At 43.1% G+C, this 70,515-nt stretch overlaps 5 protein-coding genes across 7 annotated transcripts in view; 3 read left to right on the plus strand and 2 right to left on the minus strand.

Annotated features, from left to right (window-relative positions):
* Positions 1–2,653: 2,653 nt before the first annotated feature.
* On the minus strand, positions 2,654–11,869 carry KBTBD13 (kelch repeat and BTB domain containing 13). Its single transcript, XM_039865291.1, has 2 exons — positions 11,588–11,869; positions 2,654–6,003 (listed from the first exon to the last, which is right to left on the minus strand). Exon 2 carries the CDS (start codon positions 4,933–4,935, stop codon positions 3,559–3,561), a length of 1,377 nt encoding a protein of 458 aa, XP_039721225.1. The 5' UTR covers positions 4,936–6,003; positions 11,588–11,869; the 3' UTR covers positions 2,654–3,558.
* Positions 10,858–27,953, plus strand: RASL12 (RAS like family 12). Its single transcript, XM_039865295.1, has 5 exons — positions 10,858–11,503; positions 13,514–13,570; positions 18,476–18,549; positions 19,221–19,411; positions 22,157–27,953. Exons 1-5 carry the CDS (start codon positions 11,401–11,403, stop codon positions 22,530–22,532), a joined length of 801 nt encoding a protein of 266 aa, XP_039721229.1. The 5' UTR covers positions 10,858–11,400; the 3' UTR covers positions 22,533–27,953.
* Positions 24,053–28,319, minus strand: SLC51B (SLC51 subunit beta). The gene is made up of 3 exons (XM_039865296.1): positions 28,180–28,319; positions 26,894–26,984; positions 24,053–24,375 (listed from the first exon to the last, which is right to left on the minus strand). Exons 1-3 carry the CDS (start codon positions 28,274–28,276, stop codon positions 24,171–24,173), a joined length of 393 nt encoding a protein of 130 aa, XP_039721230.1. The 5' UTR covers positions 28,277–28,319; the 3' UTR covers positions 24,053–24,170.
* A 13,694-nt stretch (positions 28,320–42,013) lies between these two features.
* On the plus strand, positions 42,014–63,366 carry MTFMT (mitochondrial methionyl-tRNA formyltransferase). 2 transcript variants are annotated; one of them, XM_039865292.1, is made up of 9 exons: positions 42,014–42,249; positions 44,073–44,282; positions 46,127–46,249; positions 47,551–47,653; positions 48,786–48,861; positions 52,080–52,171; positions 58,634–58,712; positions 59,556–59,638; positions 60,833–63,366. In XM_039865292.1, the coding sequence occupies exons 1-9, from the start codon at positions 42,029–42,031 to the stop codon at positions 61,028–61,030; spliced, it is 1,185 nt and encodes a 394-aa protein (XP_039721226.1). In that variant the 5' UTR covers positions 42,014–42,028; the 3' UTR covers positions 61,031–63,366. The 2 variants fall into 2 exon arrangements, with proteins under 2 accessions (XP_039721226.1, XP_039721227.1); XM_039865293.1 differs by having other exon boundaries at positions 46,151–46,249.
* A 4,117-nt stretch (positions 63,367–67,483) lies between these two features.
* SPG21 (SPG21 abhydrolase domain containing, maspardin) overlaps positions 67,484–70,515 on the plus strand; it is a 17,083-nt gene continuing 14,051 nt past the window's right edge. For both annotated transcript variants that reach the window (XM_039865298.1, XM_039865299.1), the window contains exon 1: positions 67,484–67,707. The gene's annotated coding sequence lies outside the window, so the exon portion shown is untranslated. The remainder of the gene's footprint in view (positions 67,708–70,515) is intronic.

A 70,515-nucleotide genomic window follows, 5' to 3' on the forward strand; every position in this document is an offset into this window, starting at 1 on the left:
CGGAGGAGCAACAAGGTCTGGCTGGCATTTCATTCAGCTGGCTTTAGCTGCCACATGAGCAGATCGAAGGGAGGCAAGCTGGGAAGCAGGCCCTGGGTGAAGTGTGAGAAGGTCAGGCTTCTCCTGCCTCTGTCGGCCAGGCTAGATAAGCAGAACAGGATAATTTCCAGGGAGGGGCAAGCAGGACATCCAGAATCAGGATCAAGGAGACAGTTTGTGGACTACTGGATAGAGCTCCAGAGAGTTGGGCTGCAGGGCTGTCTTAGAGGTTCAGAAAAATGTTCCTTGCTGTGTTAAGTGCTCGCGCTCTCTCGCGTGCTCTCTCGCTCTCTCACTCTCTCGCTCTCTCGCTCTCTGTGTATGTATTTCTCTGGAAAGACAGACTTCTCAGAGTGGGCCTCTGGACTAAGACAGAGAGATTTCCTTACCTGCAAACCAGGCGTGGTAACCATTCCTGCCAAGTGTGGTGTGTTGTGGGAGAAAATGGAGCCTGACCTGTGAGGCTAGAGGAGAAAGTGGGCTGGATTATGAAAACTTCCCCCATACTTCATGAGAGGGAAAGAGTAACTGTGAAAGTGTAAACACCCCCCAGGGCCTTAACCATTCATTAACACCCTTGTGAAGTGTGCTATTTGTCAGTCACCCAGCTAGACCCTAAGACAAGAGAACCCAAGACAGTGAATTTTCCTGTTGGAAGAAGAGGGAAAGGGCTGGGTGCTGTGAAGTGATGAACCCCAAGAAGAGATGCAGAGAGAAGGGTAGCAGAGGGGAGTGTTAAGGAGATGAGGCAAAAATACCCTATCTCAGAATGTCAGCCAAGCAGAAAGGCAGCAATAGCACGTGGCCCTGGGTTCAAAGCCAGGCTCTGCTACTTCCTAGTTGTGCCTCTTCCAATCTCATAACCTTTGGGTGTTTCAGGTTTTACGTTTGTTTGGTTTTTTGTTTTGTTTTGTTTTGTTTTTAAGAAGCAAGTGGGAGTGTTGCTGAGCTGCTTACCACTTAAAATTCTTACAAAACTTAAATAAGTCAACTGTGGGAAAGTTATCTGTGAACACTGTGTTATTATTATGCACCAAAGACATATCAGAAAGGGCTGCTCTGGATCAAGGAATGACCAAACCTCAGGAGCTAACAGGCCCCATTTGGGCTGGTCCACGCAGCCAGCTGCAAAAGCCGACAAACATGAAGCTCTGTGGGCTGAGAGAGCAAATGAGCTGATAGATCTTGAGATTGCAAGTCTCTGGGTGGTCAGCACTGGAGTGAGCAAGGAGGAGAGCATTCTGTACTGTTACATAGGCAAAAGGAGGACTGCGTATCCTGTCAATGTCTTTCTGGGGAAGAACTGAACAGCTGAGAGTTATATAATTCTCTAGAGAAATGTACCTTTGTTCTACAGTTTACTACTGATTAGGATCCTGTATAAGTATGTATGTGCATGTAATTGGTGCAAAAGATTTTCGTTTAGTAGAGAACCACAAAAATCTGGTTTTATTGCCCTGTAAGACATTAACCATCTTCATTTCTTACCTTTGCAAACTTACTTCAATATGTCTTTTGCCATGAAATATACAAATATCAGTCTCTCAAATGCTCCTTTGATGAACCAGCTTTACTATTCTTCTGGTTCCCTTATTAATGAGTTAAATAATTCTCCGACATGTGATAAAAATTATACTTTGACAGAACCAAAAAATGAGGACTTTGCCATACTTTGGAATGGGCCTGTGGTTTGGGGCCAGTCACTCAGCCTCTGAGCCTTGCATATCTCATCTGCCACAGGGAGAAGGTACCCAACTCCCAGGGCTGAGGTAGGGCTGCAGTGGGAAGACAGACAGGAAGTACTTGGCACATCACTCACAGGATGCAAAAGTCAGGATTTATTGTTAGGACTCATCAGATTAGGCTATTTCAGAGGTATAAGGTCCCGGGCTTCTGGAGGCAGTGTTCTCCAAGGCTTGGGACATAGGTCAGGGGAAAAGGCAGCTAGGGCAGCCCTCACACTAGCCTCCATGTCCGGGAGGTGCCATGCTGATGCTGCTGATGCTGCACTCTCCAGCTGTGATGAGGCCAGGATTTCCCATGGGCCTCAGTTCCTAGAGGATGGAGACCATTCAGGACCACTCAGAGAAGTCTGCCCAAGGGCATGGAAAGACTGGAGGGCTGGGGTGGGTGCCTGACCAGGAACTAGGAGGGACAAGAGTCTTCATCTGACACCAGGTCTCTAACTAGTGGCCTCTATAGCCTGGGTTCTTTCAGGACCTCATCATATTATTCTAGAAGAGGGAAAGTGCCTCAACTCAGTTAACAGCATAAGATCTCTGCACTTGCTATCTGCATATGTGCATGGCTACACACACACACACACAGAATGAGGTCAGTCAGAGGTCCAATAAGCAATGCAGACAGCCAAGGTCAAAAACAGCCAATCCTGCACAGAGGAAATGGGTACAGAGCCAAAAGAAAGAGAGGAAGAGGAAAGGCATTCCAGGCTCGGGGAATAGCAGGAACAGAGGCTAGAAAAGAATTAACCTATAGAATGTGGGAGAAAGATGAGGCAGTTAGACCTGGCCAGGATTGGCTCATACCCTTGAATGACCTAAAGTCATGGAAGTTAATAGTCCACTTCCCCTGGGGCGATGGCAAAAAATAAATAAATAAATAAAAAGTAGGCAAGGAGCTTACAACTGGGTTCCCCACTGCAGGTCCATATCCCATAAGAGAGTGTGGGAACCCTTTCTCCCTCACAAATCTCACTCCAGTTTCAGCTCAGTTGTTGTCTCTTCAAGCCCACCCAGCCTTGCCCCCTCCCCAAATGCCTCCATCCACAGCTGTTCTGCTTTAAAGGCTGGGTTCACAGAGACTGTTTCCATCTGCTTCATCCTTCCCAACTTCTCTTCTAAGCTCGCTTTCTGCCATGTGAACCTCCCCTTTCAGCAGCTAATTATCCTGCATGTCTTCTTCATATAGTTAGTACACTCTCCTTCCTGGAGTTATGTATTTTTCCTCTCCCTACTTTTCCTTTTGCCCTGATTTCTTCAGTACTTTTATTTTTGGCATGGATCAAGACACATATAAACTTTCTGTTGTCCTATAACTGTTCTGTTAAGAGTTTTTCTGGGCTAGATGCTAAGCTTTGTGGACCTGTTTGGCAACTACAGACCACATTAGGGCTAGCGCTGTGCTGGGCAACCCAGTAGGTGCCTAATTCTTGCCTACTGATTGGCAGTTTGATTAATATCACTTAACCCACTCCCAGCCATGCTCAATTATTGGCCCATTCACACACAAGCCTAGATTACTGAAATCCTATCCCCTTATCCCTTCCACTGACATTGTGACCCACCAGCTTTCAGCAGAGCCCAAGTAATTTGAGGGCTTACACTCCAGTATCATTGCTCCCTGAGTTTTTTGGACCTGGTCACACCACCAGAAGACATGAAATCCAGAAGTCTCATCCAGGGAGAGAGAAGCTCCCGCCACTCCTAAGGCCAGCTTCATAGATCCAGCCATAGCTCAGGGAAGACTCAGGGTGTCCCCTCCTAAAGCCCAGCCTAGAGGTCACAGTTCAGGAGTTGTTGAGGCCACAGGCCTCGGGGCACCAGGAGGCAGCCTCAGGAGAAAAGTCTGCAAGGAGCCGGGTCGTGGGAAGCCGGCCTTCTCCCTGAGTAGTCGCCAGGTGCTGCCCTCGATGGCATAGAGCAGTGTGAACATGCGGTTGACGGTATAGACAGTGTCACCGCGCACCACCGCGGTGAAGAGCGCTCCTTTGCTGTTGACAAACTGGCCAGGCAGCGCCGTCCACTGGCCCGTGGCCAGGTTGAGGCAGTCGATGGCACAGTGTAGGAAGTCGTCAGAGGGTCCGTTGCGTATCACATAGAGACTGTCACGGTGGGCCACCATGCAGTGGCCATAGCTCTGCGGGCGCCGCAGCTCGGCCACCGGTAGCCACATGTCGTCCCGCACCGTGTACTCCACCACGGCCGTGGTGTCGGCCGGCCGCCACAGACACACAAAAAGGCGACCACACGCCTGGGCGCAAGGCACGCCGGCAGCCGGCTGTGGCAGGTCGGCCACGAAGCTCCAGCAGCCCGTGGCTGGGTCGTAGCGCTCCACGGAGCTCATGGGCATCCGCTGGAACTCGCCGCCGATGGCGTAGAGGTGGCCGTCAAAGCCGGCCAGCGCCGTGTCGTAGCGTGGCTGGTGCGGGCTGGCGAACTCGCACCACGTTCCGCCTTCGGGGTCGTAGCAGAAGCCGAGTTCCACCACCTCCTTGCTGGCGCCCCGCACGCCCCCCACGATGTAGAGCTTGTTGCCCAGCGTGGCCACGCCTGCCAGCAGCGTGCTGGCTTCCAGGGGCAGCGCGGCCAGCGTGCGCCACGCGTCCTCCTCCTCGTCCAGGTAGCACACCGTCCGTGACTCGTCCTCCAGGAAGCCGGGAGCGGGCGTGTGCGTGCTCACGGCCACATAGCTGCTGGGCCGCAGCGCCGCCACATAGGCTTGGGCCTCGGGCAGCACCAGCTCAGCCGCCAGTTCGCGCGCGCCGTCGCAGATGAAGAGAGCCGCGCTGTGGAACACGTCGCGCAGGCCGAAGGCGGCGGCCGCGTCGCACAGCAACGCGCAGTTGTCAGACGTGAGGCTGTGCTCCAGGAAGCGCGCCAGCGCCGGCGCCTGCAGGAAGGCGGCGCACTCCACGGCCTGCAGCAGCTCATCGGCGGCCGACAGCGCCGGCCGCTCGCCGCGAAGCACCTGCAGCGTGGTGCGGAAGCCGCCCGCGCTCAGCGCTCGCAGGCGCACCTCGGCCGCGCGCGCCTCCCGCATGCCGGAGCGGAAGAGGCCGCGGAAGAAGCCACAGTGCTCCACCAGCAGGGTCTGGTCGGCCTGGAAGAGCTGGCCGTCCACCCACACTAGCACCGGGGCCTCGGGGCCCCGTGGCATGACGAGTCGGAGGGGCAGAGGCCACCAGTGGAGGCTTGCTTTCAGCGGCCACCTACTCTAGGGCTCAGCGGAAAAAACTTCCAGGGCGATATAAATATCTCCCTGGCTAAAGATAGTATGGCTCATGTGATGTGGTGGCTAGCAGGTTGGATGGCCGCGGGCCAGAAGGCATCCGGAGACCTAAGGGATCACTCACTCTTGTATGGGAAATGGTAATAGTGACCATATACTGAGCACCTACTGTATGTCGGGCACTGTTAGAGATGCTTACAAAGACAACTCAGTTAACCTGCCCTAAACCAGCTGTATGCCCTTGTACTTTTAAGAGAAAAGAGAAAATATTGGTCAGCGTTTGTTTTGCAGCCAGTCATTGTAGATGCAGTATGCATCCTGAGCAGCAGCAAGAGTGGCCCCTCCAAGCTCCTTCCCCAGGAACTACACTCAGCCTGTCAACATCAAGCCCCTATAGCTCTGAACTGGGTCTGTGAGCATCCGTGCTTTATCTTAGTTTATTTTCTGCATCCATTAGCAAGATGCGTCTTAAGGCGATTGCTGCTTTGGTTTCCAAAAGGTTTCTTATAGACGCTCTACTTACGGATAATAGGGGAAACCTGTATTGGGACAGTGTCTGTAAAGTGTTCAAAATGAGGCTCAGAGAATTCACATGATTTGTCCAGGGTTATTCAACTGGGAAGAAGCAAGGACAAGATTAATACTCAGCCCACCCTATCAGCTGGTGGGGTGAGGGGATTCTTGGGTACTGGAATGGGAAGTCAGAGGTGGGGCAAATAGAGTGAGCCAGGCCAGGGCCCAGAACAGAGTTCTAACTTGGCCAGGGCTTCTGTCCCTGACCCTGGACTAGTCCAATCTCTTTTTGAGCCTGGATTTCCTTCTTTGTAAAAAATGGGAGGGTAGCAGGTAAACATCTGATAAGACCTTGAATGTGGAAGTATGTCCTGACTTGGAATGGAAATGGGAAGCTGATGTCTATTCCTCATTTGCCAAGACTTCTCCATTGCTGTGTCTCCAAACTTTAGGAAAAGGAAAGTGGTGCTGCTGATCATATATCTGTGGGCGGAAAGGAGAAACACTTCTTGAAATAATAACACTTAACACTTAAATTGCACTGTGCATCAGATACTTTTGTAAGCACATTAATTACTATAATCCTTGCAACAATCTCATGAGTAAATACTATTATTTTCCCTCGTTTTAATGATATTATTCATTTATTGCTATAGCAACACTATATGAGTTAGATGTTATTAATGGTCCCATTTCAGAGATCAAGAGACTGAAGCACCAGGAGGTTCAGTCAGTCATACACCCAAGGTCACATGGCCCAAGGTCTCATGGCCTGAAAGTGGCAGAGTTAGGACTGGCATACAGCCAGTCTGACATTAGAGCATGTGTCCCTAACCACTGTGCCTGCTGACTCTCTGCTACAAATGCTAGGCAATTACCTTGTGCCAGGAGATCACAGTTGAAAGGAACTTAAGGCTCATGTGGTTCAACTCCTTCATTTACAATAGAAGATCAGAAAGGGAATTGCCCAAGGTCATTTAGTTTGGGGCAGACCGCCCCAGTCCTCCTGCTGCCCAACCCCAGGGCACTTTTCCTACTGCACAGAACGTTCCTGACCAAAATGTCAGATGGAAGGGAGCTTAGTGATTATCTTCTCCTGCCACCTCATTCTACAGGTGGGGAAACTGAGGCCCAGACCTGTATAGGATGGTGTCTGACATTCCAGAGACGTTCAACTGCAGGACTTCTTCAGGAGGATGGAGAGGTTCACAATGACAAAGCCAGAGTTGGGGGCAGGGGAACTTCCCTCCCCTCTAGGACACAAGCCTGCACAGACCCTCTCATATGATCTGCAGACCTAATACAAATGTACCTCCCCTGCTAGGGAACTCCCACCCAGTTTACTTCATCAAAGCAGAGCCAGGATGTGGAGATCACTTGTGTGAGCCTGGGAAGCCAAAGGCCTGGAGGAGGCAGCCAGAAATATCCTGGATGCTCTGCCCCAGGGACCAGACAGGAAGAGGAGGAGTGCATGGAGGGGTTGGGTAAGAGTCCCCATTAATACTATCCCAGGCCCTCTGCCAGCTTCTCTCCTTCCGTGAGACCAGACATTGGCTGAGAGAGAACAGGCTGACAGTCTTTTTCTTGGAAGAAGATAGGCTCTATAGTGCCTAGTCCTAACTGTCCTTGCTTGTGGACTCAGGAATACGAAGAGGGTGTCTGGCTATCCCCATTTCACAGATGAGGAAAGGAAGGACTAAAGTTGGCATGAGTTTTTCCTTAATTATGAAAAAAGATGTGAGACTGGATTGAACCCTATCCACTGACCCCAGGTCCCAGTCCAGCTTCCTCTTCTCACCTGCACTAGCCTTGTCTCAGGGAGAGAAACAGCTATATCCAGGCTCAAGCTAAGGGGTGGAGCTAGGGAGGGGCTGACCCTCAGGGCCCCAAATGGCCTGTTTCAGGCACCTAGTAACTGGCAAACTCAACCAGATGGAGTCACTGCCTGAATTTCTCATGAAAGCAGGAGTGGAAAAGAGAGCAAGTCCCCCTTGGCTGAACCTTGCTCCCAGTTCCAGTTTTTCCCAAGTCCAGCCCAGGCCTAAGTGGGTTGGGACACTGGTGCACACACCCAGCTCCCACCTTCAGCAGTCAGGCAATGGGGAGAGGGTCACCCAAGGTGGGGGTAGTAGTTATGAGGCTGGGCTCAGGACCAGGCCTTTGGCTGCATCCCAAGGACCCAGTGGGATATTGTCTGCAGCTAGTGAGTTTCCTCCTTCCAGACAGTGAGCGTCCCTCTGGGACTTGGAGAGGACAAGGAACTATCCTAGCTGTGGGCAGCCCACGGAGTTCCCAGGCCCTGCCCGACCCCACACCAACCTCCTTCTCCACTTTGCACTCCCCACACTGTGCAAGGTTGGAGGTGGGGCCAAGGAAAAGTGTTATGTGTGAGACTCCCTGAGCTTCTCTAGAGCACACACCCAGCCTCTTTTGTCTCTATCCACAATTATTGGCCCTCTGCAAGAGATCTGTTAAGTGGACTCCTGGGCCCTAACTTAAGTAGGAGTCCCCAGTCTGATGGAGGAGACATAGCCCTTGCCCTGGGAGACCTCCACCCACAAGCCTGATGGGGAACTGCTGGCCTTTGCCACCCATGGTGGTATTTCTGCACACAGGATGGTGAGGAGCTTGCCTCGACCTGAAGAAGGAAGAACACTGGACTAGAAGTCAGGATTCCTGCTGGACTCTGATGCTGGGACTACCACTGACTTGTAAAAGCTACCCAACCTCTCTAGACCTCATTTCATCTGTAAAATGGAGGTTGGATCTGACTTCTAAGGTTCTGTTCAGCTTTGACAGCTGATTTTATCATTGAACAACCACACAGAAGTGGTTGTCATATTGTACCTCCAGAGAATACAGTGACATCACAACAGGGTCTCAAAAGCTTAGCTTTATGTGAAATAGCTCCTGAATGGTTCGTGGCAGGGGTAGGACTTGGCATCCAGAAATTCTCATAGGTGCTAACTGTCTAGATCTGTACATTCCCCGCTCATCCACTCCAGAGATATCTAATGAGCACCTGCTGCATGTCCACTGATAGGCTGGTGCAGCATCCTCTGCATTTTGAGTACTCAAAGGCCTCCTGTAAGAGCCTTGAAGAGGGGTGGTGGTAGTAAGGAGGGTTGAGCTACTTACTCTAGCAGAATAACCTCTCTCTTGACCTGAAGTGTCTAAACTTCTGGTCACTAAACACTTGTGGCTTCTTGATAGGTGAGAATTGTGTGCTATTCATGTCCAGGGGAAGTGGAGGGAACTAGCTGCTGCTTTTTTGGAGCATGGGCCAAGGTCTGGATGGGACACTTTCTCATTATCTCATTTAATCCTTAATATTATCCCTATTTTAAAGGTGAGGAACTGAGTCTAGGGCCATGCTACCCTGAACAAGCCTAACCCTGTCTGATCTCGGAAGCTAAGCAGGGTCAGGCCTAGTCAGTACCTACTTAGTACTTGGATGGGAGACCACCTAGGAAGACCAGGTGCTGTAAGCATAAAAAATAAAAAAATAAGGGATTGTAAGCTGACAAGGTCCTTGTAATCAGTGAAGTCAACCAAGTGTTGCCTCACCTAAAAAAAATAAAAAGAAAGAAAAATAAGTAAAATAAAAATAAAATAAATTAAAGATGAGGAACTGAGGCCCAGAAGGACAAAGTAACTTATTCCAGGGTCTGACAGTAGGTGATAGATTCCAAAGGCCTTTGAAGTCCACAACTGGTAATTTGAGTGCTGGACAAGCAGCCCGCAGATGAAGAGACTGAGGATGGGGAAAGGGACTGGTTGTGGCACTGTTTTCCTCCCAAGCCTCAGAGGAAGGGCAGACTTTGAACACTGAGCAGTCACAGCTGAGGGCCTCAGTAAACCAGCTGGCAACCAGTTTGAATAATCTCTGAACTGGAAGGGAATTAAGGGTCATCTCATCCCATCCCATAACTCATGATAGAGTCTTCTCTATGACACCTCCTTGAAGAGGTCACCCCTTGGTTGCCTTCAGTGTTGGGAGGGAGGGGACTTCCCTACTTCAAAGACAGTCCCTGAGCTAGAACGTGCCTCCTTGCAGCTTCCATGTACTGGGTTGGTAAGAGTTTTAAAGGTAAGGAAAATAACTCCTCCAGCATCACACAAACAGATTAAGTAGCAGAACCCAAGTTTATACCTGGTTGGGTCTGTGGGGGATCCACAGTTTGCCTCTCTCCGGCAGCCCTCCCTCCAGTGAGACTAGTTTCTCCACAGACCCCATCCAGAACAAGTCTGTCCTCAAAGAACTGGGGCCAGCCAGGGATGTGGCTGGAACTTGGCTCCCACTTTCTCTCCTACAACTCAAAGGAAGTTGTAGGCCATTGACCATTAGTTCTGTGAGCCATTCTGACCTGAGGATGTATTCTAAACAAATTCCTCCCAACACCTTAGAGTCTTAATAACATAGCTGGTTTACCATGATCTCCCAGAACACACAATTAGGCTGAGTCAATTGGCATGTCCTGTCCTGGAAAATAAATTTCTTTTTTAGTTGAGGAGTCATTATTACCATCAGGCTCTGATCTCCTGCCCTCTGCCTGCTGACTTGGGTTTCCATGGTTTCTCTTGTGTATAAGTAGTAGGTAGAGTAGCTGGGGTGGGGTGGGAGGGAGGTTGGGGTTGGAGGGAAAAGGGCTGCAGTGAGAGGTCTCTGAGACTCCATGCCCTTCCCCACTCTAGCCTGTAGTGTATTCCAAATGAGAGGCCTCATAAGGTTCTGGAAAGTACTCAGGCCTGAAGGCCCAGGGCTGATTCTGTCACTTTTAGGCCTGAATCACGTCATGAAATTTTGGATTTATTTCCCCCTTTCTTAGTATTATAGAAAGGGACAAAAAAAGCCTAAAGAAGTGAGGGGACTTGCCCAAGGTCACCCAGTAAAGGAGCTGGCACTACATCCTGTGTCCAAATTCCCCATGGTGGCCCTTTGCCCTGTCTCCAGAGTGAAGATTTACCCTAGGAACCAAGGGGAATGACAGGTGACCCTGTCAGGCTCATCCACCAATCCCAGAATCATTATAGGCAAGAGGGAGTGCCAGATTTTCCACACTAGGCCACAAACACATGCAACTCATTAGCTCTTATCAAGGAGCAAACAGTAATCCAGGATGGGTTAGGTTTCTTGAAGCTGGACACATATTGGCCATGAAATATTAGTAAGAAGTTCTCATCATCCCTGTTAGGATACTGAATTCTGTCTGGGTGCTGCGCTGCAGCATTGCGGGAGAGTCCCCCCACACAGAAGGGCAGAGTAAGTTGTATTTGAAGGCTGAGCTGGCTATGACCTAGAGAAAGGGCAAGGCTTGGACTTGAAACTAGCAGGCTTCCCGGAGGAGGAGGTGGGGCCAGCTGGGAAAAACAAAGGGAGGAATGGATTTTCTTGCTGGTGGGAAGAGACTGAGTGGAGGTTCAGACAAGGCTGGAAACGTCTTTCCTCTCTATCTCACTACCCTGGGCCTCCCTCTCTCCTGTCCTTGTCCTTCCCTGCCGGGTCTGGGGGTGGTCCCGACATTGACAGCGCCCGGGCTCTCGAGGCCAAGCATGGTGGGGTGCGCGGCTGGCTGAGCACTATCCCTTGCGTCGGAGCGGAGTGAGTGAGCCCCGCGGGGGGCTCCCGCAGCCCTTACAAGGAGTTTGGCGGCGCTCGGGGCGGCCCCGCCCGCCGGGCTCCACCAGCCCCTCCTTTCCCCAGCTGGAGCCGAGAAGAGGGAACACAGCTCGCTCAGCGCGGGGCTCGGGGCGCGGACACCGAGGGGCCGGTGGCAAGTGCCAGGGGAGCCTGAGACTCACTCCTGAGGGCCCCGACGGGCGGGCACGCTGCTCGGGGCCCTGGGGCCGAGGCACCGTGTCCCTCTCCGCAGCGTCACCATGTCCTCGGTGTTCGGGAAATCCCGCATGGGCAGCGGGCCGCAGAGCGCGCCCCTCGAGGTCAACCTGGCCATCCTGGGGCGCCGCGGGGCAGGCAAGTCAGGTGAGTGGGGCAACTGCGGGGAAGGGAAGGGGTTAGGCGGGAACCGGGGAGACGGAGCGGTGAAGGGAACCAGGGACTGCATACTGGCGGGCAGGCTCTTCCACTGGCTTTGGGGGCTTCCTGAACCCAGGTGGGTTGGGCAAGACACCGTGATTTTCTTCTTCGCTTCAGTTTCTCTGTTGCTTGGCGCTCTCTCTGCTTTGTTCTCAGCTCCTCCATCTCTCATCTGTCTTCTGTTCCTGCAATGGCTCTCCCTGGAATGGCTCTCCCTCTGTCTCCCTACTGTGTCTCTATGCTTGTGTCTGTGACCACAGCTGTCTCTCCCTTCTGTCTATCGCTGTGTCTCCCAGTCCTCTGTTGGTGTGTCTCTTGTGGCCCCCACCTCTATCTTTTCTGGGTGGGTCCAGCAGTCAGCTCAGGTGATTGTCACCAAAGGGACCTGTTAGGTCCCTAGCTCAGGGCCCCTGAGAGCCTTGCTACTCCCTGATTTAGGCTTGGGATGAAAGAGACACCGGCCCCTGAAGGGAGTTGGTAGAAGTCACTGGCCATTGGCATTTCCCAGGCTACACTCCCCACTCCCTTCCTCAGTTCCCTTGGATTCTGGAATAAAATGTGCATTCTTATCAAATGTATTTGTTTCAAGCCAGGCTCCTCTCTTGACTTTTTGGAAATAGGTTGGACTATGGTCCCAGGTGCCTGGGACTTGTCCTTGATCAACCAAGATCTTGGGCTTCCACTGAGATCATTTCTATCAACACTGAACTCTGCCTTCACCAGTCCTGGCAGCTCTCACCCAGCTGGAGCGAAGGGGGTGAGAGTGGGGGTATCACCATAGGCAGAGACCTAGAAAAAGGGTCCAGACCTCCCCTGCCGCTCACAATCTCAGGGAGCTGATGGTGGGAGGGTCAAAGGGGCTCCTCCACTGGCTGTTTTCCAGTTACAGCCATTAGTGAATGGGCAACATGGGCTCAGCTGGCTGTGGGTCTCCTTCCCCAGTGTGTTCTTTGAGACTCTCTGGGGGCCTCCTCTCCACTTTTGAAGCCAGCCCTCTGGCTCAGAGAGGGAACTCTGAATCACATTTTCCTACAGAAAAGATTTGCCCTCTTCCCTTTGAAACTCAAATTGTTATCTGGAGCTCTATCACTGATACAATTTAGCCAGTGACTACATGAATGAAGGAATTTGAATTTAAAAATATGTATTCCCTGGGTATTACTTTGCAAACTGACACTTGGGAATCCTGGGAAAGAATTTTAAGGATTTTCTTTAAAATATCGCATTACTTTTTAAGACTCCAGTATAATAGTTGGCTGGCCTTTGGCTTTATGTGGTTAAATTCTGAACAAAATCAGAGTCCTGTTACTGCATTGCACCTGGGATAACTTCATTCTAGAGTTTTACATTCTGTGTGGCACCATGATGAGTGTGGAGGCCCTCGAACCAAGATTTGAGATGTGTAAGACTGAGGACCAGAGTGTGTTTACTTGGGACACAGATCTCATCTGGAAATTCCAGGCCCTCAGGGTTCATACCACCGCCAGGGATCACCCACTGATTAACTTGGCTCTTAATCTCTCTTTGGCTCATAGCCAAAACTGAAAGAAATGCCCCGCATTTCAGAATCTTCATGACTTGTTCAGGATGGGGATGCCTCCCTTCAGTTGGGGCTGACCCTAAGGTAACTGGTTGTATGGGTCCTGACTGCCTAGTTTCGGTCTTCATAGACACCCCTTAGGCTTACCTCTCATTGCTTTTTCTTGCCATTAAAAAAAAAAAAAAAAATCACAGGATATACCTGAAGGGACACAGTTCCCCATATTTCTGGTTTCTTCTGAGCCTCTCAAATAAACTCTCAGCTCCCAGCCTCATTCCCCCAGAGATTTGAACTTGGTGTCAGCCAGGGGTCACAGAGGCTAGATAAGGCCTCCCTAAATGAAAGGGGCAGCCTCCAGGGGCCAGCAGCCAGACACAGCAAGGGAGACTGAGCCAATTTCTTTCTGCTTCTTACAGCCCTGACCGTGAAGTTTCTAACCAGGAGGTTTATCAGTGAATATGACCCCAACTTGGGTAAGAAATCACTCCTTTCGGTTCCTTCTGCTGTGCCCCACGTGGATCCCCCACCCCTCCACACACACATCTACCTCGTAGTGGGCCCAGGTGTAACCAGGACCAAAAATCTCGGGGCAGATGGGAGAAGCCACCAGGATGACTCAGGCCATGGGGGAAAATGCTTTGAATGCCAAAAATACATCTTCCACATCCCACCCCAGACAACTTGGAGGTTGGCCAAACTCAGAGAACTGTGTGATTTGCCCTAAAATTTGAGGTATGAGACTTTTAAAAAAATTAAACATAGCAGAATGTCCACATTCATTAAGTGTTCTTCAAGATGGTCACTCAATGTACTTTTCCAGAAAAGCTGGACAAGACATATGAAAATCCTTTAGTAGGACTGGCTTCTGAATCAGTTTTTGAACAATGAAAGAAAACCCATCTTGTTTTCTTGCCATATCATGGTATGTTGGAAAAAGGGGTGCTCTGGGGTCAGTCATAGGTGAGTTTGAATCCTGGCTCATTCACTTATTGACTGTGTAACCCTAAGGCAGTTACCTAACCTCTCTGTGCTTGTTTCCTCATCTGTAAAATGGGCATAAAAATACCTATCTCGGAATTACTCTGAGGATTAAAGAACTAATACATGTGAAAGATCTAGCCTAGTACTTGACCCAAAGAAGACACTAAATGCGTATTCATTTCTCTTTCTTCCTCTTCAAATAGCTTCCCATCTATGGTAGCTGAAATTCCCTCAAATTAATCAGACCAGTGTTTCTGAAAATTATTTTTAGCAAGACAACCTTTTCCTCAAATAATCTCTTACATAGAACCCCAATATCTAAAACAAACAAAAGCAGAATTTTATTAGTATATATGTAAGCTAAAGCTCACATTTATAACATTTGTTATTGTAAACTATCCACTGAGACAAATGGGGTGTCTAGATGCTTTTAGCCTTTTAAAAATGAAGGTTGCAGTCTTGGATTGTTTTCCTCATTCATAAGAATTGAATAAAGTATTTGTGGGACCCCTCAGGGTCCCCCTCTCAAGAAACCCAGGCTCTGGGGCACGGATTGGAAAACCTGCACAATACAGCACTTCCTGCAGCAGGCCTCTGATGGAATGCCACTGTGACACCTGGAGGAAAGAGCTCCTTAGCCCATTGGGGCCCATCAGCCCCTCAGTACAGGCTGGAATGTTGAATCTCAGTGTTAGAGCAGGAAGGGACCTCAGGGCTATTTAGTCCAGTGGATTTTAGTAGCAGAATCTCTTCTTCTAGGGAGATCTTAAAGAGAACCCCAGGGTCTTGAACAGAGAAAGTGGAGGGGCTCCCCTAGTAAAGTCAGGGATATAGGGCAAGGTGACTCATCCCCTGCTTGTCCCTCAAAGTTCTGTTTGACCACCTGCGCTTTGACACAACCCCTCCGTGCTACAGCAGAGGAAATAAGCCTAAGGAGCTGAGGCTTCTGAGCCAAGGTCACACAGCGAGTCTGAAGGGAAGCTCATTTATTTAGCAGAGGTCAATGCCCACGGGTGTAGGACACATGATGTGATTGTGTGCTGGCCAGGGGAGGTGCTGGGAGAGGCCAGAACATGAAGTCAGATGGAGTGGGAGAACTGGAGACAGGAGGAAGTGGGGGAGTTGGGAAGGAAGACATAAGCAGGGGTGTCTGGGAAGGGGTAACAGAGATTTTCTAGGATGGTGACGCAAAAGACGGATTCTGCCTACCTCAAATACTGCATACATATACTAAAATCTATTCACTGTCTATCTGAAATTCAAATTTAACTAGGCATCCTACATTTTATTTGGTAACCCACTTCCAGTCTCTCTTCCTCCCTGCCCCCCATTCATACATGGGTCCCGCCAAGGAGCCTATTACAGTGGTGGTTTGAACTTCCTGACTGAGTAATTTTGCAGATCTGACCTGCTTGTGGAACGTGTGGTTGGACTATGTGGGGGGCAGCAGCCCTGCAATGGTTAGTCATCCCACTCTGAGAGCCTGTGAGCTGGAGAGATGACCAGATGCTCTCCCTCCACCCATTCTGGGAGGCCACTGCCACTCCTCGGGGGTTCTGTTCCACTGTCTAAACATTTTGGCCACTGGTTCCAGCAACAGCAGAGACACTGGAACCAGAGCCTTTCCTTCTGTGGAGAAAGGTCTGAGCATCCAAGGGCAGAGTTAGCCATCAGGAGATGGAAAACCACTCTATCCCCTTTTCAAACATCTTCCAAGAGCTTAAGCTCAAAGGGAACCTCTTGAGGATGGGAACCTGTGTAATTTGTTCCCATTTTCAGCATGGTACACAGTACGAGGAACAACATAGATGTGTGTAAACATGAGGTTGAATTTTGATTTTAGGATTACCCTTTAAAGAACAGCTCCTATTATTACCCACGTTTTATGGGTAGAGAAACTGAGGTAGGGAGGCTCAGTGATTTGCCTACGATCATGGAGAAGCTCAGGTACAAAGAAAGAGGAGACACCACTCCAGTCGCTCTCCACTGAGGGAGGCCTTATTCAATGGAGAGCCTGGAGTCACAGGTCTGCATAGCTTTTGGCTCTCTGAGCTTTGGTTTCCCCATCTGCAAGATGTGACTAATAGACTGCTCCATTAGTTGTGCCTTTTTATGGGTCATGACTGTTAGAGCTGGTAGAAGCTGAGAGATTCGGTGTCTATGAAAGAGTTTTGCCTGTGCTGAGCACTATGGGAGCGGGTGGGGGTCTCCAGAAGAGCGTTCTCTTGAAGTGCTGGGGTCATCTCACCTGGCGTGCCCAGGACACAATGATGACTTCTCTCTTGCCCTCATCCTACTCCAGCAAGGACACAAGCACCATTTCTGAGGCATCATCCTAGACACACTCTGACCTGACATCCTTTGGTGCCTTTTAAAAAATTATTATTATCAATGAGAGAAAAATGCTTTGGGAAAAGAATCTTCTCTCAGCGTTAAAATCCACAGAGTATTACTTAGAACTATCAGTTATGAGGCCCATATATTTAAAGACACCAGAATGACCTGAGGGCAGAGACTAGGTGATAGGAAGAAAGGACGTTACCTTGACTTGGAAAAGAGCCCCCACCCCCAAGAGTCACCTCACTTGCAAAGGAGGAGCAAGCTGGATAAGAAGATCTCTGAGCTTCTTCCAGCTCACTCATGTATTTTACACATCCTCAACTGAACTGGAAGCTTCTGCTCTTCCCTGTACTCTGTCCAGACAGAGCTGGACGATCTACTGGTCCACTGAGCAAAGGGAATAAGGGGATCCCAAGGGGGAGGCAACCTAGCCTAGAAGACCTGAGTTCAGATTCCTTCTACTAGTGGTGTGTGGCCACGGGCGAGCTCCTGCCTCTTGGGCCTCGCCTCCCTGTCATCTCTCTACAGTCAAGCTAATAGCAACCTCGAAAGGCTATTGTGCTAAAGGGACTACAGGAGATCAGGATTGGGCTAATATTTTTCCTTGGACTGGGCACGACATAGTGCCTGTTTGGGGTCAGAAGCTGTGGAGTGCCTAAAAGGGGTGCATCAGACAACTTGAGCAGGAAACTAAAGAAAAATCTGAACAAGATGTGGACATCTGGGGACAGCTCTTCTTGCACCAAATATAGTTAAACATTTGGGACATATTTTCCATTAGATTTTTTTTTTTTTTTTTTTTTGTCTTTGAATAAGAGCGGCATTTATCCAAGTCCCCAAAGCAGGCTGAGGACGGGAGCTGTCTGTGATTGCTGCTGGCTGCCAGTGGACCTGGCATGTGTCCAGGCCTGGTTTGGCTGCCAGTGGCCCTCAAGAAGTGTTTTGACTCAGCCAGAGTTGGGGGGTTTTCTTCTCACAGTGACTGCTGCCAAGAAGGCAGAGAAGGCCCCATTTCTGCCCAGAGGGGTCTTTGGGGTCACTTGGGAGACGGGGACACCCAGGGAAAGGTGAGGGCCAAGTGCACTCACACACGTGGGCAAGTGGCACAGGGGAAGGGGATAGGGAGAGTGATTGCCAATATGGCAGCGAGGTCCTCTTTGCATGCCTGGCCACTTGCTGCTTTCTTGGGTTTGAGATCATAAAAACTAAAAAAAGTAAAAACTCATCCAAATAAGGTCAGTAGTTTAGTTTATAATATGCTATCAATATCTATTTCCTGGTTTTGATCATTGTACTATGGTTACGTAAGGTGTTAGCACTGGGAGGAGCTGGTGGGATGGTACACAGAAACTCTGTACTATTTTATAACTTCTACATGCGTCTAGCGTTATTTCAAAATAAAAGGAAAAAAAACAAACACCTGAGAATATGAACCTGCTCTATAAACTTTGGAGTACCATGGTCTCCACTGTCCTTTACCAGGTACTAAATTCCTCTGCTATTATTTTGACAAGGATTATTTGTAAAACCTTCTTGAGACTTCTAAAGGGGGTCTGACCCCCAACCCATCATGTCATGCACTTCTCTTTTCCCATCCCTTCTTCCACTGGGGGCAGGAGGATTGTTCTTGGGGGCCTCCTGTGGGCCAGGTACTGTGGTTGGAGGGGGAGAGGGTAGAGAAGCTTCGTTTGGGAGGGAGAAGCTGGCAGTGTCACTCCTGAGGCCTCTGCTGCTATTTGATTGTGGGCTACTCACTCCATCTTGCTAGCTTGGTAGGTGGACCCAGAACACAGTGCCATCTCCCATAGTGTGTTCTGTGAGCGGCCTCTGTTGCTCTGAGCCCTGAGAGGTAGAGCAGCATCTCCTTGGTGGGAGGTTCTGCCCATGTCCTCCTTTGGACGAGAGCCAAGACTTTGTAGTAGTCCTAGCTCAGTGAGCCTTGGAGCAGATCCCTCAGGGCTGCACAGGAGTCCAGCACAGAGGGAAGCTGGGACTCAGACCCAGTTCTTCATCAGTTGAGTGGCACATCCTGCTTTTAACCTGGCTGTCTGTTACAGAGGACACCTACAGCTCTGAGGAGACTGTGGACCACCAACCTGTCCACCTGAGGGTCATGGATACTGCGGACCTGGTAACATTATCCCCGTTAGAGCTGAGAGTCAGTGCAGCATCCTGAGAAGTTCTGGCCCCTTTTAAGCTCCAATTTGCTGTGTGACCCTGCATGAGGCTCTGACCTCTCTGAAACTGAATCTCTTCATTTATCAAATGAGAGGAATGGGATGGGGCCTGTGTAAACCAGATGATCACGGGCATCAGCTCTGAGACCCTGTGCTCTGGAGCTCGACGCTTGTGCACACATGGAGACAGGTGCACACACATTTATACTCCCCTCGGCCTAAGTTCCCCCCAATGCACACATCTCCCCTGTGTCGTTACTATCCCCTGCCAAGGCTGGGATGCCAGTTATTCTCAGAAACCAAAGGGGCATCATGAACCTGACCTAAAACCAGCAGTGACCAGAGATAGCTAGGTCTCTGTAGGGGCCAGGCCAGAGTCTTGGCTTTGTGCCCCAGAGGCCAAGGTCTCCAAGTCTCTGGTGGGGTGGTGGGAGTGAGGCTTACGAAACAATGTCTCCTTTCACACCAAGCCAAATCCACACTCAAGCGCCCCTTTGACAAAGGCTCTGCTGGGGAACAATATACAAAGTCCTGGGGAGTGGAGAGGTGGGATGGGGTATCTCAGGTGAAGGCCTTTATCCCATCTTCCTCTGACCCTGACCAGGGCTTCCCTCCTTTGCCCCAGGACACTCCCAGGAACTGTGAGCGCTACCTGAACTGGGCCCACGCCTTCCTAGTGGTGTACAGCGTCGACAGCCGCCAGAGCTTCGAGGGCAGCAGCAGCTACCTGGAGCTGCTTGCTTTGCACGCGAAGGAGACACAGCGCAACTACCCTGCTCTGCTGCTGGGCAACAAGCTAGACATGGCCCAGTACAGGTGAGCGTGGCGGTTTGTCCCATACCTCCAGAGCTCACTTTCCTCATTTGTGAAAGCCGAGTATCATCTTCAGGAATTATTTGGCTGCTAAGAACAATAATCTTTCGAATTAGGTAAAAGGGGATGTGTTGTAAGGGTAGGTAGGTGCGGTCTTTCGGGCAGCCAAGGACAGGAATGGAAGGGCATATGGGCAGCACAAGGGCTAGACCCTGAAAGTTGGAACAGAGGCCGCTCCTTCCATCCTCATGGGGCTCTGTGGTCTCTGTCCGCCTCACCCATTTTTGCCTGAGTCTCTATGACCTTCTGTTCCCACTTGCTGCAGCTAGCTGGTCATTCTGTGCCCAATTCCAATTCTAGGGAGAGAGGCTCTGAGTGGTTTCTTGGGTCAAATGTCTGCTCTGGTTTGGCAACCATCTCTTGCCTCACCCAGAACGGCCCCCAGGCTCTCTTCCACAGCTGGCGGTGCTCAGGACAGATTCTCTTAGAAAGGGTTGGACTTGAATCAGGGGTCACAAACTGGGCCAGAGGGCAAATTACCACTGAGTACTGCAGCCATATTTTGTTTGGCCTGCACAGTATTTTAGAAAACCTGGAATTGGAATGTTTTGGGGCAGAATATGCTCTCTCTAGCTGACCACAGGCCTTACCACTCCCCATGGCTAACCTCTACCCTCTCCACACATTCAAGTTGCCTGGCTGGCCCTGGAGGCATTTGAGACTGTGATGCCTCCACTTGATAAGTAATCCCACTGGCCTTCTCCAACACTGACATTCATCCTATGTGGCCAGTCCACCTGTGAGGTACGGTACCTTCTACCAGCCTTCTACCTGTCCCTCCCTGTTCATGACTGGTCACTTCTGCTTTCCCAGGCCCCAAAGGCACATTGACTGGTGGTAGAAAGGAGGGGACCCTTTGTTGAGAACAGGTCAGATGGGCAGTGGGGAAAGGAGGGTACAATCTCATGAAAGGAGACCACATTACAGGCCTTCAAAGGCGGGCAAAGCTTCAGACCCCGATAAATTTCATCCCCAGAAATGAGGGAAGTTGTGTGATCTTAAAGGCAAAAGGAATCACAGAGCCACCAGAGCCTAGAAAAGGGATTAGAAGAATGGATTGTGATACACTAATTTTCAATATGGCGGAAAAAACTAGACCACTCTTTTGATCCCCATCTTTGCCAAAGGGATTATCTAAAAATAGTTTAGGAGCAAATAACAAAGAATCTGGGCTCAAATGAAGCAGCATCAGTTCCCTAAGAACAAGTCATGACAATTTATCCCTATTTCCTTCTTTGATCAGTTCCTGAGGTTAGTGGATCAGGATTTGATGGGCACAGTAAATCTAACTTTTAGCCGAGCATTGATCAGTGTCTCCCATAATTGTCTTGCAGCTAAAGGGTAAAATGCAGTTTAGACCAGTGGTTCCCAAACCACTGATAAAATTTTCACCAGGCTGAGACAAAAGAATAAGATAATGTTACATGTCTATGTCTCCTATTCACACATTCATGCACTCATGGGGTCCTTGTTTCTGAAAGTTCATTATTCAAACCCCATGATGACAAAGTTTCAGATTCAAATTTATCATAAAAGTACGTAATACTAAATATCCTTTGAAAAGGTGTTCCTCAGGAAGCAGTGACCGTGCAGCCAGGACACCGGCCCTGAGTGGGGAGGGGATTAGGTGCTCGGCCCCCGACCCTTTTTGTCCCAGTCATGCTCTTGGTCTGGTACTCTCTGGGCAGCTAGCCCTCTCCCAGCCCCCTGCTCCTGCCAAACTAACTTTGGCTCAGAAACCTTTTCCTCTGGCACCCACCCTAGTGTCTCTTCTCATCTCATGAGCTGTGCCATTATCCTCAGGAGTGATGGGTAGGGTGGCTCAGTGACCGAGGGGTCGGGGGAAGAGGGGTGGCCAGAAGGATTCAGCCCCTGGAACCTTGGCCTTAAGACCTTAGGGACTCCTATCCCTACATCAGACCTACCCAAGAACCAGTTTTCTTTTTCTTCTCACCTTGATTCCCATAGCTTCCAGGTCAGAAGCTTCCAGAACCCTCTCGGTTACAAATATTCAATCCCACCATCTCCGGAGGTGGTAGGGAATCAAGCTGGGAATAGGTGCTGCTCCCTCTCTCCTTTTCCCCTTCCTCCCGATGAAATGTTGTCACATTTGCTCTCTCCTGCCCCTCCCCTCGGCTGGCAAACAAAACTCTCCACAAGCCCTGAGATCTCTGCCAACCACAGGCGTCCTGAGTGACCTCGGTCTTCCATGCCTCTGTGGTCTCACATCTTTCACCCCAAACCACTGCCTTTCTCTAGAGCTGGTCCCACAAGCCAGGGCTCATTTCCTGACCAAGGGCCCATGTGAGGGTAGAGGAGAAATAGAGCTGGGAATGGCCATCTTCCGCCAGCCATGGGCAGGGTCTAGGCAGGGACTTTGGGCCAACTTCTCCCTTACTCTCAACCTTGTTCCTAAATTCTGGCTTTGGTGACATCAGCCACTATTTATTAAGCACTGACTTTGTGCCAGGTACTGTGCTAGGCACTCAATACAAATTGTCTTTCTTAATCCTAACAACCCTGAGAGGCAGATGTCAATATCCTGTGTTACTAATGAGAAAACTGAGCCTTAGAAAGATGAAGATGACCTGGGTCACCAAGCTTGTAAGTGAGGAGCCGGGCGTAGGCCCAGGCCTTCCCGACTGGGATGCATGCTCCTGACGCTGCCTCAACCCTCTTCCCCACCAGGCAGGTCACAGAGGCAGAAGGTGCAGCCTTGGCGGGCAGGTTTGGGTGCCTGTTTTTTGAAGTCTCTGCCTGCCTGGACTTTGAACACGTGCAGCACGTCTTCCATGAAGCAGTGCGGGAGGCACGGCGGGAGCTGGAGAAGAACTCCCTGGCCCGGCCCCTCTTCATTTCCGAAGAGAAAGCCCTGCCCCACCAGGCTGCACTCACCGCCCGTCATGGGCTGGCCAGCTGCACTTTCAACACGCTTTCTACCGTCAGCCTGAAGGAGATGCCCACCGTAGCCCAGGCCAAACTGGTCACTGTGAAGTCATCCCGGGCCCAGAGCAAGCGCAAGGCACCGACCCTGACCCTACTGAAAGGCTTCAAGATCTTCTGAGGGCCCCCCTGAGGATCCCAGGCTCGGAGGCTGGGCAGGGCTGCAGGATGTCTGATGGAACAATAGCCTGCACCCTCTGGTGAACAGAACAGCTGACCCCCGCTCCAGCACCAAGCAGTAACACCCAGTTCACTGTGTGAGTTGGAGGGACAGGCAGGAATGCTGCTCCTAGTCCCTCAAGGGCCTTGGTTTCCATGCTAACCACTGCATTCTCTGACCTCAAAGGGAAAGCCACCTGGACAACCCAGACCCCTGGGATCAGCCTGAAGCAGGAAGAAATTGCAGTGTCCATCATGATACCAACCCTTCCTGCTCTGGCTATAGCCAAGCCAGATATGGCCCCTAGTGGCAGCTCTGGGTGGACAGTTTTGGGAAACCCTGTATAAGCGTAGGCCTGAGAACATCCTACAGGAGGGACAGCTCTGAAGTCCTTGCGCCACCTGGTGGACTGCAAGGGCAGGGCAGCTGTAGGTTTTGGAGGGCTGGGGCCTGGCCCTCCTATTGTCTTCTGACCTCACAGCAGCCCCAGGCAACAAACCCCACTTTTTATCCTAGTAATAGCTACTTTAAATAATCCTATGGGACAGGCTGTAAGAAGCAAAGCCACAGGAAGGTCTATTTCCAGTACTTTTCCTTTCAATGAGAATAGAAGGAAGGGACTGTGGATTATCCAGTATAGGGGACTTCTAGAGTTTTCATCAGAAGGCAGGGACCCCTTATTTTCTCACCTTAAATTAAGGACTCTGTCCATAGATCCTCAGGACCAGCCTCCTCAAGGGTAATGATTCAAAGCTGCAGAACAAAGTCATTCTAGTGACAATGACCCAGGACTTGAGGGAGCCCACAACTGGCAGTATCAGACATACAGTGTACGTCATCAGCATGCCCCGGGCGCGTAGGTAGAAACACAGTATACCAGTTTGTAGTCCAGCAGGACCCAGTACCCTTGGAAATGGGTCTGAGTGTTCAAAGTCTTCTTTCATAAGAGAGAACTGAAAGCATTTCTGGTTCAAAAGCGAATTTTTGCATAAATTATTTGGGGTCAACACCACAGCTGTATAACACAATGCTGTGGCACAGGCACAGATCAGGACACTCCCTCGGGATCCCATGGTTAGCAAGAGAAGGGTCTCAGAGGTAGGGAGAGCCACATTTTCTAACTCTGTTTACCACAGGGCCCCTGGCCCAAAGGAAGTCTTTCATGGACCCTCAGCAGATATGCAGATAAAGGAAAGGACTCTAGTGGGAAGAAGAAGCGGGAAGGGGATTGAGCCCAGAATTCTGCTCCGACTCCTGCAGCAGTTCCAGGAGCTTGGATTGAAAACAGGAGCTCTAACCCAGCCTTCAGCCCCATTCTGTAGATGGAGAAGCTGAGGTAAGAGGGAGGCTGTGATCTCCTCCATACCACCTGAGGAGTCCTGGCCAGGCTTCCTGACCCACAGGCTGGCTATGGATTTTGCATTTTTGCCCCAAGTCACTGTATGGACCACCGCCATTTGAACAAACTATGCAATTCCAACTGCCCATATCAGAAGCGTTTTAATAAACAGGTGGGGTTTTTTAAATAACAATTTTAGTTTGATGGCAGTTTTTTCATTTTATTTGCTAACAACATGGGGGCATTGCTCAGCACTCTCACTAGCTCTCAGATTCTTGTGGGTCTGGAAGGAGAACCAGTGCCACGTCCCTCTCTTTTAACTCAATTTCCACCTGGGCCAAATTTGGCTTTTCTGAGAGCAACGTCTCTCTTAGGATGTTCAGATTATTCTCATCTTTGGTTCCAGCTTCAGCCAGGTATAGGACTTCCGGAGTTTGTTTTTCTGGAAGCAGCATCTTTTGATCTCTGAGAGGAGAGAAAACACCATTGAATGTGGGTTCCCTGACCTGGGGTACTGAGTGGTTGGGGCAGAACTGGGTCTCCCAGATGGGACACAGAGTTTGAGGGGAAAATCCAGTAGTCAGTTCTGAGAATTGCTGGGGGAGAAAGCCAAGATGGTTTGGTGTTCTTTCATTAGAGAAACAGCTTATACTTGCCTGTGCATTGCTCACCAAATCCTCATTACCACCTGTGAGCTTAACTATTACTGCTCCTCTTTACAAAGGAAATGTGATTCAGAGAAGCCAAAGAAGCACATAACTGGGACATGCATTTAACTGAGTCCTGTGTTTTCACCAAATCACATTTTCTCCTATCCCAAGACTGTCAAACTACTTAGCGTGCAGGTCCTTGTCAGCCCACACCACATCCTCAGATAAACTGCAGGAAATTCCTAACCAATCTTCCTGCCTCTAGGTGCTTACTTGTCCAAATCAGCCTAAACACACCAGTTGTTTCTAAAGCCCCAATGAGCACACATCACTCCCCGGCTCAAGTACCTTCAGTGGCTTCCCACTGCCCACATCTGTAACCTGGCAGTCAAGATCCAGCCTTCCTTCCAATAACTCCTCCAAATGTCCTTCCTCCAAGATGGTTTTACTCAAGGTACACTTCTTGGCCATAGTAGAGGGAGCCAACTATGGTTAGAGCTGACTGCCCAGAGAATCTGCTTGGGCTACAGGGGGAGCAGCTCAGTGCCTGCTACTCCAGTGGACAGCCACCTTGTCTCTGAGTTGACCTTGCTTAGGGGGATACTTCCTGATGGGGTGAGAGAGGCAAAGTCACCTTCTTAGAGGCTACACCTCTCTGGGCTCTTCTATATCCTGCATCCAGAATGATCTTGCTAAAACATAACTTTTCATGTCCCTGTGCAAAGCCCTTCTCTGAATGCACATGAACTAGAACCTGAACTCTTTAGGATGGTCCCCAGGGTATAAACACTCTGGGTCCTGCTGCCTCTATCCTCCCTCTCTCCCCACAACCCAGTGCCACCCCCCACCTCCCACCCCATGCCCCTCTTCACACTCAATGCTACAGCCACACAGGCCCTCCTCCTCCCTCCTTGAGCTTGGTGCATGTTTTCCCTTGGTCTGGAAGGCTTCCACAGCTTACTCTCCCTCTCTTTGCTCTGAAGGCCCCAGGTCCTTGCTCTGTGCTCCCATAACACTCTGTATGTCACCGTCCCACAGTCACTATCTGCCACTCTGAACTACAGTCAACTCCCTACCAAATTAAATTCCATAAGGCAGGGGGTGAATCTAACTTGTCCACTATTGTGGCTCCCACTCGCTGCACAGAGCTTGGTATAGAGCAGGTGCTCAGTTCATACCTGTGGAGTGAATGATGAATAGGGGTCATGGTAGTTCATAGAGACGAGTTCTCAATGGGAAGGAACTATGTGGGGTTATTCTTTTTTACTTTCTAGCAGAACTGTGAGGAAAATCCATAGATGATACAAAGATTAAGCCAAACCTTCCATGGATCCTCAATGATCTCATTCTGTACAACAGGAATAAATAACTCATGCCTGCCCTATTCTACTGAACTGTTTTGAGGATCAGATGAGAGAATGTGAAGATGCTTTTAAAATTTGGGGGAGGGAATTCTCATTATTATTGTTGCAAAGTTACTGATAGTGATGATTGATGGGTATATACTAATTGTTGAATGCATGAATGATGAATTAATGAATTAATGGGGATGAGTGAACCAAGCATTTATTGAGTAATTTCTAGGATCAGACACTGCCAGTTGCTTGGAGAAACAAAGTTGATTCAAATGTGGTCCCTGCCCTCAAGGGTCTCTCAAATAGCCCTGAATCATCCAGAGAGTTTAATTAAATGCCACTGCCCAGGTCCCCCCACAGACCCTTTGTGTCAGAATCTCCAAGGCGTGGTACAACATTCTGTATTTTTAATATTCCTCCTCAGTCGATTTTGTTGTGCATCAGGGTTAAGGAATATTTCCATTACAAAAATGTTAAAATTACCCCAGGAGACTCGACTAATCTCGGGTCTCTATCTGAGCCCTGCACTTGGCCTTGAAGCAGGGCAAGGCTTTCCCCTTCAACAGCATCCCTAACTCCGCAATAGCCCCCATTGAGCACTCCCCACAATCCTAGGAGGAAGGAACTGGTTAATTATCACCACTTATAGAAGGAGAGACTGGTTTGGAGGTATTGAATTTATTGCCCTTCCAGTGAGCGGCAGAGCAGGGATTTGAACCCAGGCCTGGGCAACTCCAGAGCCAGAGATCCTGGCCTCTGAGACAGCCCCTACCCTGCTCACTGGCTAGGGCCAGAGGGTGGTAACTGGGGATGGTTGTTAGTTTCTCAACAACTTTGGTTTCCCAAAGGACCTTGAAGGCTGCATCCTTCTATCCCAAAGTATGGGCAGCCAAGGCCCATAGATGACCCTTTCCTAGATTTCCCTTGGGAGGACAGGATCCCCACCTTCCAGAGGCCACCCCTAGACCAGCTCCTCACCTGTTTGCCTTGATACTCCTTCCCAGGAGGACAGTGCTTATTAAGACCACCACACCCACCAGGACAAAGATGGAAATATTCCAAGGAGATGCTGTGGAGGGACACACAAGACAGAGCCTTGAGGAGAGGCTGGTGGCCCTCAGGCCCACTAACAATTGGGGTTTGAGCTCTGACACAGCTCACAGTATCAGTTAGCCTCTGTTGTGGACTAGGTGTTGTAGAGCAACTCTAATTAAGGTGAAGATGAGCTCCCTGCAGGGAACTCTGTGTGTGTGTGTGTGTGTGTGTGTGTGTCTCTGCTATGGAGCAGCCCTAATTTAATGGGAGACAGCACTGCAGTTGGATAATAGTGGGGAGGGCATGAGGTGAGTCAAGATAAACTTCCCAATCTTCAGAGTTTTGCAGGGGACTAGAGTTGTGCAGTGCAAGGACAGGAAGGAAGGAAGAGAAGCCTCAGGAGAGGGAGGGAAGAAGGGAGGAAGAAAGAGAAGGAGAGAGGGAGGGAGGGAGAAAGATGTGGCAGTTAAACTGGATTCAACAACTGTCCACAGGTAGTATATAAAGTGGTTAATCTGAATTTGGGTAATCAATATTCATCCACGTTGTATCAAAATGAGGCAGGATCTAGCCTCAGAGCCTTTGCATTTGCTGTTTGCATTTGCATTTGCATTCTACCAAGAATGTTCTTTCCCCACATAATCTGCATAAACTGGTTCTTTCACCTCCTGCAGGCTTTGTTCAAATGTCAGCTTCATAGTAAAGCCTTCCTTGACCACATTACCTACCCTTGCTACGCACTTCCCATTCCCTTTCTCTGCTTAATTCTTCTACTTATTTTTTTTCTCTTAGCCCTGGAATCATCCAGAGAATTTAACAAAATGCCACTTCCCAACTTAGACTCCATGCATTTAAGTTGTTTATCTTGTTTATTTTCTATTTCTTTCACTGAAACGTGCTCCATGAAGGCTGAGATTTTCATGTTTTATTCACTACTGTAACTCCAATGCTAAGACAGTGCCTGGCACACAGAAGGAATTTAATAAATATTTGTGAAAGAGTGGATGGATGAGTAAATGAATGGCCATGACTTGAAAAAAAGGAGGGCGAGGCTCAGCAATATCCTGGGTACTAAGACTCCTCAGCCTCAGTCCCTGCCTTGGAGGAAATGTGCAACCTGTTGTAGAGGAGGGGACCATGTCAGGGGCTTTAGCCAGAGTCCACTGTTTGTGTTTTGTGTTGAGACCATATACACCCTCATCCCCAGACACCAATCCCTTGCCACTTACCATCTTCTACCCGAAAAAACCAAAGCATTTCTTCCAGCAGCTCCTGAGGCACCACAGTGCCAGCTGGGGCATGGGTAACCCCCTCACTGTGGACCATGTCACGCTCCTAGTTAGGGTATGTTTATGATAACGAAGTCCTTTGGCCCCTTTGGCCCCTAGATACTCTCCTGCCTCCTAGGTTCTGGCCCCCGGGCAAAGCTCTGCAGACCCCTGGAAAGAAAGCAGAGAGCATGATTGGATATCCCAACCCAGTTTGACCTCTCCTCCCTGCCCAAACCCAGCTCTCCTCTGGCCCAAAGTTATAGGACCAGAACAGCCTGACTCTGGAGCAGGTGGGACCTGGAGAAGCAGAGACCATAGAAGTGGGAGTCACTCAAATCTTTATTAAAACCCATCACATGTGAGGAGGAGCATTGACCTGGGAGTGAGGAGGACCAAGCCACTGACAGGCTGTTGGGGACAACTCCCATTTTTGCCTACACAGCATCTCCATCCAGCTTCTACAGCCCACAGCTCTCTTTTACTCCAGTTTCTTAGTAAATTGTCCCATCCCTTGCCATTGATTTTCATATGGTAACCAATCACAGGACCCTGTCTTCCCACATGACAAAGGTTGGGCTTATCATAGTCTTTCTCCTTGAGATTGATAATGCCTGCGACTCAGAGCTAAGAATAAGAGAAAGTACCAGAAAAAGGTAGCTGCCAGCTACTGCTGCCGAGAGCTGAGCACTCTTACAGCTGAGCTTTCCTCAGTTACTATCTCTATGCCTACTTGGTCAGGGCTGCCCTCAGTTTAGCAATCCTCTGAAAACTTTTTTTCCTTTCTCTTTTCTTTTTTTGGACATGTTATCAGAGTTGTTTTTTGGTTGTTTGCAGCGGAAGAACTTGAATCCATGCCTCCCGGCTAAATCCCTTCATGAATGAGCCTGTTTCCATCCCTACAAAACGAAGCGGGTTAAACTATCTGTGTTTAACATATCTGTCAGACATTGAGACCCAGTAATAAAAAATGATAACCAATTCCAATTTTTTTTTGGATATTGACAAGAGACTAAATCACTATACCAAGGGATCAGAACACAGATTTCAGAGAGCTCTATGTAGACATGAGAACTTGGTATACAATAAAGGTAGCTCTACTAACCAGTAGGGAAAGGAAGAATTGTTTAGTATAGACGGTGTTAGGAAAACTGGCTCGCTGTATGGGAAAAGGAAGACTGGATACACATCTAACCAACAGCAGGTACAAAAACAGACTCCACAATTAAAGGCCTAAATGTAAGAGGAAAAATATAAAGTTAATAGAATTGGGGTAAGACTTCTTAAACAAATCATTCAAAAACAACAACAAACAAAACTGATGCATTTGATTATATCAAAAATAAAATTATTCGCTCAAGGAAGAATACTATCAATAAAGTAACAAAAACCTTTCTGATTGTGATAAGACACTTATAATGCTTAAAACCAAGAAGAGACTGACATCTAGAATATACAAAGAATTCTTAAAATATTAACAAGAAAAAGACAGGAACCCTAATAAATGGGTAAAGGATCTCAACAGGCAGTTCATAAAATAGGAAATTCAAAAGGGTAGCAAGCATATGAAAAAATGCTCAAACTCTTTGGTAATCAGAAGAATAAAAATTAAAACAAAAATGAAATACCACTTGACATTTCTTAGACCGCCATAGTTTGAAAGGTGGATAATGCTGTGTGTTAGTGGGACTCTGGACCATAGCCTCATGCACTGACAGGGGGAGTGTAGAGTGGGCTAGCCATCTAGAGAGCAAATTAGTATTAGTAAGTATACACACCCCAGGAACAGCTCTGCTCCTGAGTGTGTATATCTATAACCCAAAGAAATTATCCTCAGTGATCATAAGGGGGCATGCCATATCATTTATGAAAATGCAAAATATATGCACACTAAACAACAAATTTTACATAAACACATTTTTTTAAAAAGACACACATTTAATACATTAGGATAATTCTCTCTGGGGGAGGAGGAAAAAGGGACCAGGAATGGAGATAAAAGTAACTGAAGAAATAAAATAGGAGATGAGTTTTGAACAGACCAATCATGAAAACATGTCATGGGCTAACAACAACAAACAACAACAACAACAACAACAAAGGCAAAAAGAAAACAGGACAGGCACCAGGCGATCTCAAGTCCCCCTGCTTTGACACTGCTTCTGAAATAGCTTTTGGAGGCTCCGCTGGGAACATTCAAAAACAACTGGATGACAAACAGCCAAAAAGGAAAACAGTAGTAAAAAAAGACTAGATTGACATCAGAGGTTTCTTCAGCTCTAAATGCTCTGAGAAAACTGAAGAAACATCTATAGATTTTGAGGGGCAATATTTTGACACAAATAAAATACTGAGCTAAGTTTTTCATATATAAATGATCATTCATGTATCAGGGTGGAGATGGAAGTCGGGGAAGAAAGAAAGACCTTATTTGGACTTCCAAGGACTCAGAGGCATACTAACCACTTACTCATTTGAGGGATATGTGTATAGAGACTGAATAATGGAAACAAACTTACGGGGATGGCTATGTAAATATGTGATCATATTTACAGCTCCAATAGTCTGTCCAGAGCCCTTACTAAGAAGAGTTGTGACTTTCTGTCCAATGTCAGACGCAGGAGTGCCTGGATTAATTAGTAACATTGGCCATAGGCTCCTTTTGCATAAGCAGACCCTCCACACACACAGAGAAAAGAGTATGAGGGTCTAGAAACCAAGCACCGACTCCCTGTGGGGAGGTGGGATGGGGCCTGGACACAAGGGAACACCGAGCACTTCTGTATTGTGGACATGTCTCATGAGTACACACTACCTTCATGAAAACAATACATGTCATTACATTTTTTAATGTATGTATTTTTATATGTATATTTTAAATATATATATTTTGTATATATATGTATTTTTAAATGTGTGTATATATTGTATTTACACCTTTGAGACAATAATTCCAATTTTGGATGTTTAATTAAAGAAACTGATCACGATGTCAATTCTTCCCAACTTGATCTATAGATTCTGTGCAATCGCAATCAAAATGCCAGCAAGTTATTTTATGGATATCAACAAAGTGATTGTAAAGTTTATGTGGAGCGGTAAAAGACCCAGAATAGTCAATACGATAGTGAAGGAGAACAAAGTCAGAGGACTGATGCTATCCAACATCAAGACTTACTGCAAACTGCAGCAATCAAGACAGTGTGGAATTGGAACTAATCAGAAAAATGTACAAACTTGCAAGCGGGATGATTTCCACAGTGGACTGCGCATTTTAAACGTAGATAATATAGTTATGATAAACATATACCAACAAACGAAAAAATGAAATGACTGGATGGATACATATGCAGAACTGAGAGTCAGCCCTCCCTGACTGTGTTAGATGCCACAAAAACAGACACATTTCCCTCAGAACACTTATCCAGTTTCCTTCTAGAGTAAGCATCATATTAATATCCTTGCTTTAAAAAAAATTGATTAAATTTTATGATTTATTTGGATTTCATTAATGCCTTTTTCCTATCCCAGGATCCCATCCAGAGTATATTGCATTTAGTTGTCCTGTTTCCTTAGGCCCCTCTCAGAGATTCCTGCATTATAAACAGGGCTTAACCATCTGCCATTGGACTGAGAATCCTACCAAAGACCCTGGGCCACCCATCCCCATGGAGGTTGAAGACACTCACCCTGGATCCTAGGTTCCTGGGGCCGACCTTGATCTGCTGTTGGGAGCAGCACTGATTTCTGTATCTTCTTCCTCCTAGTCTCACAGGAGCACCGGACGGTCTTTCACCTAAGATTACCGCAGGGCCGTCACCTGGGAGGCAGTGCCGCAGAGCCTGTGGCAGCCCAGTCCGTCTGGTGTCTCTGCTCTTAGCACACACCCAGCCTTGGAGTCTTCTCTGCTACTCCGGGGTGACTGACCTCTTGAATAAGTGGCCTCAGATGGCGAATAGGCTCCACCCGACTTTCACAACTTAAAAGAATCAAGAGCCCAATGTTTTCCTTTTTATACGTTGACCTCAAGTAAAGAGAAAACATCCAGATACTCTTGCTGGCCCAGGAGAATGGTCCTGGGAGGACCCTCAGTCTGGGGTTCCACTATTGTAGGGGGATACGTGATGTGTTCACTTTAGACCTCTGCCTCCAGGTATTATAAATATTTAACCGTGGAGCAGGGAGCCAAGCCTGGGCTTTTACAGCCTGTGATTTCTCACAGTGAAGGTCATGGCCTAATATGAATTCCTCACAAGAAACTATAAAATGAGACCTTGGAGGGCTAGGGGTGGGGGAGGACAAGACAGCGGAGGCTGCTCTGTGGCCCAGGAAGGAGGAAGTAGGCCAGGTCAAATTGCACTGAGTGGGAAGGGCTCAGTAGGGAAGCAGGATTGAGGTGCTCCTCCTATCTATTAGGCCAGACCCTTTCAATTGTGATCAAAACTAGGCTCTGGGCTTTTCCACCCACTGGCTCCTTGTATGTCTAAGAACCACTGGAGTTGGTTCAGCAAGGAGTATGGTTTCCATTTCACAAATGAGGTAACAGAGGTTGAGTGAGGTCAAGGGACAGGTGCAAGCTCTTCTAGGAGTTAAGAACTGGTCAACAGTATGGACTACAGCATGGTGCAGAGGAAAGGAGACCCAGTAGGGAACCTAAGGACTTGCATGGAACTTCAGCAACTCATTATTTTGTAACTCACTCACTCATCATTCATTCATTCAATATTACTTGAGCACCTACTACACAGATACATGGTAAACAAAATAGGCAAAGGCCCTGTTCTCCTGGAGCTCACACTCTAGGGAGGACAGACAGGCAACAAAAAAGTAAACAAAAACATAAATAAGATCATTTCAGCTAGTGATAATTTCTGTGAATAACAACAAAACAACATAGAAAGAGATGGAGTAGGGGAGCTATGATTACTATATTCCTGTATTAAAAACTTTAGTATAAGGAGTTAACCATGGAAAGATCTGGTATAGCAGATGCAAAGGCACTGAAGAAATAATGAGCTTAATGAGTTTCAGAAACAAAAAGAAGATATCATAGCTAAAGCAGGGTGGTGAGGGGATGTGGCGTAGAATACAGTTAGAGGGAGAAGCGGATCTTGCAGGGCCTTGTAAAACAGTGTAAGGAGTTTGGATGTATTGAGAAGTCACTGCAGAGTTTTAGGCAAGGAAGTGACATGGTCTGATAGACATTCATCTAAGATCACTTGCCTGCTGGGTGGAGATGACTGGGGAGGCCTGTTGGGAGGCTGTTGCATTCATCCAGGCAAGAGATAGTAGTGATTTGAACCAAGATGTGGCCATGGAGATGGTGAGAAGTAGTCTAATTTAGGGTGCATTTTGAAGAGAAAGGCAGCTTTCTCTCCAAAAGAGGAACTTAACACTAATTCTCTTAAGCACAAAAGGAATTCAAAAGGTATTTATTGGCTCATATAACTGGGAAGAACAGGGTAGAGCTGACCTTAGGGAGAGCTGGAACCAGAAGCCCGAAGATCCTTAGCTCTTTCTCTCTCTAGCTCTCTCCCTGCTTTCCTCTGGGTGTCAGGCTCATTCCCATAGGCTGGCCATCTCCAGGTAGCTGGACCAGGCTGCAGGAAGTCCAAGCTCACATCTTTATAGTTAGAAGGAAGTGGATTCCTTTTATCATCTTCAGTTTGGCAGTTCTTGGGAAAGGACTTTAATTGTCCTGGCCTGGATCATGTATTCATGTTTTAGATCAGTTGTTATGGTCAAGGGTGAGGTACCATGGATTGGGCCAGCACAAATCTCATGCCCATCAGGCAGCCAGGTGAGAAAGGCTGTGAGCTAGATAACCACTCCAATGAGAGTCTCTGAAGTAACCCCTTGAACAGAATCCTCAGTCTGCCTTGGAAGAGAGTCATAGGGCTCTTACAGGGGATTGTATCCCTTTTAAGAGGAGCCTGTCCCATCCCGGGATTTTCACTCTTCTGCCTGTTTCTTCTTTCTTCCTCTTCTTACCCTGGTTCTCTCTGCTATTGCTTATCCAATAACTATTATTCTGTGCCTGCTCTGTGCCAGGTGTTACTCTAATGATGAAAGATCACAGGCATCATCTTTGACCTCATGAAGATCTCAGTCTGGTAGTCACACCAGGGATCACGTAACTATGACTGTCATGTGACAAGTGCTACAAAGGAAATGTACATGCAGTGATGAGAGCACATCACCAAGCCCTCTCTTCCTCATAGCTTCAGATATCACTTCTGGACAAACCAAATCTATCTTAGAATCTTCTTTTTTAATGTCTCCAGTCCCTTGTCTCCCTGCCTGGGAGATGGTAGGCAATTACCAGTGGAGTGGAAAAGACTTTTGGCTTTTCCCTGCTATTCTAATCTCTGCCATTTCATAATTCTTCTAGTTTCAGCTTAAAAGTCATCTTGTCAGAGAAGCCCTCCATATCTGTTAAGAATTGTATTTGGCTCTGGGTAACAAAGGCCCAACATGAATGGTTTAAAAATGTAAGGGTTTATTTTTTCATACATAAATTTAAGAAGTAGCCAGTTACTGATGTCAAAAAGCTCAAGGACATCAAGGCTGAGATTTCTGAATTTCCCTCATGGTCCCAATATGGATGATGTAGCCCCTGACATTTTGTACAAGTTCCAAGCAGAAGAAAAAGGAAAAAGGACAAAAGTATGTGGCCATAGGGTATCAAGGACAAATAACCTCCCAGAGAGTAAATCCAGACACCAGGGATTACTATGGACAAGAACTGAGCCCCAAAGGCTTCAGAGTGGTAGAGACTAATCTGTATTTCCAGTTCAGCCTGTCCTGCTCCTTGGGGTGAGCCATCCATCGCAGCTGATGCCAGGAGGGACAGACGCACCCTTGGCTAGCTGATTTTCTTGCTTTCAGTTTTCACAAGCATCACTTACACTCAGAAGCCAATTTAATGATTCAGTTTGAACAATAATTATGTCAAGTCCCCAGTGACATACTTTCTTCTCAGTAAAGAAAACTTCGTGGAAAATAAAATAAAATCTAAAAGTGGTGAAGTAAGGAAAGATAACACACAGGATCAGAGATGTATGTACAAGGATGTTCACTAAAACTTTAAGATGAGAAAAACAAACAAACAAACAAACCCCAAAACACTAAATGTCCAAGAACCAGGGAGGGATTAGGTTATGGTACCAATGGAACTGAATATTTCTTCTAGAGGCCAATTTTTATATTAAACCCAAAGGAGGGAAACATAACAGTAGAATTAGTGAGGGCATATTTGAAAAAAGGTAGGGCAATTAATTCCAAAATTATTGGAGCTTAAGTACTGACTCGATGCCTTCATCTGCAATAGGGTGGTTGAGAAGAAGGCTGGGTATCCAAAGGGAAGCCATCTTTATACTAAAGTAAAATGATGTCAACGATGAAATGCTTTTTCAACAGACAGATTTTGCTGGAGACATTTCAGGAACATTTGCATATTGGAAGTTTGGGCAGAAACTGGTGTGAAACAATGAAACAAAGTATTAATTTCTCCATTCAGTTTATAACATATGAGTTTTCTATGCCATTAGCCGTTCTTTAGAATCCTTAATTCTTTCTATGTCTTTGACCCCTTGCTCCTGGTTATAGTATAACCAAATATCTTCTTCGGTCCCTGAATAAATCAAAGTCCAAGAGCATAATAAAATCAAAGTCTATTAGCCTTTTGTTTTAATCATATGAGGTACTGGAAGCTTAATTATTCCCACACACAGCACTCTGAATAGCCTCTTCTTGAAGAGTAATTGCTCAATATGTGTTTGGGGAATGTCAAACAATTTGGTAAGTCAGCACTGTATGTTAATTTTTCTGAATTTTGTTGCTCCCACCCTTCACAAGGAAGTAAGCTTCTTTGAGGGAAAGTAGGTGGCATACGGTTGGTCCCAGTGTTAAAACACTTCAGACAATTTAGGACTATTTTGTTAGTCAAAGTTTTATTACGATCTCACTGTGAGGGGAAAGACCTCTAGCAGTCCCAGTTTAGAAATTCACTTTTTGTGAATGGTTAAATAATCACTATTAGACTACATTTAAAAAAGTATGCTTTATATAAGTCACTAAAACTGTTGTCAGCTGGGTGGGTGGCTAATTAGCTTTTCAGACAAGTCTTAATCCTCTTAAAGTTTGTCAGAAAAATTTCTAAGCATTTTTACCAGGAATCAGTTCTTTCCAGAAGAAAGTTGTGGATTAAATCATTCAAAAAGAAAAAAGTTCTGTACTGGATCAGATTTGGGACAATTTATTTTAAAGCCTCTCCTTTTGGCTCAGATAATTTTTAAAGATCTGTCTTGGTCAAAAAAAAAAAAGACTTTCCATTAATTAAATTTCTTGCTTAATTGATCACTTTTTCCATTTTTAAACAAATTGAGGCAAGTAGGCATACAAAATCACCATTGCCAGAAGTGTTTGTATCCACATTGATATTATTCCTTTGTTAAACAGAAACCTTAAGAAAGAAAGGTTTATTGGGCCATAAACTAACTAGAAAAAAGGACCAGATCCTGGGACATACAATCTAAACCCCTAGCAGCAGGGCTGGATGAAGACAAACATGTTTGCCTTCCTGGAGCTGATGGGGCTCTTTATATAATGGGTTTTGGGAAGAAAGATGTAAGTCACTTGAAAGAGTTTACACTGGCTATAGATATGGGGGAAAGGTAAAAGGTGAAGTGGGAGCAGTTATATAATAGTAATGGCAAGGAGAATATTCTGAGATGTCCTACATTAAATTACAGCAGGCCAGAGGGTGGGAGGGAGAGAAAGACAAGAGTGGTTATCAGATAACAACTGCTGGCAAAATCAGCAAAAGACTTTGCATTCCTGAATGTTGAAACTTTGAACTAACTTCCACGTGGCTATTTCTGCAATTATTTAATGAGACTAGCCAGGAGTCACTGACCCCCAGGAGCCTCCACTTCTCCTTACACGTGAACTTTCCAGACTGTTACCCAGAAGAAGAAACACTTCTTTCTTGGGAACTCGGCACCCTCCCCTACCCCCTTTATCTATGGCAAATGTAAATTCTTTCAAAACGACTTACATCTTCCTTGATTAGTAAAAGAGCCCATCAACTCCAGGACAGCTGACGGGTTGTCTTCATCTAGCCCTGCTGCTGGTGGTTTAGACTTCATGCCTTGAGACCTGGTCCTTTTCTGGCTAGCATTTGGCTCAATAAATCCTTTTGATGCAGGACAGGGCAAATTTCCCCGAGTGAGGAGGGAGACTAAGCCCTGCACCAAGAAAAGAGGGTCCTTTGGTGAAGGGTAAAAAAAGAATTCAACACACATGCCAAAGTGAGAGTCAAAAGGAAAGTTTGTTAAAAAAGGGATAACGCTCCACAGACATAGTATAGTCTCCTCTCGGAGGCAGAGAGTGAGAGGGGCCATGAGAGGGACTCAGAGGGACAGAGACTGTAGAGAGAGATGAGGGCAGTGAGAGAGACAGAGTAAAGGCACTGAGAGGAACCCTAAGTGTTCAGGGAATTCAGTTTATATGTCATTCTTTAGTTCCTATTTTCTTAGATATGGACATACAGCAAGGAAGGGGAAAAGTATATAGTGTGAAAAGGTAGAAATATGTAGAGTGAAAGGCCACCTGGCAGTTCCTAGCCTTGAATCCTTAGGTTCCCCATGGTTTTAGCCATAGGAAATGACTCTTGGTCCCTATTTTCCCTGAACAGGTGTGGAGAATGGGTTGTTAGTAATCCAGCAGAAATCTTCCTTTGTGCTGAAGGTGTCCTCCTGGCCTGGCTGCAGGGCTGATCAGCATATTGTAGTCTCTGAATGTAGCTTGATTTAACATTTTTAATTCTCTTGCTTCCTCTCTACATGACTTTCTTTTTAAAAAGCTTTCAGCTATTAAAGTTTTTGTTTAATGAGTGCATGGTCCATAAAGAAGAAATATTTCCTGCTTCTGGATTGGTCGTGGACAACAGTCTGGCAAGTTCATGCACAAGCAGGATACAGTGGCTTCTGGTGGTTAGCTATTTTTTCTTTCAGATAACTGCATGGAAGTTGTTTCAAAGTTTTAATGCACATTCAGGAATGTCTTTTGTTGGTTGCAGCCACAGCTCTGTTAACTGATTAACCTCTTATCTATTCCTCCCACCTCAGGCCTACTGCAATTTAACTTAGGACATCTCAGAATTTTTCTCTTATCACCTTTAAACCAGCTTCCTATATTTGGGAAGAATTTCTAGATGAATATTGTATGTTGATTTAGTCTGGTGGTAACTATTTCATGCAGTTTATGAGCCTGAATTATGCAAATGCCATTCTATGTGTCATTTCTTTTTTCCTCCTTTTATTTTCCAGGAGTTCTTGAGACCTTTATTCTAAATTTAAAAATTTGCTTACCAATCTCTGAGACTCGTCAAATTATAAACTCTGCTAGATGTGAGAGGCTTTACTATCTTGTCAATTTTCTTGTGAAGATAAGCAAAGGTACTTTATAAAAAGAAATACTTCTTCCCTTTGTTAATATTGTACAGCTCTCTTGCCTGGGGGAAGTGGTTGGGGAAAAAGCCAAAGATTTTAAGATTTGATCTCTTTAAGTCTATTTTTATAGTTCCCTTGGTTTACTAGGTTGACTGTCAGCAACAAAGGGAAACTTCCTTGTCCCTAGGCTGTTTCTCCTTCCTGGAGTCCCACATCTGGCTTCCCCTTCCTGGGACTCTGACATCCCTCAGATATCATGTGTGACCTCTCCAAACTCTCACCTCAGGACACCCAGTCCACTTGGCCCACTGCCTCTTTAGCTCTCCCCAGGGAGGGAAAGACATCCCAGTCTTTTGGTGGGGAGAGTCTGTGGTATAGTACAGCCTCCTTAGTATTTGTCTATCATCTGTTAAGACTTGTGTGAGGCTGGCGGGCTTGTCCAGCCTCTGGTCTCTGTGTGTCTGAGACCACAAAGGACAGTAACAACACAGACGGCCTATTCCAAGTCCTAAATGCTGCAGCTTTACGAACTGTCCATCACGGTCAGTGACTGGAAATATTTGTTGAGCAGCGCCCTCTCATGGAATTCTGCTTCAATCACAGGCAGGAGATGGCAGTAGTACTTGTAAATGGAATTTCTAACTAAAGGCTGCATCTTTAAAGGATTTGCTGGGCTGCACCTCTTGGTTCAGTTTCTGTCCTTGGAACTGGCCCGATGAATGTATATAGCAGACCTTCCCCTGGTCACATGTGGCTCTACTTCTCAAGCCACATTCAGGAGTTCTTGCGGACTCAGGCTTGAGCCACCTTACCCACCAGAGCTCTGACCATTTTCCTTCTTGTTCTCCTGCTCCATCTTTCCTAGGGCTCTGGCTGCTCCTCCTATTTGACTCTCAAAGCCAAAGGGCTGTTCACACACACACCTACACACACAAAACATACTTAATCTGTGGCAGGTCTCACCATTCCTTAGAAATCATACACACATAGTTAGGGCCAAGATGGAACAATGGGAAACAGGGAGACATGTTTCCTGCTTCCTCCCACTCCGCATCAGCTCTCTCACCTCGCAGTCATGGAGGCCAACCCCATGTTCTAGATTTCTACCAAACATCTCTACCTGCTTGTCTTACCACTTCCATTTCAAAGTATACAAAGCTGAAACCGTCATGGTTACCACCAAGCAACTCTTCCTTTCTGTCAATGACATTGCTCTTGTCTTGTCACCCAGACTCAGAACCTGGAAATTTTATTGATTCAATGTGCACACATACTCCATTCATCAGGGGAGAGAAATTTCTGGAAACAGGAGCACCAGCAGAGTTATCTTGGATGTGCTTTCTGAATCTCTAAATTTATTACCTAAAACTCCTTGCCATCAGGAGCAGGCGTCCTCATCTTCTCTGTGTGCTTTCTAGTAACTCCAGCAGCGGATTTGTCTGGGCTTGGAAATGAACACCTCACTCACTCCCCCCTCACTCCACCCCCAATACCCTTCACCTCGTCCCTACTCTCCATACATCCCTAAAATACAACCGAGAGTTTCAGAAAGATTTCCATTTTAGCATCCTGGGAAAACTCCAGTTGTTACAGTAATATAATTTTCAGTTCTTTTTAGAAAGAAGCTTGCCGCAAATCAAAAGACCATCCACTAGAAAATTAGATATCAACGGCCGGTAGCAGCTCTGTGAGGAAAGAAAACATTGGCGTCGGCCCCTCACAATAGAGCCGTAGGCGTGTGGTAGGCAGGTGGTAGGCAGAAGGCACTGTGAGCGGTTCAAGGCAGCTCTAGGGAATAGGGCTACCTGCGAAGAATTTGGGCTGCTGAAAATTAAATGTAGTATAATTCAGGCTTTCTAATTCAAAGAGAGAAATGACATAAACAGAAATAAAGAGTCACACTTTAGACAACAGCCAGATTCTAAGGTAAAAACCTAAAGGACTATTTGGGTTGTATTTATAGATCATGATTATGGAAAAATACTGTTTTTAAAAATATTAGAATCATATTCCACTTACTCTCATAGAGGATATTGAAAGAGAATTTAGTTGAAGGATACAAGGTTTGGGGTCCCATCTCACTTTCCTTCTCATATATGATCAGATCAGCAGAATCACTGGAAATACAGTCTCTCTTTGCATCTCTCTTTCTACTCAACACACAGGTGAACTTATCATTGACTAGACATACATGAGATGACTTCCTTCAATAACTCCCAACTGTGAGAAGCAGAAGTCCCCACAAGGCATTAAAGGGCACATGGATAAAGACAAAAAATCCAACTCAAGGTTTCAGGGAGGATGTCTGAACTTGGTATTGAAGAATGGATAGTATTTACAGAAGAAGAGAGGTGGAGAGGTAGCCTAGGAAGAAGAGCATGAGCAAAGGCTTAAAAGCAGGGATGTGGAGAGCTCATAATTTAAGGGAAAGGACTGGTCAAATGTCACTGGGTCTAGGACTGTGTGATGGAGAAAGGCGGTAAGAGCGAGATTAGAAAGGAATCTGGTCTCCTTTCTATTGCCAAGATGTGTGACCACATTCAAGGAGAAGGCCACTGCATGGGCTTTAGGAATAAAGAACCTAAGCCCCAAAGGTCCTTAGAGATCTTCTAAGCACAACTTCCCCTACCTATTTTCCCTAAGAATCTCCTCTATGGGATCCCTCTGTGCAAAAGAACCCACAAGGTAGGGGATAGAGTAGGGCCTTTGATTCACTTGAGTGATTACAAGCAAGTAATTGAGCCTCAGTTTCCTAAGGTGCAAAATGGGGACACTGACCTTTCCTAGTATGTAAGATTGCTGTGAAGGCCAAATGGTTAGGATTGCACTTTGGAGCTACATGGGCTAGCTGTGAGGAACTTAGCTGGTTAATTAACTTCGCTGAGCTTCAGATTCTCTTCAGTAAAATGGTTGTAATAATATCCACCTGGTATGGTTGATATGAGATTTAACTGAACTAATCAATATAAAATGCTTAGCCAAAGCGTGGCATGTAGTAAATACGCAGTAAATATCAGTTACCATAATAGCTGAGAAAATGACACAGAATTATATAAATGAATGGGAATTTATTTTCTGAAAACGCGAAAGATTTGTTCCCAAAAGAGTTTTTGAGAGATTGACTAAATCGTGCAAATAAATGCAACAAAAATCACAGGCTCTTGTAGGCTCTTGAACCTACAAGTTCCTTTATCAGCTCCAACAAGACGGCCACGCCCCCAACCTGATAGGCCCGCTCCCAGTCGCTGACAGACCCCGCCCCTCCGGGGAGTTCCTCCTCGGCCCCGCCCCTCGGGCCTGACTTGGGCAAGCTCACCCCGACGCGCCTGCGCGAGGTAGGCCAGCCGGCAAAGGAGATGTGGGTGCTGGTGCGGCGCTGCTGGGGCCCCCTGCCAGCGGGTGGCGGCGCGGGCCGGAGAGCAAGTCCCGGGTGGCGAGCGCTGGCCTGGCTCGGCGGGTCTCCTGGTGGGGAGGACGGCCGAGGCCCCCGAGTCCGCGAAAAGCCGCCCTGGCGGGTGCTCTTCTTTGGCACAGACCATTTCGCCCGCGAGACGCTGCGGGCTCTGCACGCCGCCAGGTACCGAGGCCGGGGTTTGGGGGGCCCAGCTACTGAGGGCGCCGATGTCCAGCCTCTGAGGGCGGCCCCGACGGTTTGGACTCCCGATGGGGAAAATAGCGGCGCCGGAGGGGTGCAGGCCCAGATCTCGGCGTCTCCGGGCGCCCGGAAGCTGCACGGCACCCACCTCCCTCCCCTGGTCCGTCCGGTCTACACCCTACACTCCAGGCCCTGTCTATGGGCTAGCGGGCTCCCGGGGTGCCAAGCCCATGCTAGCCGTGTGTATACATCACCTCCGTCCAGTCCCCACACCTCCCTACCGGTTTTGCGTGTAAGGTAAGGAGCCCAGAAAGGTTGAGCTATTTGCCCAAGGTTATCAGCTGAGCTAACTGGGATTGAAAAGGGGTCTGACTTCAAAGTCCTTCCCTTTCCACTTCCTCCTACTGCCTCTGATCCATCTAATATATACTCTTCGATCTTCTGGGCGTCTTCTTACCAGGCACATGCATCCTCCGACACATCAATGTCTTATTCCTTCACTCCTCATCTCCTCCCTGTATACAGCCGGATCTAGTTTTCTGAGGCTGACATGAGGACATAATCAAAATACCAAGTATTCAAATGAATAAATTTATAAATCAGAACTCCTAGATATACATTTAGTGTTTATAAAATTTAACAAATCTTGTATACTGGAAAAAAAAATATTTGCGATCCAACCTGTCCTGAAGTCTATAGTGTATGGTAGCTATACCCATGTATACTGCTCTGCCCCATTTCCCTGCAACCAGTTTTTTATTTCCCCATTCCGTTTTTTTCCCGATGCACCCCCCCAACTCATTTCTGCCATCTCACTCCATCAAGTCTTCCCTACAAATACTTCATAGCAGCCCCTCATACTGACTCTCTCATCAATATTCTTGTTTCATATTCCTCCTTCTACACACTGCCCTCTGTACACACCCAGAAACAGTTCCTTCACACCTTTCCTTTGCACACCGTCCATAATGCTGCTTTCCCCATATTGCCTTCCATATCTCTCACTGCCTGTATCCTGCCCCTTCTGCTGTGTCTTCATTTGGCAGTTCCATTACTCATGCACGTATACTTTTTCTCATATCTCAATATGTGATGCAATGCCTGCTAAATATATAAATGAACAGTCTTCCTGTACACTGGAATACTATGCAGCAGATAAAAAGAATGAGGTAGTGCTATACATACTGTCATGGAGTGATTACCATGGAGAGAGTGTGTGTGTGTGTGTGTGTGTGTGTGTGTGTGTGTGTATTTAAGTATTATTTGACTAACACATGGTTATGGTACAAAATTCAAGAGAATCAAAGGATATACAGAGTCAAAGGATATATAGAGTCAGCTCCTTCCACGTTATCTTCCCAGTTCCTCTCTTCAAAGACAGCCACTGTTTTTAGTTTCTTATTCTAGAAATGTTCTATGCATATGTAAGCAAATGTATAATTAACCCATTTTTTAAAAAAGACTCACATAACAGCATATGTAGTGTTGTTAAGAAAAAAAAATGTAGAGCAGTGTATATAGTATCCCTAAATAATAAATAATAAAATGTCTGTTCTGTATATGTTTCTCTTTGCGCAAGAAAATTTTAGAACTATGCTGTCCAAACAGTAGCGACTAGCCATATGGGGCTCTTTAAATTTAAAATTAAGTAAAAACCTAGTCTCTCAGTTATACTAGTTTAAATCATTTACCCTTAAGAGCTTCATGAATTTAATCATAAAAATACCACAAAGATGTGTGAAGTAGTTTAGCTTTGACCCATTGTCTTAACACTGTCACATTTTCTTCCAATCTTTCCAACTTAGCGAAAACAAAGAGGAAGAGTTAATTGAAAAATTGGAAGTGGTCACAGTGCCCTCCCCATCACCAAAAGGACTGCCAGTGAAGCAATATGCTGTCCAGTCTCAGCTTCCAGTGTATGAGTGGCCAGATGTGGGATCTGGAGAATATGATGTTGGAGTGGTCGCTTCGTTTGGCCGACTTATGAGTGAGGCTCTTATTCTTAAATTTCCCTAGTAAGTTTTATTTATAAGGAAATATAAAGACCTTGGACTTGATATCTATAAAATGCAATAACTTGAACTCTGATTATGCTTTCTTTAGTATTTTATCTTAGAATAAAAAATGTTAGTAGTGGCATGAATTGTTAAAATGTATGGTGCTCTTTATCACTATCTATGGGTTTTTCACCCACCCTCACTTAAATTCCATGTATATGCTGACAACTCCCAAATTTGTCCCTTCAGTTCAGATTTCTCCCTGAACTCTAGGCCTCTGATACCCAGCGCCTCCTCCACAGCTTTGCTTGGATGTCTGATAGGTACTTTACGTTTAAGATGTGCAAAATGACATACCTGAAATTTCACCCAAAATCTGCTCCTTCCAAAATCTTTACCCCAGCAAATGGCACCTCTTGCTTTCTAGTTGCTCAGCCCCCAACCTTAGAGTCTTCTTAATCCATTATCTCACACCATGCATCCAGTCCAACAGGAAATCTTATTGGCTCTGCCTTGAAATCTGTCTAGAATCTTCTTTCATCACTTTCACTGCCGCCACTCTCACCTGTAGTACTGCAGTAGCTTCCTAACCAGTCTCTACTTTTGTCCTTGGCCCTCTCAGTCTTTTGCCAACCCAGCAGCCAAAGTGTTCCTTTTAAAGCATAAATCAGATCATGTCACTCTGCTCAAAATTCTATAGTGGTTTTCCATCTTTACTCAGAATAACAGTCAAAGTTCTTATATTGGCTTGTGAATACTTGCTTGCTTGGTTTGGTCTTCTGCTGGTTCTCTGGCCTCATCTTCTGGAACTATTCCTCGGGTTCGCTCCACTCTAGCCACACTGACCTCCCTGCTGTGCCTTGAACTTGACAGCATTGACCTTCCTCAAGACCTTTGTACTTACTGTTCCCTCTACCTGGAAAGCTTTTCTCCCATATATCTACATGGCTATTTCTTTACCTCCTCATGTTTTTGCCCAAGTGTCTTCTTATTGGTAGAACCTTCTTTAACCACTATTAAAATTGTAATCCCAATACTCCCTTTCCCTTCTCTGCTTTATATTTCTGAGCACCTGAGCACCATATGACAAACTTTTTACGCATTTTCTTTTTCATTGCTTATCTCCCACTCTTGGTTTATAAGCTCCCTGAGGGAACAATTTTTTTTTCTGTTTAGTTTACCATTGTTTGTATCCCCAGTACTTAGAACATAACCAGCACATGGATTGTGCTCAGTAAATATTTGTTGGATGAGTGAGACTGAGCTGAACAGTGGATCTTAGAACATAAGACGCTCATATATACACACTCTAAAGTGAATAATCACGCTGATAGAGACATCATTAATGACAGATTAGTAAATTATTTAAATTGCTCATTAATGGATGATAGGTGTATTGGGGTAAACAGCAAAGGTGAATAGATCACTTGATGGGGATTCAGGAAGCTTGTTTTAGTCATTCTATATGCAAACTAAGTGAAATGAGGGTAATTATGTAACTAAACTATAAATATAACTCACATCATCCATGAAATGCACGATAGGGTCTGAGTGATTCTACTCATATAGTAAAAAATGCTTTTTTTGTTTTTATTTAAAAATTCCTAGGCATAAGCTGTTGTGGAACACTTTTGGAACAACGCATATTCTTGCTTTGTTTTTAATTGTTTCATTGGTCACTTATGGTAAGAGAGTGAACTTAACTCTGGCTCCCTTTTCAGGTGGTACAAGACTAGATTTAACTGTTAGTTTTTTAAAATTTCTGGGAAAGTTTAATGATGAAAAGTAGCATATTAGTTTAGGTAGCAGTAACTAAATGGAACAGCCCACTTGCATACTAATTTATGCCTTTTCTGACTCAGTGGCATATTGAATGTCCATCCCAGTTGCCTCCCAAGGTGGCGTGGTCCAGCTCCTATCATCCATACAGTGCTTCAGGGAGACACAGTTACTGGTGTAACGGTTATGCAGATCAGACCTAAAAGGTAGAACTTATTTTCTTTTCCTGAAATTTCGTGTGATTTTTAATATTGATATCAGCCTCTCTGGGTGGGAAGGGAGGAAATAGGTAAATGGTTGGTGCTCACTAATTTCTCTAACTCCAAAGTCATCCCTTTGCTTTTGTATCCTTTCTGTTTTTAACTTGTTTCACATAATAAGCCTTCTATGTTTTGGTATTTATGCAGCATCTCTTTAAAGCCCTTGTGAAATTTTTAATATTTTAATTGAAATAAATTACATCATTAACAACTGGATTTCTATAGAAGACATTGTTTTAATGAGAGATGGATTTTTGCATATTAGTTGTTATGAGTCTCAGTTCTGCTGGCCTTGGTCTCTATGGTCAAACAATTTTTAGAACCTGATGTAAGAAAATATTGTATACCAATAGTTGCTTAAACATTTAAATTTGTTACTATACCTACAATCTAAGAAACAATTATTTTAAATTGCTTCAGGAATGTATTAAGCCTCTGCCTATTGTCACCTAATTGTCCCCATAGAAAAGATGATTCACAAGTTCACAGGAGCAATTCAGTGTCTGAGATTTGCTATAATTTACTTGAGAAAAAAAGAGGAAGGGGGTAGATGAAACAAGAGTGGCAAAACTTTGATAATTCTAAAATCTGGGTGATGTATATATGGTGATTCATTAGACTTCTCCATTTTTGTGAATGTTTGTAATTTTTCATAATAAACATTTTATTAAAGCTCAAGTTAAAAATAGGCCACAGAGTTAAATATTCAAAATAAATTATATTTCTAGTAAAAGTTAATGGCCAGTATTTACAGAGCTTGATATAAAATGTAAGACTCATGGGAATGCACACACTTGTGCCTACTTATAATCAACAGTGATTATAATCCAGGCAAAACTCTTGTTCTTTGAGAGAGGAAATATAAAAAGAAATAATTAGGAATTTCCTAATTGTACTTTCTTAGAAAAGAAATTCTTTGCTCTATGCTTTCATTATACAAATAGAGATTTTTAAAAATAATATTTATTACTAATGGTTGAATTATCTATAATTCCAATTAAATCCCTGATATGCAACTTTATAGCTTTTTCTTTTAGGAATAAATAAATTTAAAAACTAATTACAGGTCAGATTTTACTCTCCCTTCTTTCAAACTGACATTTCTCCCTTGCTAATGACTAAGTCAAATTCATAGCCAAGGTTAAACTGTTCTTGTGGTATGTAAACACTCATGTAGACAAACATTTTGATTGTTAGAAATCGTCAGAAATTATATTATTGTTTGTTTTTTATTTTTATTTTTGTAGATTTGATGTAGGTCCAATTGTCAAACAGGAAACCATTCCTGTGCCACCCAAAAGCACTGCAAAGGAATTGGAAGCAGTGCTGTCAAGACTGGGTGCCAACATGGTAAGTTCTCTGATATCCCACTGCTTTTTATTCACTTGCTAGATGAAAAGAATAATTACATGATTTTAAGTTGTCGGTTTTTTAGAGAGCAATTTCTGTCCATGGCTTCCTAAATATTAGCTTGGCATTTGTGATCTCATTTGTGTAAATTCTTTGAGAATTTACACAGAGTGTGTACTTCATAAAGGCTTTCAAATGAAACATGTGATCTTATATGGGCCACTATATCACAGTGAGGCTTTTAGACTATTCTTCCCAATTTCACTCCTCTCAGTCTCATAGATGTACTTTTCTTTCATCTTTGTCATACTGAACCAGCAGCATTTCCTATGTGACTCTTAACTTTCCTCTTACTTCTGTGCCTATGTTCCAATCATTTGCATCCATATGCACTGGAATTCTACCGACCCCGTAGCTATAAATGAACTCCATGGCTTTGTATAGCTTGTTGTATAGCTCATTTAATCTGCATACAGTAGGGTCTGAGTAAATGCTTAATGACCAAATTAATGATTTTCATATGAACTTATTAATTTTCTGTAGAAGAAAACGCTCCCCCTAGCTATTTGGATGGTGCTTCCTATTCTAGGCACATACCTCAGAAATGCTGTTATAATAGTGGCTGTCATTTATTGAGCACTGGCTTGTTTTCTAGATACTCTATAAACTTACTTTTTACCTTCCCAGCAAACCTTTGACGTAACTGTTGTTGTCGACACTTATACAGATTACGACATTGAAGGCCACAGACAAGTAAAATAACTTTTCCACAATGACATGGCCAATAGGTGGTAGAACTGGGATTTGAACACAGAATATACTGTTTTTCTATGAGGCTCTACTGCCTTCCTTTCAGCAGCATGGTGAGAGTGTGGATGACTAGAGCGTAGTCTGTCCTGGTTCTGAAAGCTTGCACAGCCAGGCAAAGCTCAGGAAGCAAATCAGTGACCTGCACTCTACAGAGAGTGACATCTCTACTGAAACTCCACCGAGCAGACGTATATCCTCACAGCTTAAGCCAATTAACTACCTCGCCTGTCACCCAGCTTTCTTAAAGCTATAAATTACATGAATTGTAATGTATTTCTGCTTTTATTCTTTTCATCTTCGATATATTGTTCTCCTTTTTAAGCTTATTTCAGTTTTGAAAAAATTGCCTGAAAGTTTGAACAATGGAAGGCAGCAGCCAACTGAGGGGGTGACACATGGTGAGTGAAGCCTGCAAAGACTCTTACCTCTTTCATAGGTTTTGTTTTTTGTTGATGGCATCTAAACATTCTGACTTCTTCACTTGCACATTTCCCTTAATTTTGACTAAAGAGTAAGTGCACACTACTATGTCCTTTTCCAAAGAATGGTTGGTAAGGTTTCCCTCTCCCTCTTAATATATGCAGCCTCATGAAAGATTGGAAATTTTGTTCCTACTTTTTATATTGAAAAGTATCAAACAGAGATAAGTTGAAAGACAGTGAATACCTGTTTAACTCAGAGTCAACAATTATTGATGTTTGGCCAGATTTTCTTTCGTTCTCTAAATGTATGTTTATTTAGTATACATATTTTAATTTCTGTTTAACCATTTGGAAGTATGCATCATGACCTTTCATCCCTAAACACTTCATCATGCATCCCTAAGAAAAATGAACAGTTCCATAATAGCATCTAATATCCAGTCTGTATGTAAGTATTTTCTTAATTGTCTAAAAATGTATTTTATAGCTATATATTTATCAAACTAGGATCCAATTTTAATTAGTTGTTATGTTTCCTTAGTCTCTTTAATCTAGAGTGATTCTTCCACTATTTTTTTCTCCTCCATGTGATTGACTTTTTGAAGAAACTGGGCCAGTTGTCTGTTTCCTTCCAGTGTTGTTTCCTATAAACTGAAAGTTCAAATGGCTTGGTTAGATTCAGGCTTAAAATTTTTGGAAACAGTATTTCATAGATGATATTATGTTCCAGTGATATTTTTTTCAATTTATTTTTAATTTTAAGGAGCTTTTTAAATGTATGATTTAATTTTATTTTAAAAACATTTACGTGATTCAAAAGTTAAAACTATTTAAAAGGATATGCTTGGAATAGTCTGGCCTGTCCCTCCAATCTTAGGATGCTCATATCAATAAGCCATAATATGAGGTTGCATTAAGGCTAGTAAAGCTAAGTTTGATCACTTGGTTGAAGAGGTGACTACCAGATCTATACAGTATGAAGATGAGTTTCTCCATTTGCAATTAGCTGGTAATTTGTGGGGTAAGACTTTGGCACCATGCAAAAATCCTGTTCTCTAACAACCTTTCATATAACAATTTTAGTGTGGATTGATGCTCCTACTTTGAATGAATTACTTAATTGGGGATTGCCAATAGTGATTTTCCAACTTCATTTACATTTAGTAATTGGCATTGTTCTGTAAGAAGAGCTTTTCCTCATTAATTGGGCCTGAATTTTAGTTTATCCTAAAATAACAGGGTAAATGCTTAATTTTTTCTCTAATTATCAAGTTTTAGAGTAAGGAGTTGGTACCATAATTGCCTTCAGTTATGATGGCCACTAAAGTTTTTTAAAATTATCATTTGACTCATGGATTTTCATTTATTGTGCTTTACAGTTAATTACAATCATAATTCTTTGTGCAACTCAAATTGTCCCAGATTGGCCAGTGGGAGCCCCTTAACATTGGCACCTGTATCCTTTTGATATCCCCCCATTCCCCAACTAATTTTTGAATGCTTCCTGGCTGTCTGTCACAAGATGTCCCAGGCTCACCTTGTAAATTCTCTGTCCTACACTGGAATCAGCCATCTCTCCCTTATTCATTTTAGTGGGGAGGTGGTATTTAGAAACCATCTGGTATAACAGTATGTTTCAGCATGAGGTGTCAGTGGACAAGGCTAGGATTATATTTTTTAAAAATGTCGGAGTTCATATTGTTTCTGATTCAAACTTTAAATTACAGGGTTTTTAAAAATATTTTCTCTTACACTGAATATTTTTTTAAACAATACTAATGTTTATTTTTTCTACATAAAATGGTTTTGAAATTATAACACCAATATTACTACAAACAGTAAAAGTACTAAGTAGAACTTAAGATTTCTCTGCAGTTTTTTTTTCCTTTAAATATATCCTGCTAAGAGTATATAGTCATAGTACTTTGTTCAAAACTTCCTGGAGATAATTATATTTTCCATGTGATTTTGCTATCTAGTTTGATATATAGTTAGGTTTATTTGCTTCAGTTTGTTTTTAATTTTCAGGGTTGCTTTTTTCCCCTGATAATTAAATCTTATTTTTGAATATAGAAAATATTTACATGATTGAACAGTTAAAGCCATTTGAAAAGGAATACTCAGAAAAGTCTCATTTCTATCTCTAGCCCCTCCAATCCTGTTTCCCTCCTTCTATAGTAACTATTTTTATTAGTTTCTGATTTAGCCTTCCAGTTGTTTACTTTTATCAAAATAAACAAGAACATATATTTTAAAATCGATTTTTCCATTTTGCTTCCACTAAAGGTAGCATAAAATATACACTCTTCTGCACCTTTCATTTTTTACTTAACCCCGTATCCGGGAAATCATTTGCTATCAATAAGAAGAGATTTTCCTTGTTCTTTTTTGTGGTGGCATAATTCTCACTTGTGCAGATATAGCATAAGTTATTCAACAGATTTCCTATTGGTGGACATTTGGGTTGTTTCCAGTCTTTTGCTATTTCAGTGAATAATTTTTGCTAGGAATAACTTTATGCATGTGTTACTTCTTAATCTAATAGATAATAAATTGATCTTGGAGTGATTTTAATTTACATTACTCCTTGAATGAATTTGAGGATCTTTTCAATATGTTTAAAGACTATTAGCATTTCTTTTTTCTAGGAAGGGTTTTTTGCCAATTTTTCTATCAGGTTTTGGTCTTTTTCTTCTTGGTTTTTAGGAATTCTTTAATGAATAGATATAAATCTATATAATAGATATAAAGTATTTCTAAATACAATATATAATTATATTTATATTTGATATATAGCTATATGTCTTCTATATATCTATATAAATAGATATAAAGTATTGTAATATAAATTGTAAATACTTTTAGTTTGTCATTCGTTTTTTGACTTATGGCATTTTTTTTTGTCTTGCAAAAGTTTATTTTTATTTAGTCACATTTATCATTGTTTTCTTTAATTGCTTCTGGAGTTTGAATTAGAAGGATTTTTTTCTACACCTAGGTTACAAAGAAATTCACCAGTGTTTTCTTCTAGTACTTGTATGGTTTATTTAATTTTATTTTATGTTATAAAAAATTTCAAACATATACAAAAGTTTAGAAAATAATATAATGAATTCTCTTGTATCTATCATTCAGTTATCAATTCATGGACATGGAACCTGATATTCATTCTTTCTATTGGCTTTATCTTGTAGCCCCTAAGGTTTCTGTTGGTACCAGCTGTATAAAATGGGAAGAACAAACTTCAGAGGAAATATTCAGACTTTATCGTGCCATTGGAGATATAGTAAGTTAGAAGTCAGATTGCAGTTTTACTTAATTGTGTGTATGTATGTGTGTGTGCGTGCGTAATTCACTTTTCAAATATTTTTAGGAATGAATCTAATGTAATCTAAAGATCTTGAAATTTGTTTTTTTAAATTATTTCATTGTAGTAAAATATACATAACGTAAAATTTACTATTTTAACCATTTTTATTTTTACATGTATAGTTTAGTGGCATTAAGTAACCTCTGAGCTTTAGTTTGTTCATTGGAAAATTAGGGCCGATATAATGTATATAAAGCATCTAGTATACCATCTTGCACAGAATAGGTACTCATTAAATGATCTCTTCTATTCATTCATTCATTAAAGAAAATATTTATTGAAGGCTTATTATGTGTCAGGCATTGTTCTAGGTACTAGAGATAAAGATAATGTGGGAAGGCAGACAATAAATAAGCAAATAAAAATATCAGTGTGATAAGTTTCTTTATGAAAATTAAAATAAGATAATGGGATAGACTAACTGGAGGTTATTTTAGATTGGATAGATGGGGAAGGCCTTCTGAAGTGACACTTAAGCTGAGATCTGAAAGACAATAAAGAGCCAGCCATGCCAAGATCAGTACAAGAGCATTCCAGACAGAGGGAGCAACTAGTACAAAACCCAAGGTAGGCTAAACCAGATAATTTCATTACAAGAAAAGAAAACTAAAAAATCAGTATTCCTTATGAATATAGAGGTAAAAACCCTCAACAAGATTAGCAAACTGAATCAAAGAACATGTAGAAAAGGATTATAACTATGACCAAGTGGGATTTATCTGAGAAATGCAAAGTCGGTTCAACATACAAAAATCAATCAACGCAATAGACCATATTAATAGAATAAAGGACAAGAGCCACATATTGTCTCAGTAGATGCAGAAAAGAGATTTGACAAAATGCAACAGCTCTTCATGATAAAAATGCTCAACAAATTAAGAATAGAAGAGAACTTCCTCAGCCTGATAAAGAACATCTACAAAAACCCACAGTTAACATCATATTTAATGGCAAAAGACCGAAAGCTCTCTGCCTAAGAACAGGAGCGAGAGAAGGATGTCTGTTCTTACAACTTCTCTTCAACATTGTCTTGGAGGTAATAGCCAAGAAAAAAACAAAGGTAACCAGATTGGAAAAGAGGAAGTTAAACTATCTCTATTTGTAGATGACATGATCTTATATTGATAAACTCATAAAGAATCCCCCTAAAAAACTACTAGAGCTAATAAATAGTAAAGAAGACCTAATAGTAAATAGAAAGACCTCTGTGCTCATGGATTGAAAGACTTAATATTGTTAAGATGGCACTACTCTCCAAATTGATCTACAGATTCAACACAATCCCTGTAAAATTCCAGTCGACTTCTTTGCAGAGATCCTGAAATTCATATGGCATCCCAAGAGGCCCAGAATAGCCAAAAAATCTTGAAAAAAAAGAACAAAGTTGGAGAACTCACTCTTCTTTTTTTCAAAACTTACTACAAAGCTACAGTAATCAAGAAATGTGATACTGACATTAAGATAGACATATAGCTCGATGAGACAGACCTTAGAGTCCAAAAATAAACCCATACATTTATGGTCAATTAATTTTTGATGACAAGACAATTTAATGAGAAAAGAATGGTCGTTTCACCACATGGAGCTTGGACAATTGGATATCCACAATCAAAAGAATGAATTTGTATCCCTACCTCACACCATATATAAAAATAAATTCAAAATGAGACCTAAATGTAGAAGCTAAAACTATAGTACTCTTAGATGAAAATACAGGGGTATATCAAACTTAGAGATATGACCTTAAATTTCACTTTTTAAAAAATATTAGAAGGTCAATAAAATTTAAAATTCTTAAAAAAATGTAAAAAAAGAAAACATAGGGCTAAATCTTAATGATCTTGAATTAGGCAGTGGTTCTTGGATATAATGCCTAAAGGATGAGCAACCAAACTAAAAATACAGAAATTGGACTTGAAAATTCAAAACTATTGGGCTTCAAAGAACACACTCAAGAAAATGAAAAGATAACCTACAGAATGGAAGAAAATATTTGCAAATTATGTGTCTGATAAGCATCTAGTATCCAGAATATATAAAGAACTCTTAAAACTCTACAGCAAAAAAGACAACCTGATTAGGTAACGCACAAAAGATCTGAATAGACATTTCTCCCAAGAAGATACATAAACGGCCAATAAACACATGAAAAAGATGATCAGTTTCTTTAGTCATTAGGAAAATGACAATCAAAACTACACTGAATATAGATGCTCTGAGTTGCAGAGGTCAGGCTAGAACCAGGCCTGTGTGCCACTGTAGACTCTCCCAGACTTCGAACTGGAGTAAAGTAGAAAATGAACTCAGAAATCAATGCACATTTTGTCAGCAATAATGCCAGACCCAGTTTAACATACACACCATGGCCCAGCAGGTTTACCAATGTTTCTAGTACTAGATCCTGCCTATAATCCATTTTCTGTTCCTGGGGCAGGTTTCAGAAATGGAGTTCTGTATTTTCCACGTTCTTAGTGCTCAGTATCCTGGCTTCTTCATACCTCAGTCCCCGTTGCCCACAACACTTAACAGCATACCTGTATTCCCTACATGTTGTAATCCAGCACGGTTCTGGCACTATAGTGGCTATGGGGAAAAATGATAACAAAAGAGACTTCAACTGAACTTCAGCAGGTTGAGAACATGAGTGAAAAATAAGTCTTATCCTCATAAGGCAAAAGTCGTGACATAGGTAGGGTGACCAGTATCTCTACTACTAATGTTGACATTGAAACTGACAACATTCCTGAAGAAACAAATAGGGCTTGGTCTTCTGTTGCCCAGAAGAGGGAGCTACATGGTAAGAGCTCTTCTAATGACACTCTGTGGAAACACACCTCAGGGAAGCTGCATCTGAGAACAAGAAAATGAGGATGGAAGAGGGTAAAGGATCCCATGTAATACAGTTCTGAAAGACTTTGAAAGAAACTATCCATTCGCATGACCTGGCTTATGGTAAAGCCATGCCAGAGAACATGGTGCAGCACAATGGGATTTCACAGAGTTCATGTGAAAGTCAGCATGTGCTCAATAACCCTCATGAGGGTAAAGACCACATTATGTATAAAGGTAAACAAAGAGCTGTCTAGTCAGAGCAGTGTCATGATATTCTAAGATCTAATGATCTTAGAATTAACCATGATTAACCATGGAGATGAACTTGGGTAATGAAAAGAAGGGATACAAATCTTGCTGTTCCTCGAATCTTGCCACTTCCAGATGAAGTAAAAGACAGAAAACTCAGAACTCAGAATTGGAGATGTCAATAAGCTTCAGCAGCAAAGGCCACTGATGCCAGCATGAAAGCAGTCAAGGACCTGAGCATACAATCTAAATCCCAGAAGCCCCTTAGCATTGTGGAAAGGAAGCCAGACAACAGCAGTGGGAGCCATGACTTCCCTGAGAAACTGGATGAAGAGGAAGTGAGAGATTGGAACAGCTACCTCCAGAGGGCTGCTTCCTCCGCTGCCTGGTCGGCCCACTTTAACAAAGTTGATAAAGGCATCCAGTGTGATATGAGCTGGTGGCAGGATGCAGAGCAAGTGAGGTCTCCTGAGCCATCACCTGAAGAGAGTAGAATGGGAACAGGGAGAAAGTGGAGACCTTTAGCTTTATCCTAAAGATGGAAACTTAAAGATATTGGTAATGATCTCTGTATTCCATTTCATAGGAAATTATTTTCTGAGTTCCAGCTACAAAGAATAACTAAATATTGCAATGTCATGTTTACTTTAGAATATTGATCTCTTTTGATTTGAACTAATAAAGCTATTATACCAACAGCTAAGTTGAGAAAATGTGACATTATAAAGCTTTTGGAATTATAAGATATAAAGCAGTAAATAAATTGAATTGCATATTAAAAAAAAAAAACTACACCGAGATACTACTTCACACCTACTAGGATCACTATAATTTAAAAAAAAGTGTTGATAAGGACGTGGAAAAATTTGGAACCCTAATACATTGTTGGTTAGAATGTACAGCTGCTATGGAAAACAGTTTGATATTTCCTCAAAAAGTTAAACACAGATATATTACTACATAATGATCCTTATCTTCTGCAATTCACCTTTCCTCTCCACTGAGAAAAGCTTGTGCTATAACAGAAGGAGTACTTATCTTGGAGCCAGAAGTGAGGTCTGATTCCTAGAGCTGCCATTTACTAACCAATAGCAAGACCCTTATCTTCTCTGAGCTTTTGTTTTTTTACCTCTAAAATAAGGTTAATGACTGGTCACAGCTGTCAAGATCAAAGAAGATAATCTCTGAATTTAAATCCATGCAAACATGTGATTTTGACAATAATGATGGTGGACACTGAAATGACTGTATTCTTACCATCCCTTTCCTTTCTGCAATGCTCTGATCACAGGTGAAGGTGAGCTTTACCTCCTCAAGTATAAGAACTGTATATTCTGATTATATTCCTAGCGTATTTATAACTCAGCAAATGTAAATCTTTTTTTAGTCAGTACGCATGTTTCAAAAGTATTCTGAGTTCTTCAAAAGTAAAAAGTTACACACATGAGAATTATTTCATAAAGCAAAATGAGTTAAAAGTTATAGAAGAGGATATTGTACCAAAATATATCATATGTAATGTTATAAACAATTATGAACTTCAAATTTACTTAATTTTAAAAAATTTAATGTTTAAATCTTGGCAACAGCCTAACTCTACTAACAATTAAATGTCTTCTTTAAGAGATCTCATAAAAAGAGCACTGAGCTGAGAATGAAAAAAACATAGATTCTGATCATTGACTCTGCTACTAACCAGCTCTGTGTCTAACCTTGGGAAAAATATTTGCATTTCTCTGGGCCTCACCTGCTTTATCTATGAAATAGAAGATTGAACTACAGTCTGAAAATAAATTTATTTAATTCAGATATTTGAAAGAAATTATTTCCTGGTGTGTGTTAGTTTTTGTTAACATCTTTAAATCAAATTCTGAAGTGTCAGGTATATTGGAAATGTTATGTGATGAAGATGGCATTTCACGTTGGGGGAAGGGTGAGATGGATTATCTACTAAACAGCACTGGGACAACTGGTAAGCATTAGAGGGCTATCTTTTGAAATCAAAATAAAACCTAGGTGGATTTAAATAAAAATACGAAACCACATTGTTTCTTGGTTAGTAAGTTTCTTGGCAGCTCCAAGAATCAGATCTCACTTCTGGCTCCAAGGTCTGGAAAAACACAATTGAATAATTTTATAATATTTAATAATCTTGAAATGCGGAGTAGACCTTTTTAAGCATAACATGAACCACTGAAGTCATGAGAGAAAAGACTGATAAATATTACTCCATAAAAATAAAAAATAGTATACCTAAGACTAAAAATCAACAATAAAAATATTCATAATACATTCAAGAATTAAAAATCAACATTCAAGACTAAAAATCAACAACAATAAAAATATTCATAATACATTCAAGAGTTAAGGGGCTAATTTCCTAAAGGCTTTCACAAATTAATAGGCAAGAGATGAACAACTCAGTTTAAAAGGAGAGAGGCAGAGAGCATAAATGGATAGCTTTCAGAGAAACAAATAAAATGTACACTTTAATATATGGAATGCTCCTCAATCTCACTAATAATAAACAGCAATACATTGTCATTTTTTCTCTTATTAATACATTTTAACAACAAAATGTTGATGTTCTTTAATCTAGTGCATTAAAAAAAAAACAATAACTATCCTCTAGAAATGTAAAAGTCTTCAAAAATATATCTACCAGGTTATTTATTACCACATTTTGTAATTTTATAACAGCAAAAAATTGAAGATAACAAATATTCTATCATAAAGGTATTGGTTGAGTAAATTATGGTACATTCATAAGATGGAATACTATGCAGCAGATAAAGGGAGTGAAATAGTTAAGTGCACTGATGATCATGGTTCATGGTTAAGTAAAAAAATCCCTTGAAAAACTGTATGTTCTAGATTTTTGCAATAGTATTTATAGAAAAAACTACAAGGTTATTTGTTTAAAAAATATAAGGATATTTGATGTTAACATCAAACTGCTATAACAGTGGTTACCTCTGGGGGTGGGAGTACAAAATAATTTCACTTTCTAAATTTTTTAACATAATTACTGTAATGCTTGCATTTTTCATAATGTGCATACATTTTTCATTAGAAATATTAATAAATATATACATTAATTTTAAAACATTGTTTAATGTTAGGATCTTTTAGAGTCTGGAGACTGATATAGGAGATCGTGTTTGTGTTCTATTCAGTAAGATTTGGAGACTGAGTAATTGGGGGAGAAGTCAGACCTGAATGAGACAAAATAATAGTTGAAAAGGATTTGAGAATTGAGTATTTCTTTAATCATACTTTCTTTAATTTTATTTGCAGATTCCATTGCAGACACTCTGGATGGATAATACCATTAAACTTCTGGATTTGGTTGAAGTTAATAGTTCAGTCCTTGCTGGTACTTTGAATAGCTGGCGTGGAAAATGTTTTCACTCCAGTCTATTTGAAAATGTCTCTGTTTTGCCATAGGTCACGTTTACTAAAAAGAAGGATTTTTAGTTTGTTTCAGTTCAATAATGATAACACTTTACATTCATTCAGCCTTACTCATTGCAGTGTCTTTTCACATGTGTTCCTCATTTAATAATCATAGGAACCTGGGAGGTAGGCAGAACAGTGCTGCTATCACATTTTAAGCTCTGATTTCCTGCACTAAGGTTTTCAGGGAGTATAAAATGACTTGGTTCATTTCATGCTGGTGAATATCATAATGAAAATCTATGGGCCCTTCAGTGAGACTCAGGCCATGGTATAGCATTTTACAACACAGGTCTGCTCTGAAGCCCATCAGTGCCCTCCCAACATGGTGGACTGAAGGAGTGTGAATCACAGGAGGAGCTGGTGTAGTTCAGAGGGAGTTGGAGTTCTCCAAAAATCTAGAATTGAGATTTGTTTGATCATGGATGAAAGGGCCAGCTTAGATCCTAAGCCTGCTGTATATTTCTCCACTGGTAGCTAATTATTTCCCCCAAATGGTCAAAACTAGATTTAACATTTTAGATTGATTTCTGAGAGACTGGGTAAAGGACTCATGTGTAGGGAGAGCTTCCCTTTGGGTTTGAGATATGCAGAGAGCACCATGGCTCCATTTTAAGTTTTGGATTGTAAAGTCAGGTCGTCAGCCGATGTGCCCATTCTAATATTAGTACTGTCTCCCAAGATGTTTTTTGATCTTTAAGAAGCACAACTAAGTTGTATAATTATTCTCTCTCTCATATCCTCCCCCTCCCCCACTCTTTAGATCCAAAATTAACAGGACAGGCTGTTATTCCAGGATCCATAACATACCACAAACAGTCGCAAATACTGCTGGTTTGTTGCAAGGTACATTTCTTTGAGTTTTAAATTACTATACTTGTTTTAGTGAGTTTTTACAGCTTGTATCATTTATCATTTTTAATTAGTACTTCACTCAGTTGCTTATCCATCAGATTGAGCCAATGGACAGTTTAATTTTCTTAAGAAATAGTAGAATTTCTGGTATAATTTTTTGAAAGGGATGAAAGTTTGCCAAAGTTTTTTTACTGAAACAATGAAAGAAGATTCAGTAACTTTAGTGCTTCCTTAAAAGAAACTTATATATTTTCATTAATCCAATTTAATTAACAAGCTCTTTTTAATAATTAACAAATCTTGTTTAATTAATAAGTCATCTTGTTAAAATGACTATCAGAAAAGAGTGATATTGAGGTAGCTAGCTGAACTACAGTGCATGTGTCCTACTTGCTTTTACTATCCAACAGTGGTTAGAGAGGAGATTTCTTAACTATTTTAAATGGCTTTGGAACCATTATTGTTTTATAAGACAATGGCGTTATCCTGAGAAGTGTTCCACATTTCTTCCATATCCTGAATGTTTTCCTTCCATATCCCATGGTGTTTGTGTGAGATGTTTCATGCTCACCAAGGGGTGTTTTAAAATGTGTGATAGATCTGACCTCTGCAGAATGCAGATACAGAACTCCTACTTCAGCCTCTCTTCATCTTCAAGTTATTCTGGAATAACATTGATTGCATATGTCTTGTCCTTGTCTGGGTCTGTGAATATCTGTATTGCAAATCTACAATTTGCTCTCATAGAAGAAGCTGGAGTTGTCTGTACATGTGAGTTTGAGTCCCACCAGTTTTGTCACCATGAACAAATCACTCACCCTCTCTGGGTATCAGTTTTCTCTTCTAAAATCACTTTTCTCTGGGGATGATACTGAATCTGTCTACCTTTTAGAGTGGTTATATAAATCACAATAAGATATATGGACACACTTCGAAAACTGTAAAGCACCATGCAAATATAACATACCTTTTTATTCTGCTCCCTCTGTGTTTAAATAGGTTTATCAGGTCTATACATGTGTTATCGCTCCTTGGTAATAAACTTTTCAAGTCAAAGAAGTATGTTACGTATGTATTATAGTGCTCTTTGCAACTAGACATTTAATAAGCTTTATCGGTTTATTTGTTTTTATGATAAAAGTTTTGTTATCACTGCTTATTCACTATTTGTCTTTTACCTTTTAGGATGGCTGGATTGGTGTACGATCAGTGATGCTCAAGAAAACACTAACAGCTACTGATTTCTACAATGGATATTTGCACTCCTGGCACCAGAAAAATGCCCAAGCTCATCCAAGCCAATGCAGATTTCAGACTCTCAGACTTCCAGCAAAGAAGAAGCAGAAAAAAGAATTTGTTGCTATGCAACAGTGCATTAAGTAGTTAGGAAGAAGATGGACAAGACCTATTACATATTTGTAATTTATTAAAAGCCTTATTTACAAGGAATTACCTTGACTTTCAAAAAGATGACACTGTTGGAGGAAGAGAAGATTATTGGGAAAAAGATGAATTACCTCACTTCCCACTTTTTATTTAACAGTAGTTAAAAACAACTTTTCTACTTGAATAACGAAGCTTTAAATAAAAATTTAATTTATAATATCAAACTCAAGGAGATTATATCTTAAGAGCTAGTGCAACTAACTGGTATGCATATGCATACGGAAAAGATGTTCTTTAAAAAGTGTATCTATCAAATGTTTAAAATCTATGTCCCCATTGACTATGTTATGATTTAGGAGTATTTAATCTGCATTTCTGATTTTCAATAAGTAGTTAAGTCAGCTCTTTAAATTTTTCCACCATCTAGCTCCCATCAAGTAGAAAAGATAAATAATAATCTCTGTCACATTGATCTAAGGAAGTACCCACTCAGGTACTGCCACAGGAGTGGGGAATCTTACAGCTCTCTGCTTATTGGTCCTGATCTCTTACTACCTAGTGGTTAATGGTCTCGGTCTGCCACTCCGATTTTTGTCTAGGGGACAAGATTTCATTGTAGAGATGATGAAACAAGGGTCTGGCAACAGCTAGCTAGTGACAACACTAAGATTAGAACCTGAAGACAACCGTAGATTTTTTTTTAAAAGGATTTTAGTCTAGGGTGGAGCCTACTGGTTATTTAGCCAATTACCATTGCCTTTACCAGGCAGAATCTCATATGTCAGACCACTCTAGTCCTTGGTCAAACTGTGCGTGAAGGCCCACCCCAGTCCAATGAGTTCACCTGCATAGAAAATAGCCTAATGCTGACTAGTGGATGAGGGCTGCGGGTGAGGAAGTGTGCTAAAAAAGGAAGTTGGTCATCATGATTGGTATGCTTACGACTATATGAAATACCTTTTGTACATATGAAATCTTGAGGCAAGAGTACAAGACCCATCCCACAGGGAGCAATTTCCCATTCAAGGAGCCTTGAGCCCATCCTGGGACTGGAGGATAAATACCAGGTTTAGAAATTCCATCTTCCAGTTGGTGGCCCATTCTTTGAATAAGTAAATAAGTGCACATCTCAGGCCTCAGGAAACTATGTGACTCATTCTGTTTAGGCCCCTATAGAAACCACAGTCCAGTGTGACTGAGCAGGGCTTCTCATCTGGATGAGAATCACCTGTAGTACTTACTAAAAATGTAGATTCCTGGGCTCTACTCCAGACCTAGACTCAGAATCTCTGGATATGGGACTCTGCATTTTATCTTACTCAACAAATAATTTTTATGCTAGAGTAGTAACATCTTAACTAGTTTAAGAGGTACACATGGACCTGAGCCATATATTGGCCCCTAGGTCCAGAGTCCTTTCAGGGAAGATAGACCACAATCTATTCTGTTCTCTGGCTAAAAGGATGGATTTGCAAACACATTCTCTCTATTGCAAGATGCTTCTATTTTAGTTCTTGTCACTGCTGAAAAAACATTAGACCCCAAACAGAATTTACTCATTACTAGTTGGGTGACCCAGGACAAGTTGTTTAAATTTTTTAAACTCTGATTTCCCAATTTAAGAACATGGGTAATTATCTTGAAGAATAGAAATACATATGTCCAGGGAGGTGCCTGGCACATAGTAGACACTCAATAAATGATAGCTAGTATTGCCACCACTATCTAAAACTGCCATAATGCCTTCTTTGTGTCTGCAACAGTATTTCTCCTCTGGATGGCAGTAACAGCTTGTGGAGATGCCTTTAAACCAACTGGAGGAAAAGAATTTTAGAGTGGGAAATGACCTATGATTTCATAACTCAAAATTTCATTGTAGAGATGATGAAACAAGGGCCTAGCAACAGCTAGCTAGTGACAACACTAAGATTAGAACCTGAAGACAACCGCAGATTTCGTTTAAAAGGATTTTAGTCTAGGGGACAAAAATGTTTCTGAGCATAAAAAGGGCTCTCGAGAATGGCTGCCAAAAAGATGTTTATTGTTTTTATACTTTGTACTTAAGGCTGTATATACTTTGTATATGCAGCTTATTTTTATCATTTTTTTCTTTATATTCATCAAATAATTTCAAGGCAAAAATATACTATTTCTAGAGGCAGAGTCTTAGATTTAACGAACATGGTATGAGCCCCAGCCCTGTCACTGACCATAATAAGCCTAGGCTGGTTACTCACTCTCTCTGAATCTGTTTCCTTGTCTATGAAGTTAAAATTGTACCTACTTTGCAACAGTTGTCATGAGGAATAAAAATAATACAGGTAACGAATCCAGCACAAGGCCTCAGTACCATCATTATTAGCTAACATTTGTTGATTGCTGATTACATTTCTTGAGAACTTGACAGGAACTATCTCATTTTATCCTTACAATAACCCTCTGAGCCAGGTTTTATAATTGATCCTCATTTTTCCAGAACGTTCAATAGCTCATAAGTGGTAGAGCTGGAGTTTGCACTCCAGTAGTCTGATACCAGTCTGTGGTCCTAACCCTGGACTGCCCCACCTCTATGGCAAATGTTTTTATCCTTAATCAAGGAATTTAATGTGTTAGGCTTTCGTGCCCAGAAAGGCAAAAATGGGAGCACATTTTAATTGTATACCCATTATATGCAGGCACTGTGCTAGACTATTTCAAAACAATTGTCTCATTTTAGTTACTATTTAATCACTGTCTTTATTACCTCTACGAATTCATAAAGTTTTCTGGAACCATACAGATTTTTTTTTTTTTGCTTTATTTTTTAGTATATTAGTGCAGCTCTTATGTTACAGGATTCTTTATTCCTGCTCTTTTTCAAAAGTAGATTATTGCATTGTTGTTTATGGAAAAAACATTGAGATGCTAGGTTGGCAAATAGTACTTTTACTTAGAGATTTTTATTTTAAAAAGTTAAAAATGGACAAACATTAACATCCAAGAAGCTAAAATATAGTTTCCGTCAAAGAGGCATTTTTGTGTGTATACTTTTTAAAGTTTCATTGGAAGAGAGAGGCAGTGGGGGGCTTCTCAGAGAGAAGCAGCTTCAAGTAAAGGCTATTATAAAGAGTCTATAATATATCTCATAAATATATAAAATCCAAGATATTAGAATTGTAAAGAATTTAGGGATCATTTAGTCCAACCTTGGACTCAATTTATAGAGAAAGAAACCACACCCAGAAAGAGGCAATGTCTTGCCCAAGGATAGAACTCAGGTTTCTTAACCCCCAGATGATAATAAATTTTTAAATATATAATAAATAACTGTATATAAGTTGTTTGATAGGACCTTTAGGTAGCAGGCTATAGAAGAGTCATGTTAGTATCTTCATTGGGCAGTTCTAGAATCCCCACTCCGTGTCTGATCTCTATAATCCAGTGTGGTATGTATTTGACACAGACCCTGGCAATGAGGAAACAACATTCATTTTCAATCTTGGGTCTTAGCATAATTTGATACATAACACTGCAGTCAAGTGTATCATGAGAAGCTTTAAAAGTATGGTATTACAAGAATTTGTTATTAGTATGAAAAACTAAATATTTTGTTCCTCTTTTACTTTTTCACAAATCCATGGTCTTTGCGGGTAAAATAAGGGTAATTCACTCTGGTGGGTCAAAGGAAGGAGGCATTTTAAATAGTGGAAAGAGCATATACAAACACCTAGAGGTTTGAGACCTCACAGAGTGTTCAGGGCCCCTTTGAGAGAGCCAGGCCTGCTCTAGCCTGTCCACCTTGGACTTTCGCTTGAAGACAGTGGCGAGCTATTGAAGGATTTAGAGCAGGGTTTAGGGCTCTAAACCCTGCTCTAAATCCATGTAAAGCATGAATACAGTTACTTTTAATTATTTTTAATCATATAATAACATATGACTACATTCTTATATAAATTCAGATCACTAACTCTAAAGCCAAAATTCTCCTCTACCACTCCTTCCATCCCCAGTTTCTCCTCAGAGGTAACCACTGTTCTGTTTGGTGTGTATACATGCATAAGAGATTTAGCTAGGATTATTTTGTACGTGTGTTTTATTTATTTATTTATTTTTAAGTTTATTAGGGTAACATTGGTTAATACAATTATATAATTATCGGGTGTACATTATAATTTGACATCTATATATTCTATTGTGTGATTACCACTCAGAGTCTAGTTTCCTTCGGCTACCATATATTTGATCCCTTTTACCCACTTCACCCTCCCTTGACTCCCCTATATTTGACCCCCTTTACCCTGTCTACCTCTTCCCTCCTCCCCCATTCCCTACCCTCTGATAAACACTAGTCCATTGTCCATGTCCCCGAGTCTCTGTTTGTCTTGTTCATTTGTTGCTTTTAGGTTTATATCCCACATATAAGTGATATCATGTGATTTTCAACTTTTTCAGTCTGGCTTATTTCGCTTAGCACGATTATCTCAAGATCCATCCAGGTTGTTGCAAATGGCAGTATTTATGTATATGTGTTTTAAAAACAAATATTATTCTGTCAAGAGATTGATTTGAGGGATAGAATTTGGGTTTGGGCAATGCTGAGAGCCAGCTGGCCATCTGTTTACTTTGCTTGGTATTCATAGAGTATTTTGTTAACATTCCAGTTTTTAAGTGAGATTCTCACACAGGGATTGGTGCTGTGGGAACCATTTGATAGACCCCAATCACGACAGCTGCAAACTCTCACGGCCATATCTCCCAGATCTGTCTGTACCGTGGCCTACCCTGAGTCAAAAGTTTGCTCCCTGCAGTTGTGCAATTACAGGACAGCTGGAATTCACAGATATTAAATGTTCCTTGTTTGGATTAGGGAATGGACAATGTGCTTGCCATGTGTTGTAGAACAACTGAGGATCCAAACATGACTATGGGGTCTTTTTCTAAGAGAAAGAAAACATTTTGGGTTTGACTTTTTTACATTTTAATTAAAGTATATATGTAACAAAACATATTGAAGTAGTTTTCCATTATCGATAGTCAAGTTATAAATTATTACCAAACTAACATAAGGACTAATATATTTGGGCATATATATAGCTTACCTCACATTAGGGCTGTTACAAAAGTGAGGTCTAGGGGTATGGGATCTAAGGAATACAGTTTTTAGGAATATATGTGGATAAATTTATTTATTCTCTCATTAATTCATTCAATAGACATTTAGTATCTATTGTTAAGTCACTGGTTGAATCACTTTGTGCCCTTTTGCTCTAAATTAAAGCTCCCAGCCCACTTGGACAGATAACGGTGAGGAGTATCCATAACGGGTTTTACATACAACCAGTGATTGGCCAGTTATTCCACTCATTAAACTATTCCAAAGTTTTAAGGAAAAGCCCAGAGGTTAAAACTCTTCCCTGGGAACATGCTCTGTAACCTATGTGGTGCTTATAATAAAAGACCACTTCCTGTGAGTGACTGTAAATTCGAAAGAGGTGATGGCGGAGTGGGTAGGCGAATGTGTTACTGTGTTCTTGGAAAACTTGTTTGAGATTTGTCCAAGTTCTAGACTGGGACCCAGGGCTCCTGAACAGGGGGGCAGAGGTCATAACTAAGGATGCAATTTACTTGAATTCTCCTCTGATCTTAATCACATCAATAGTTACCTGGGTAAGGGCAAAATCCAAAGGCATTTATACAGGGTACAAGCTTTTCCTAAAACATATTAGGGAGAAGCACTTTCAACAGGACCTTGTGGCAGGGTCACTAAAAACTTAAAACAAGATTTAAATGTTATTCAATTTTATCATACATTCTTTCAGCAAATCTGCACATTTCTTACTGAATCGTGACATCTGCAACATCTTGCTTAAGAATAACGATTATCAATATATAAATATTCTCTATTCCTTTAAAGGAAATTGATGAACGAGCTGGAGCCTCCTTGGAAGCTGTTCCGAGAAAGGCCCCAGAACGTCAGCACAAGTCTGGAAAGGGAAGTGGAGATGTTACAGTGGCGGACTATGGAGGGCGTCTGTGGCTATGCCAAAGGAAAAAAAATCTTGCCAAGAAAAGAGAGTATACAAAGCCCTGCTCACTGAACCCTTGAATCCAAAGGGGTCCCTGCAAAGCTTTACACAGTAGAGAGGGAATTTGCTTCCTCCAAGAGAGCGCGAAGTAAAGGCAGAAGCAGGTCCCAAGGGGCCTGGCACCCCTTCCTCCCACTCCCGTAACCTCTTGCTCAGTGCCCACTTCGGACAGGTGACCCAGAGCTGACCTAGAGGCAACTCTGACCTCCTCCCCGCGCCCGCCAGCACCGCAGATGCAGACGCCAGCTTCCCCACCTGCAAGAAGGGGTGCGAGGACTCTAACCCTAGTCGCCCCCCCCGTCGTCATGGTGACCGCCGTAGCCCCGCAGCCCTGCCCCTTCCTCACGACGTGGCCCCGCCCCCTCCAAACCCGGAAGCGGGAGAGTCGCGCGGAAGGTTCGGGGAGGAGGGAGTGCGGCGGCAGAGTCTCGCACGGCTGCTCGCCCCGCCCCTCGGCGACCGGCCCCTCTGCGCGCCCCCACTGCCTGCTTCTCCTGTGGGTCCTGGGCCCTCCGGCCTACGGCCCCGACTCGGGCTCAGCCGCACTCGTTCTGCAGGAAAGAGCCACCCTGGGGAGGAGGGACAGGGACGTGGGGGCGGCCTCGGCAGGTGAGGGGTGGGCAAGGCCCTGGGAAGCGGGGGTGTGGTGTGTAATGTGTATGGAATTGCAGGTGGGTGTGTATGTAGTGTACGCTGCTGAATGTGTCGGTTTGACTTTGTGAGTGGGCCAGTCCATGTGACCATGCACGTACGTGATCACATGTCCGTGTGTGTGTGTGTGTGTGTGTGTGTGTGTCTGAGCTTGAGTCAGTTCATGGGGGTAATCGATGTGCCTGTGACCCTGCCTTTGTGTGGCTGTCACTAGTGGGACTGGGATAGTATGGGGGTCTGCGTGAGGGTCGTCTGGGTAGGGGTGAGGGTTGCTTGATCAGGACATAGTCCTGTAATCCCATCCTGGGGCTACGCTGCTGCAGCCCAGAAACTGTTTCCCAGTAAACTTTTAAGAACTCTGAGCGGAAGCCAGTTACTTTGGAGATTGTGCCACAGCCTGTTTTTGTCATTGCTGAGTAGGGCTGGGTGTGAGACTTGTGACTAGGGGATGAGAAAGGTAGCTGGACTAGTGTGTCTCACTTTTCCTCTTTTCGTTTTCTTGGAGAGTGATGAGTTCTGCATTTATGCTGCTGCTCCACCTACGATGTTCCAGCTCCTGTTAGCACAAAGATTCAAGGGGTTGAGGAGTAATTTAATAATAGCTGTGTGCAAATTTCCAAAAGCTTTTGTACCAAGACAACACAAAATGAAGTGTCATAAAAGAAATATTTCAAGTAGCAGCTTTTTCTCTCATAAAGTTTAGAAGATAAAGAAAAGAGGATAAATCTTCCCCTAAAGAGATCTAAAAAGAGGATAGCTATGTACTGTTATAGTAAAGTATGGTGACTTGCATTAAAAAGTCAATTGCACTGCCTAGAGACTCTCAGATTTTATATTTTGTGATTGCTGGTATTAATAATAATCACAGATTGTCCATATGTAGATCAACTACAGATTGAGGTAAAGGATCAGAAAACCTCTGACTAGTTAAGCTGGTTATGTGACAAACATTTGTAAAGTGATTTCATTGACTGTAAACTGGCAGCTTCTGTGGAAACTCAGAGGGATAAGTACTCATAATTCTTGCACACTCACAACTGGCAGTTTTATTGTCAAACAGCACAAGGGCCAGAGAGGACCTGGTGTCCAATGCACATCCTGAGAAGGGGTTTCTTTAGTCAAGATTAAGGATAATCTCTCTAGCCCTTTCTCTACCAGCATGAACAGGTGCTTTTGTTTTTGTGAAGAATTGAATTGTGAGATCAAACCAGTGTTGAGCTCATGGCCCACATTCTTTCTTATTTTATACCGACCAGTTTGGTCACAATCTCAGTTAACCTTTTTTGCTGTATACAGAATGTTCCTCTTGTGACTTGGAAAAGTATACTCCTTTAGAGGATGAAAGAGCTCAGAGAACAAAATTCCTTTTCATACTGCACACAGCTGTTCTCCCTTTGCAGCAGTGAGCTTTTTTCATTTAGATGTCAGTTGGTCATATGCAACATTTGGTATCTAGCTTACCTTTCATGTACTGCCAAACTAGCACAAGTGTTAAAATCACTTGCCTCTACAAAAATGTAGTCACAGTTGGGTGGAATCTCGCCATCCAGCAAGATTAGTTATAAAATGTTATGATACTGGGGTAATTGTGAATAATATTGAGGACTGGTAAGGAACATCTTTCTATTGCTATGGGAAGAAGTGGATGACAGTGAATGTGTGTGCCTGTGTATGATGTGTATTTGTATAGTAGTTTGGTTTGTACATTGCAGTTGATTCCAAATTATGAATAACTTATTTTATGCATAGTTTGGTAAATCTAGAAGGAAACTTTCTGGCTTTAGCTAATTTAGTTATTGAGTAGATTTTTTTTTTTTTTTTTTGCCAAACATGTTTTTGATATTTCCTCCTGTAAAATATAATTGTTTATAGTAATGCAATACTAGAAAATATCTCCATTAGGAAGTATTTAGATGATATAGGAATATTTCAAGTGTATCCAGGTAGAAAATATTCCAGAAAGTCTGTAATTCAAATGGCTAGTTTTTTTAACATGTTAGTATTTGTTAAGAGAAAATAAGCAAAGGACGATTTTTTTTATTTCAGTATGAATAACAATTATATTTGTGCACACTGATTTTCAGCATAAGACTGGCTAATGGTTTTCTTGGAACTTTAGAGCAACTTATGATATTAACAAATTTTTATAAAAGTACCATGCTAAAAATACAAGCCTTGAGAGAAGAGACCATTATTACAATGGCAAGTTTGTAAATCAAGTTTAACATTGGATATCTACTTTTGCTATCTCCTTGGAGTTCAATTTAGTAACCCCCACCCCTCCAAGGTTAGAGGTAACAGTTTAAGACTGCTCAGTGCTCTGTGTTTCTGAGGAGGGTCAAGATGTGGAGGGCCAAGGAGGAAGAGTTCTATTGGGTTTAGAATCCCCTGCCCCTGCCCAGTCCAGAGAAGTCCCTCTAAAATGACAGTTTAGAGTCAGCCCAGGAGTTAAATCCTAGGGTCTTGAACTCATCCTAGCCCTACTAGGAAATCTAGACTTGCCTTGGGGTAGAGGGCAGAGTAGAATGCAAATATTTGAATCCTTTCCTTCCACACAGATGGGTGGAAGTGCCTCACTTGACAATAAGAATCTACAACAAGGATCTATAATTTCAAGTTCCTGTTATCATATCACACAGATGCCTGAGCAAAGAGGGGCGGCCTTTAAATTGAAGATGTTCAGCTAGTTCAATGCCCATAGTTAACTGGATTAGAAGGGACTCTAGGATTGCTTAGTTCAGTCTCTTGAGGCCATAGTCAACAGAT

The sequence above is a fragment of the Pteropus medius genome, unplaced genomic scaffold (assembly GCF_902729225.1).
Source record: "Pteropus medius unplaced genomic scaffold, Ma_sr-lr_union100, whole genome shotgun sequence".
NCBI lineage: Eukaryota > Metazoa > Chordata > Mammalia > Chiroptera > Pteropodidae > Pteropus > Pteropus medius.

Coding starts and splice junctions, on each gene's coding strand:
- MTFMT (XM_039865292.1), top strand. CDS start 42,029: ATGTGGGTGCTGGTGCGGCGCTGCTGGGGCCCCCTGCCAGCGGGTGGC. Junction 48,862..52,079: donor AACTGAGGGGGTGACACATG/GTGAGTGAAGCC, acceptor TTTATCTTGTAG/CCCCTAAGGTTTCTGTTGGT. Junction 58,713..59,555: donor TAATAGTTCAGTCCTTGCTG/GTACTTTGAATA, acceptor CCCACTCTTTAG/ATCCAAAATTAACAGGACAG.
- KBTBD13 (XM_039865291.1), bottom strand. CDS start 4,935: ATGCCACGGGGCCCCGAGGCCCCGGTGCTAGTGTGGGTGGACGGCCAG.
- RASL12 (XM_039865295.1), top strand. CDS start 11,401: ATGTCCTCGGTGTTCGGGAAATCCCGCATGGGCAGCGGGCCGCAGAGC. Junction 11,504..13,513: donor CCGCGGGGCAGGCAAGTCAG/GTGAGTGGGGCA, acceptor TGCTTCTTACAG/CCCTGACCGTGAAGTTTCTA. Junction 18,550..19,220: donor TCATGGATACTGCGGACCTG/GTAACATTATCC, acceptor CCTTTGCCCCAG/GACACTCCCAGGAACTGTGA.
- SLC51B (XM_039865296.1), bottom strand. CDS start 28,276: ATGGTCCACAGTGAGGGGGTTACCCATGCCCCAGCTGGCACTGTGGTG. Junction 26,985..28,179: donor GTTTTTTCGGGTAGAAGATG/GTAAGTGGCAAG, acceptor GTCCCTCCACAG/CATCTCCTTGGAATATTTCC. Junction 24,376..26,893: donor AGGAGTATCAAGGCAAACAG/GTGAGGAGCTGG, acceptor CTCTCCTCTCAG/AGATCAAAAGATGCTGCTTC.